The sequence below is a fragment of the Diorhabda sublineata genome, chromosome 7 (assembly GCF_026230105.1).
Source record: "Diorhabda sublineata isolate icDioSubl1.1 chromosome 7, icDioSubl1.1, whole genome shotgun sequence".
NCBI classification, from domain to species: domain Eukaryota; kingdom Metazoa; phylum Arthropoda; class Insecta; order Coleoptera; family Chrysomelidae; genus Diorhabda; species Diorhabda sublineata.
The window spans coordinates 19,259,219-19,331,307 of record NC_079480.1 but is presented as its reverse complement, the minus strand read 5'-3'; the positions used below and the strand labels follow the sequence as shown (position 1 = coordinate 19,331,307).

General features: G+C 32.5%; 6 protein-coding genes across 6 annotated transcripts; 3 read left to right on the top strand and 3 right to left on the bottom strand.

Annotated features, from left to right (window-relative positions):
- The first annotated feature begins 36,304 nt into the window (after nucleotides 1-36,304).
- LOC130447086 (malate dehydrogenase, mitochondrial-like) lies at nucleotides 36,305-44,173 on the top strand. The gene is made up of 5 exons (XM_056783743.1): nucleotides 36,305-36,601; nucleotides 38,383-38,568; nucleotides 39,475-39,672; nucleotides 41,541-41,773; nucleotides 43,951-44,173. The coding sequence occupies exons 1-5, from the start codon at nucleotides 36,305-36,307 to the stop codon at nucleotides 44,171-44,173; spliced, it is 1,137 nt and encodes a 378-aa protein (XP_056639721.1).
- Nucleotides 44,174-44,954: 781 nt separating this feature from the next.
- On the bottom strand, nucleotides 44,955-47,556 carry LOC130446349 (peroxiredoxin-5, mitochondrial). The gene is made up of 3 exons (XM_056782551.1): nucleotides 47,337-47,556; nucleotides 46,928-47,062; nucleotides 44,955-45,334 (listed from the first exon to the last, which is right to left on the bottom strand). The coding sequence occupies exons 1-3, from the start codon at nucleotides 47,442-47,444 to the stop codon at nucleotides 45,011-45,013; spliced, it is 567 nt and encodes a 188-aa protein (XP_056638529.1). The 5' UTR covers nucleotides 47,445-47,556; the 3' UTR covers nucleotides 44,955-45,010.
- Nucleotides 47,557-47,943: 387 nt separating this feature from the next.
- On the top strand, nucleotides 47,944-50,818 carry LOC130447013 (RNA-binding protein Rsf1). Its single transcript, XM_056783606.1, has 2 exons — nucleotides 47,944-48,077; nucleotides 48,411-50,818. The coding sequence occupies exon 2, from the start codon at nucleotides 48,415-48,417 to the stop codon at nucleotides 48,952-48,954; it is 540 nt and encodes a 179-aa protein (XP_056639584.1). The 5' UTR covers nucleotides 47,944-48,077; nucleotides 48,411-48,414; the 3' UTR covers nucleotides 48,955-50,818.
- LOC130447012 (bis(5'-nucleosyl)-tetraphosphatase [asymmetrical]) lies at nucleotides 50,484-51,351 on the bottom strand. Its single transcript, XM_056783605.1, has one exon. It carries the CDS (start codon nucleotides 51,296-51,298, stop codon nucleotides 50,759-50,761), a length of 540 nt encoding a protein of 179 aa, XP_056639583.1. The 5' UTR covers nucleotides 51,299-51,351; the 3' UTR covers nucleotides 50,484-50,758.
- Nucleotides 51,352-51,514: 163 nt separating this feature from the next.
- Nucleotides 51,515-53,581, top strand: LOC130446576 (THAP domain-containing protein 1-like). The gene is made up of 2 exons (XM_056782928.1): nucleotides 51,515-52,334; nucleotides 52,470-53,581. Exons 1-2 carry the CDS (start codon nucleotides 52,037-52,039, stop codon nucleotides 52,592-52,594), a joined length of 423 nt encoding a protein of 140 aa, XP_056638906.1. The 5' UTR covers nucleotides 51,515-52,036; the 3' UTR covers nucleotides 52,595-53,581.
- Nucleotides 53,582-54,617: 1,036 nt separating this feature from the next.
- On the bottom strand, nucleotides 54,618-63,551 carry LOC130446229 (mediator of RNA polymerase II transcription subunit 17). Its single transcript, XM_056782328.1, has 9 exons — nucleotides 63,368-63,551; nucleotides 62,993-63,315; nucleotides 62,739-62,944; nucleotides 62,507-62,660; nucleotides 61,153-61,368; nucleotides 60,892-61,098; nucleotides 58,671-58,934; nucleotides 56,848-57,021; nucleotides 54,618-54,951 (listed from the first exon to the last, which is right to left on the bottom strand). Exons 1-9 carry the CDS (start codon nucleotides 63,454-63,456, stop codon nucleotides 54,671-54,673), a joined length of 1,914 nt encoding a protein of 637 aa, XP_056638306.1. The 5' UTR covers nucleotides 63,457-63,551; the 3' UTR covers nucleotides 54,618-54,670.
- Between the last annotated feature and the right edge of the window lie 8,538 nt (nucleotides 63,552-72,089).

Sequence of the window (72,089 nt, the reverse complement as noted above, 5' to 3'; positions counted from 1 at the left end):
CCAACATTTCTCATATATTTGAGTGAGTTTGCATCTAACTTAGTCAGATATCGTCAATTACAACCATTGTTGCCAGTTTAGGTCGATTGTCACTTTGTGTTGATTGAAAATGTTCAAAGTCTATCTTCCTAATTTAAAGTTGAATCTCATCAATTCTCATATATTTGAGTGAGTTTGCATTCAACTTAGTCAGATATCGTCAATTACAACCATTGATGCCAGTTTAGGTCGATTGTCACTTTGTGTTGATTGAAAATTTTAAAGTCTATCTTCCTAATTTGAAGTCGAATCTCATCAATTCTCATATATTTGAGTGAGTTTGTATCTAACTTGGTCAGATATCGTTCATTTACAACCATTGATGACAGTTAGGTCGATTGTCACTTTGTGTTAATTGGAAATTTTCAAAGTCTATCTTCCTAATTTGAAGTCGAATTCCAACATTTCTCATATATTTGAGTGAGTTTGCATCTAACTTAGTCAGATATCGTCAATTACAACCATTGTTGCCAGTTTAGGTCGATTGTCACTTTGTGTTGATTGAAAATTTTCAAAATCCATCTTCCTAATTTGAAGTCGAATCTCATCAATTCTCATATATTTGAGTGAGTTTGCATCTAACTTGGTCAGATATCGTCGATTTACAACCATTGTTGCCAGTTTAGGTCGATTGTCATTTTGTGTTGATTGAAAATGTTCAAAGTCTATCTTCCTAATTTAAAGTCGAATCTCATCAATTCCCATATATTTGAGTGAGTTTGCATTTAACTTAGTCAGATATCGGCAATTACAACCATTGATGCCAGTTTAGGTCGATTGTCACTTTGTGTTGATTGAAAATTTTAAAGTCTATCTTCCTAATTTGAAGTCGAATCTCATCAATTCTCATATATTTGAGTGACTTTGTATCTAACTTGGTCAGATATCGTTCATTTACAACCATTGATGACAGTTAGGTCGATTGTCACTTTGTGTTGATTGAAAATGTTCAAAGTCTATCTTCCTAATTTAAAGTCGAATCTCATCAATTCTCATATATTTGAGTGAGTTTGCATTTAACTTAGTCAGATATCGGCAATTACAACCATTGATGCCAGTTTAGGTCGATTGTCACTTTGTGTTGATTGAAAATTTTAAAGTCTATCTTCCTAATTTGAAGTCGAATCTCATCAATTCTCATATATTTGAGTGAGTTTGCATCTAACTTGGTCAGATATCGTCGATTTACAACCATTGTTGCCAGTTTAGGTCGATTGTCATTTTGTGTTGATTGAAAATGTTCAAAGTCTATCTTCCTAATTTAAAGTCGAATCTCATCAATTCCCATATATTTGAGTGAGTTTGCATCTAACTTGGTCAGATATCGTCGATTTACAACCATTGTTGCCAGTTTAGGTCGATTGTCACTTTGTGTTGATTGAAAATGTTCAAAGTCTATCTTCCTAATTTAAAGTCGAATCTCATCAATTCTCATATATTTGAGTGAGTTTGCATTTAACTTAGTCAGATATCGTCAATTACAACCATTGATGCCAGTTTAGGTCGATTGTCACTTGGTGTTGATTGAAAATTTTAAAGTCTATCTTCCTAATTTGAAGTCGAATCTCATCAATTCTCATATATTTGAGTGAGTTTGTATCTAACTGGGTCAGATATCGTTCATTTACAACCATTGATGACAGTTAGGTCGATTGTCACTTTGTGTTAATTGAAAATTTTCAAAGTCTATCTTCCTGATTTGAAGTCGAATTTCAACATTTCTTATACATTTGCGTGAGTTTGCAACTAACTTTGTCAGATATCGTCGATTAACATCCTTTGAAGCCCATTGAGGTCAACTGTCACTTTTTGTTGATTGAAAATTTTCAAAGTCTATCTTCCTGATTTGAAGTCGAATTTTAACATTTCTTATATATTTGCGTGAGTTTGCAACTAACTTTATCAGATATCATCGAATAACATCCATTGAAGCCCATTGAGGTCAATTGTCACTTTGTGTTGATTGAAAATTTCCAAATTCTATCTTCCTGATTTGAAGTCGAATTTCAACATTTCTTATATATTTGAGTGAGTTCGCATCTAACTCTATCAGATATCATCGAATAACATCCATTGAAGCCCATTGAGGTCAACTGTCACTTTGTGATAATTGAAAATTTTCAAAGTCTATCTTCCTAATTTGAAGTCGAATTTCAACATTTCTCATATATTTGAGTGAGTTTGCATCTAACTTAGTCAGATATCGTCAATTACAACCATTGTTGCCAGTTTAGGTCGATTGCCACTTTGTGTTGATTGAAAATTTTCAAAGTCTATCTTCCTAATTTAAAATCGAATCTTATCAATTCCCATATATTTGAGTGAGTTTGCATTTAACTTAGTCAGATATCGTCAATTACAACCATTGATGCCAGTTTAGGTCGATTGTCACTTTGTGTTGATTGAAAATTTTCAAAGTCTATCTTCCTAATTTAAAGTTGAATCTCATCAATTCTCATATATTTGAGTGAGTTTGCATCTAACTTGGTCAGATATCGTCGATTTACAACCATTGATGCCAGTTTAGGTCGATTGAAAATTCTCAGAGTCTATCTTCCTAATATGAAGTCGAATCTCATCAATTCTCATATATTTGAGTGGGTTTGCATCTAACTTGGTCAGATATCGTCGATTTACAACCATTGTTGCCAGTTTAGGTCGATTGCCACTTTGTGATGATTGAAAATTTTCAAAGTCTATCTTCCTAATATGAAGTCGAATCTCATCAATTCCCATTTATTTGAGTGAGTTTGTATCTATCTTGGTCAGATATCGTCAATTACAACCATTGTTGCCAGTTTAGGTCGATTGCCACTTTGTGTTGATTGAAAATTTCCAAAGTCTATCTTCCTAATTTAAAGTCGAATCTCATCAATTCCCATATATTTGAGTGAGTTTACATCTATCTTGGTCAGATATCGTTCATTTACAACCATTGATGACAGTTAGGTCGATTGTCACTTTGTGTTGATTGAAAATTTTCAAAGTCTATCTTCCTAATTTAAAATCGAATCTTATCAATTCCCATATATTTGAGTGAGTTTGCATTTAACTTAGTCAGATATCGTCAATTACAACCATTGATGCCAGTTTAGGTCGATTGTCACTTTGTGTTGATTGAAAATTTTCAAAGTCTATCTTCCTAATTTAAAGTCGAATCTCATCAATTCTCATATATTTGAGTGAGTTTGCATTTAACTTAGTCAGATATCGTCAATTACAACCATTGATGCCAGTTTAGGTCGATTGTCACTTTGTGTTGATTGAAAATTTTAAAGTCTATCTTCCTAATTTGAAGTCGAATCTCATCAATTCTCATATATTTGAGTGAGTTTGTATCTAACTTGGTCAGATATCGTTCATTTACAACCATTGATGACAGTTAGGTCGATTGTCACTTTGTGTTAATTGAAAATTTTCAAAGTCTATCTTCCTAATTTGAAGTCGAATTCCAACATTTCTCATATATTTGAGTGAGTTTGCATCTAACTTAGTCAGATATCGTCAATTACAACCATTGTTGCCAGTTTAGGTCGATTGTCACTTTGTGTTGATTGAAAATTTTCAAAATCCATCTTCCTAATTTGAAGTCGAATCTCATCAATTCTCATATATTTGAGTGAGTTTGCATATAACTTGGTCAGATATCGTCGATTTACAACCATTGTTGCCAGTTTAGGTCGATTGTCACTTTGTGTTGATTGAAAATGTTCAAAGTCTATCTTCCTAATTTAAAGTCGAATCTCATCAATTCTCATATATTTGAGTGAGTTTGCATTTAACTTAGTCAGATATCGTCAATTACAACCATTGATGCCAGTTTAGGTCGATTGTCACTTTGTGTTGATTGAAAATTTTAAAGTCTATCTTCCTAATTTGAAGTCGAATCTCATCAATTCTCATATATTTGAGTGAGTTTGTATCTAACTGGGTCAGATATCGTTCATTTACAACCATTGATGACAGTTAGGTCGATTGTCACTTTGTGTTAATTGAAAATTTTCAAAGTCTATCTTCCCAATTTGAAGTCGAATTCCAACATTTCTCATATATTTGAGTGAGTTTGCATCTAACTTAGTCAGATATCGTCAATTACAACCATTGTTGCCAGTTTAGGTCGATTGTCACTTTGTGTTGATTGAAAATTTTCAAAATCCATCTTCCTGATTTGAAGTCGAATTTCAACATTTCTTATATATTTGAGTGAGTTCGCATCTAACTCTATCAGATATCATCGAATAACATCCATTGAAGCCCATTGAGGTCAACTGTCACTTTGTGATAATTGAAAATTTTCAAAGTCTATCTTCCTAATTTGAAGTCGAATTTCAACATTTCTCATATATTTGAGTGAGTTTGCATCTAACTTAGTCAGATATCGTCAATTACAACCATTGTTGCCAGTTTAGGTCGATTGCCACTTTGTGTTGATTGAAAATTTTCAAAGTCTATCTTCCTAATTTAAAATCGAATCTTATCAATTCCCATATATTTGAGTGAGTTTGCATTTAACTTAGTCAGATATCGTCAATTACAACCATTGATGCCAGTTTAGGTCGATTGTCACTTTGTGTTGATTGAAAATTTTCAAAGTCTATCTTCCTAATTTAAAGTTGAATCTCATCAATTCTCATATATTTGAGTGAGTTTGCATCTAACTTGGTCAGATATCGTCGATTTACAACCATTGATGCCAGTTTAGGTCGATTGAAAATTCTCAGAGTCTATCTTCCTAATATGAAGTCGAATCTCATCAATTCTCATATATTTGAGTGGGTTTGCATCTAACTTGGTCAGATATCGTCGATTTACAACCATTGTTGCCAGTTTAGGTCGATTGCCACTTTGTGATGATTGAAAATTTTCAAAGTCTATCTTCCTAATATGAAGTCGAATCTCATCAATTCCCATTTATTTGAGTGAGTTTGTATCTATCTTGGTCAGATATCGTCAATTACAACCATTGTTGCCAGTTTAGGTCGATTGCCACTTTGTGTTGATTGAAAATTTCCAAAGTCTATCTTCCTAATTTAAAGTCGAATCTCATCAATTCCCATATATTTGAGTGAGTTTACATCTATCTTGGTCAGATATCGTTCATTTACAACCATTGATGACAGTTAGGTCGATTGTCACTTTGAGTTAATTGGAAATTTTCAAAGTCTATCTTCCTAATTTGAAGTCGAATTCCAACATTTCCCATATATTTGAGTGAGTTTGCATCTAACTTAGTCAGATATCGTCAATTACAACCATTGTTGCCAGTTTAGGTCGATTGTCACTTTGTGTTGATTGAAAATGTTCAAAGTCTATCTTCCTAATTTAAAGTCGAATCTCATCAATTCTCTTATAGTTGAGTGAGTTTGCATTTAACTTAGTCAGATATCGTCAATTACAACCATTGATGCCAGTTTAGGTCGATTGTCACTTAGTGTTGATTGAAAATTTTAAAGTCTATCTTCCTAATTTGAAGTCGAATCTCATCAATTCTCATATATTTGAGTGAGTTTGTATCTAACTTGGTCAGATATCGTTCATTTACAACCATTGATGACAGTTAGGTCGATTGTCACTTTGTGTTAATTGAAAATTTTCAAAGTCTATCTTCCTAATTTGAAGTCGAATTCCAACATTTCTCATATATTTGAGTGAGTTTGCATCTAACTTAGTCAGATATCGTCAATTACAACCATTGTTGCCAGTTTAGGTCGATTGTCACTTTGTGTTGATTGAAAATTTTCAAAATCCATCTTCCTAATTTGAAGTCGAATCTCATCAATTCTCATATATTTGAGTGAGTTTGCATCTAACTTGGTCAGATATCGTCGATTTACAACCATTGTTGCCAGTTTAGGTCGATTGTCACTTTGTGTTGATTGAAAATGTTCAAAGTCTATCTTCCTAATTTAAAGTCGAATCTCATCAATTCTCATATATTTGAGTGAGTTTGCATTTAACTTAGTCAGATATCGTCAATTACAACCATTGATGCCAGTTTAGGTCGATTGTCACTTGGTGTTGATTGAAAATTTTAAAGTCTATCTTCCTAATTTGAAGTCGAATCTCATCAATTCTCATATATTTGAGTGAGTTTGTATCTAACTGGGTCAGATATCGTTCATTTACAACCATTGATGACAGTTAGGTCGATTGTCACTTTGTGTTAATTGAAAATTTTCAAAGTCTATCTTCCTGATTTGAAGTCGAATTTCAACATTTCTTATACATTTGCGTGAGTTTGCAACTAACTTTGTCAGATATCGTCGATTAACATCCTTTGAAGCCCATTGAGGTCAACTGTCACTTTTTGTTGATTGAAAATTTTCAAAGTCTATCTTCCTGATTTGAAGTCGAATTTTAACATTTCTTATAAATTTGCGTGAGTTTGCAACTAACTTTATCAGATATCATCGAATAACATCCATTGAAGCCCATTGAGGTCAATTGTCACTTTGTGTTGATTGAAAATTTCCAAATTCTATCTTCCTGATTTGAAGTCGAATTTCAACATTTCTTATATATTTGAGTGAGTTCGCATCTAACTCTATCAGATATCATCGAATAACATCCATTGAAGCCCATTGAGGTCAACTGTCACTTTGTGATAATTGAAAATTTTCAAAGTCTATCTTCCTAATTTGAAGTCGAATTTCAACATTTCTCATATATTTGAGTGAGTTTGCATCTAACTTAGTCAGATATCGTCAATTACAACCATTGTTGCCAGTTTAGGTCGATTGCCACTTTGTGTTGATTGAAAATTTTCAAAGTCTATCTTCCTAATTTAAAATCGAATCTTATCAATTCCCATATATTTGAGTGAGTTTGCATTTAACTTAGTCAGATATCGTCAATTACAACCATTGATGCCAGTTTAGGTCGATTGTCACTTTGTGTTGATTGAAAATTTTCAAAGTCTATCTTCCTAATTTAAAGTTGAATCTCATCAATTCTCATATATTTGAGTGAGTTTGCATCTAACTTGGTCAGATATCGTCGATTTACAACCATTGATGCCAGTTTAGGTCGATTGAAAATTCTCAGAGTCTATCTTCCTAATATGAAGTCGAATCTCATCAATTCTCATATATTTGAGTGGGTTTGCATCTAACTTGGTCAGATATCGTCGATTTACAACCATTGTTGCCAGTTTAGGTCGATTGCCACTTTGTGATGATTGAAAATTTTCAAAGTCTATCTTCCTAATATGAAGTCGAATCTCATCAATTCCCATTTATTTGAGTGAGTTTGTAACTATCTTGGTCAGATATCGTCAATTACAACCATTGTTGCCAGTTTAGGTCGATTGCCACTTTGTGTTGATTGAAAATTTCCAAAGTCTATCTTCCTAATTTAAAGTCGAATCTCATCAATTCCCATATATTTGAGTGAGTTTACATCTATCTTGGTCAGATATCGTTCATTTACAACCATTGATGACAGTTAGGTCGATTGTCACTTTGTGTTGATTGAAAATTTTCAAAGTCTATCTTCCTAATTTAAAATCGAATCTTATCAATTCCCATATATTTGAGTGAGTTTGCATTTAACTTAGTCAGATATCGTCAATTACAACCATTGATGCCAGTTTAGGTCGATTGTCACTTTGTGTTGATTGAAAATTTTCAAAGTCTATCTTCCTAATTTAAAGTCGAATCTCATCAATTCTCATATATTTGAGTGAGTTTGCATTTAACTTAGTCAGATATCGTCAATTACAACCATTGATGCCAGTTTAGGTCGATTGTCACTTTGTGTTGATTGAAAATTTTAAAGTCTATCTTCCTAATTTGAAGTCGAATCTCATCAATTCTCATATATTTGAGTGAGTTTGTATCTAACCTGGTCAGATATCGTTCATTTACAACCATTGATGACAGTTAGGTCGATTGTCACTTTGTGTTAATTGAAAATTTTCAAAGTCTATCTTCCTAATTTGAAGTCGAATTCCAACATTTCTCATATATTTGAGTGAGTTTGCATCTAACTTAGTCAGATATCGTCAATTACAACCATTGTTGCCAGTTTAGGTCGATTGTCACTTTGTGTTGATTGAAAATTTTCAAAATCCATCTTCCTAATTTGAAGTCGAATCTCATCAATTCTCATATATTTGAGTGAGTTTGCATCTAACTTGGTCAGATATCGTCGATTTACAACCATTGTTGCCAGTTTAGGTCGATTGTCACTTTGTGTTGATTGAAAATGTTCAAAGTCTATCTTCCTAATTTAAAGTCGAATCTCATCAATTCTCATATATTTGAGTGAGTTTGCATTTAACTTAGTCAGATATCGTCAATTACAACCATTGATGCCAGTTTAGGTCGATTGTCACTTTGTGTTGATTGAAAATTTTAAAGTCTATCTTCCTAATTTGAAGTCGAATCTCATCAATTCTCATATATTTGAGTGAGTTTGTATCTAACTGGGTCAGATATCGTTCATTTACAACCATTGATGACAGTTAGGTCGATTGTCACTTTGTGTTAATTGAAAATTTTCAAAGTCTATCTTCCTAATTTGAAGTCGAATTCCAACATTTCTCATATATTTGAGTGAGTTTGCATCTAACTTAGTCAGATATCGTCAATTACAACCATTGTTGCCAGTTTAGGTCGATTGTCACTTTGTGTTGATTGAAAATTTTCAAAATCCATCTTCCTAATTTGAAGTCGAATCTCATCAATTCTCATATATTTGAGTGAGTTTGCATCTAACTTGGTCAGATATCGTCGATTTACAACCATTGTTGCCAGTTTAGGTCGATTGTCACTTTGTGTTGATTGAAAATGTTCAAAGTCTATCTTCCTAATTTAAAGTCGAATCTCATCAATTCTCATATATTTGAGTGAGTTTGCATTTAACTTAGTCAGATATCGTCAATTACAACCATTGATGCCAGTTTAGGTCGATTGTCACTTTGTGTTGATTGAAAATTTTAAAGTCTATCTTCCTAATTTGAAGTCGAATCTCATCAATTCTCATATATTTGAGTGAGTTTGTATCTAACTGGGTCAGATATCGTTCATTTACAACCATTGATGACAGTTAGGTCGATTGTCACTTTGTGTTAATTGAAAATTTTCAAAGTCTATCTTCCTAATTTGAAGTCGAATTCCAACATTTCTCATATATTTGAGTGAGTTTGCATCTAACTTAGTCAGATATCGTCAATTACAACCATTGTTGCCAGTTTAGGTCGATTGTCACTTTGTGTTGATTGAAAATTTTCAAAATCCATCTTCCTAATTTGAAGTCGAATCTCATCAATTCTCATATATTTGAGTGAGTTTGCATCTAACTTGGTCAGATATCGTCGATTTACAACCATTGTTGCCAGTTTAGGTCGATTGTCACTTTGTGTTGATTGAAAATGTTCAAAGTCTATCTTCCTAATTTAAAGTTGAATCTCATCAATTCTCATATATTTGAGTGAGTTTGCATCTAACTTGGTCAGATATCGTCGATTTACAACCATTGATGCCAGTTTAGGTCGATTGAAAATTCTCAGAGTCTATCTTCCTAATTTGAAGTCGTATCTCATCAATTCTCATATATTTGAGTGAGTTTGCATTCAACTTAGTCAGATATCGTCAATTACAACCATTGATGCCAGTTTAGGTCGATTGTCACTTTGTGTTGATTGAAAATTTTCAAAGTCTATCTTCCTAATTTGAAGTCGAATTCCAACATTTCTCATATATTTGAGTGAGTTTGCATCTAACTTAGTCAGATATCGTCAATTACAACCATTGTTGCCAGTTTAGGTCGATTGACACTTTGTGTTGATTGAAAATTTTCAAAATCCATCTTCCTAATTTGACGTCGAATCTCATCAATTCTCATATATTTGAGTGAGTTTGCATCTAACTTGGTCAGATATCGTCGATTTACAACCATTGTTGCCAGTTTAGGTCGATTGTCACTTTGTGTTGATTGAAAATTTTAAAGTCTATCTTCCTAATTTGAAGTCGAATCTCATCAATTCTCATATATTTGAGTGAGTTTGTATCTAACTTGGTCAGATATCGTTCATTTAGAACCATTGATGACAGTTAGGTCGATTGTCACTTTGTGTTGATTGAAAATGTTCAAAGTCTATCTTCCTAATTTAAAGTCGAATCTCATCAATTCTCATATATTTGAGTGAGTTTGCATTTAACTTAGTCAGATATCGTCAATTACAACCATTGATGCCAGTTTAGGTCGATTGTCACTTTGTGTTGATTGAAAATTTTCAAAGTCTATCTTCCTAATTTGAAGTCGAATTCCAACATTTCTCATATATTTGAGTGAGTTTGCATCTAACTTAGTCAGATATCGTCAATTACAACCATTGTTGCCAGTTTAGGTCGATTGACACTTTGTGTTGATTGAAAATTTTCAAAATCCATCTTCCTAATTTGAAGTCGAATCTCATCAATTCTCATATATTTGAGTGAGTTTGCATCTAACTTGGTCAGATATCGTCGATTTACAACCATTGTTGCCAGTTTAGGTCGATTGTCACTTTGTGTTGATTGAAAATTTTAAAGTCTATCTTCCTAATTTGAAGTCGAATCTCATCAATTCTCATATATTTGAGTGAGTTTGTATCTAACTTGGTCAGATATCGTTCATTTAGAACCATTGATGACAGTTAGGTCGATTGTCACTTTGTGTTAATTGGAAATTTTCAAAGTCTATCTTCCTAATTTGAAGTCGAATTCCAACATTTCTCATATATTTGAGTGAGTTTGCATCTAACTTAGTCAGATATCGTCAATTACAACCATTGTTGCCAGTTTAGGTCGATTGTCACTTTGTGTTGATTGAAAATGTTCAAAGTCTATCTTCCTAATTTAAAGTTGAATCTCATCAATTCTCATATATTTGAGTGAGTTTGCATTCAACTTAGTCAGATATCGTCAATTACAACCATTGATGCCAGTTTAGGTCGATTGTCACTTTGTGTTGATTGAAAATTTTAAAGTCTATCTTCCTAATTTGAAGTCGAATCTCATCAATTCTCATATATTTGAGTGAGTTTGTATCTAACTTGGTCAGATATCGTTCATTTACAACCATTGATGACAGTTAGGTCGATTGTCACTTTGTGTTAATTGGAAATTTTCAAAGTCTATCTTCCTAATTTGAAGTCGAATTCCAACATTTCTCATATATTTGAGTGAGTTTGCATCTAACTTAGTCAGATATCGTCAATTACAACCATTGTTGCCAGTTTAGGTCGATTGTCACTTTGTGTTGATTGAAAATTTTCAAAATCCATCTTCCTAATTTGAAGTCGAATCTCATCAATTCTCATATATTTGAGTGAGTTTGCATCTAACTTGGTCAGATATCGTCGATTTACAACCATTGTTGCCAGTTTAGGTCGATTGTCATTTTGTGTTGATTGAAAATGTTCAAAGTCTATCTTCCTAATTTAAAGTCGAATCTCATCAATTCCCATATATTTGAGTGAGTTTGCATTTAACTTAGTCAGATATCGGCAATTACAACCATTGATGCCAGTTTAGGTCGATTGTCACTTTGTGTTGATTGAAAATTTTAAAGTCTATCTTCCTAATTTGAAGTCGAATCTCATCAATTCTCATATATTTGAGTGACTTTGTATCTAACTTGGTCAGATATCGTTCATTTACAACCATTGATGACAGTTAGGTCGATTGTCACTTTGTGTTGATTGAAAATGTTCAAAGTCTATCTTCCTAATTTAAAGTCGAATCTCATCAATTCTCATATATTTGAGTGAGTTTGCATTTAACTTAGTCAGATATCGGCAATTACAACCATTGATGCCAGTTTAGGTCGATTGTCACTTTGTGTTGATTGAAAATTTTAAAGTCTATCTTCCTAATTTGAAGTCGAATCTCATCAATTCTCATATATTTGAGTGAGTTTGTATCTAACTTGGTCAGATATCGTTCATTTACAACCATTGATGACAGTTAGGTCGATTGTCACTTTGTGTTAATTGAAAATTTTCAAAGTCTATCTTCCTAATTTAAAGTTGAATCTCATCAATTCTCATATATTTGAGTGAGTTTGCATCTAACTTGGTCAGATATCGTCGATTTACAACCATTGATGCCAGTTTAGGTCGATTGAAAATTCTCAGAGTCTATCTTCCTAATTTGAAGTCGTATCTCATCAATTCTCATATATTTGAGTGAGTTTGCATTCAACTTAGTCAGATATCGTCAATTACAACCATTGATGCCAGTTTAGGTCGATTGTCACTTTGTGTTGATTGAAAATTTTAAAGTCTATCTTCCTAATTTGAAGTCGAATCTCATCAATTCTCATATATTTGAGTGAGTTTGTATCTAACTTGGTCAGATATCGTTCATTTACAACCATTGATGACAGTTAGGTCGATTGTCACTTTGTGTTGATTGAAAATTTTCAAAGTCTATCTTCCTAATTTGAAGTCGAATCTCATCAATTCTCATATATTTGAGTGAGTTTGTATCTAACTTGGTCAGATATCGTTCATTCACAACCATTGATGACAGTTAGGTCGATTGTCACTTTGTGTTGATTGAAAATTTTCAAAGTCTATCTTCCTAATTTAAAGTTGAATCTCATCAATTCTCATATATTTGAGTGAGTTTGCATCTAACTTGGTCAGATATCGTCGATTTACAACCATTGATGCCAGTTTAGGTCGATTGAAAATTCTCAGAGTCTATCTTCCTAATATGAAGTCGAATCTCATCAATTCTCATATATTTGAGTGGGTTTGCATCTAACTTGGTCAGATATCGTCGATTTACAACCATTGTTGCCAGTTTAGGTCGATTGCCACTTTGTGATGATTGAAAATTTTCAAAGTCAATCTTCCTAATATGAAGTCGAATCTCATCAATTCCCATTTATTTGAGTGAGTTTGTATCTATCTTGGTCAGATATCGTCAATTACAACCATTGTTGCCAGTTTAGGTCGATTGCCACTTTGTGTTGATTGAAAATTTCCAAAGTCTATCTTCCTAATTTAAAGTCGAATCTCATCAATTCCCATATATTTGAGTGAGTTTACATCTATCTTGGTCAGATATCGTTCATTTACAACCATTGATGACAGTTAGGTCGATTGTCACTTTGTGTTAATTGGAAATTTTCAAAGTCTATCTTCCTAATTTGAAGTCGAATTCCAACATTTCTCATATATTTGAGTGAGTTTGCATCTAACTTAGTCAGATATCGTCAATTACAACCATTGTTGCCAGTTTAGGTCGATTGTCACTTTGTGTTGATTGAAAATTTTCAAAATCCATCTTCCTAATTTGAAGTCGAATCTCATCAATTCTCATATATTTGAGTGAGTTTGCATTTAACTTAGTCAGATATCGTCAATTACAACCATTGATGCCAGTTTAGGTCGATTGTCACTTTGTGTTGATTGAAAATTTTAAAGTCTATCTTCCTAATTTGAAGTCGAATCTCATCAATTCTCATATATTTGAGTGAGTTTGTATCTAACTTGGTCAGATATCGTTCATTTACAACCATTGATGACAGTTAGGTCGATTGTCACTTTGTGTTAATTGAAAATTTTTAAAGTCTATCTTCCTAATTTAAAGTTGAATCTCATCAATTCTCATATATTTGAGTGAGTTTGCATCTAACTTGGTCAGATATCGTCGATTTACAACCATTGATGCCAGTTTAGGTCGATTGAAAATTCTCAGAGTCTATCTTCCTAATTTGAAGTCGTATCTCATCAATTCTCATATATTTGAGTGAGTTTGCATTCAACTTAGTCAGATATCGTCAATTACAACCATTGATGCCAGTTTAGGTCGATTGTCACTTTGTGTTGATTGAAAATTTTCAAAGTCTATCTTCCTAATTTGAAGTCGAATTCCAACATTTCTCATATATTTGAGTGAGTTTGCATCTAACTTAGTCAGATATCGTCAATTACAACCATTGTTGCCAGTTTAGGTCGATTGTCACTTTGTGTTGATTGAAAATTTTCAAAATCCATCTTCCTAATTTGAAGTCGAATCTCATCAATTCTCATATATTTGAGTGAGTTTGCATCTAACTTGGTCAGATATCGTCGATTTACAACCATTGTTGCCAGTTTAGGTCGATTGTCACTTTGTGTTAATTGAAAATGTTCAAAGTCTCTCTTCCTAATTTAAAGTCGAATCTCATCAATTCTCATATATTTGAGTGAGTTTGCATTTAACTTAGTCAGATATCGTCAATTACAACCATTGATGCCAGTTTAGGTCGATTGTCACTTTGTGTTGATTGAAAATTTTAAAGTCTATCTTCCTAATTTGAAGTCGAATCTCATCAATTCTCATATATTTGAGTGAGTTTGTATCTAACTTGGTCAGATATCGTTCATTTACAACCATTGATGACAGTTAGGTCGATTGTCACTTAGTGTTAATTGGAAATTTTCAAAGTCTATCTTCCTAATTTGAAGTCGAATTCCAACATTTCTCATATATTTGAGTGAGTTTGCATCTAACTTAGTCAGATATCGTCAATTACAACCATTGTTGCCAGTTTAGGTCGATTGTCACTTTGTGTTGATTGAAAATTTTCAAAATCCATCTTCCTAATTTGAAGTCGAATCTCATCAATTCTCATATATTTGAGTGAGTTTGTATCTAACTTGGTCAGATATCGTTCATTTACAACCATTGATGACAGTTAGGTCGATTGTCACTTTGTGTTAATTGAAAATTTTCAAAGTCTATCTTCCTAATTTAAAGTTGAATCTCATCAATTCTCATATATTTGAGTGAGTTTGCATCTAACTTGGTCAGATATCGTCGATTTACAACCATTGATGCCAGTTTAGGTCGATTGAAAATTCTCAGAGTCTATCTTCCTAATTTGAAGTCGTATCTCATCAATTCTCATATATTTGAGTGAGTTTGCATTCAACTTAGTCAGATATCGTCAATTACAACCATTGATGCCAGTTTAGGTCGATTGTCACTTTGTGTTGATTGAAAATTTTCAAAGTCTATCTTCCTAATTTGAAGTCGAATTCCAACATTTCTCATATATTTGAGTGAGTTTGCATCTAACTTAGTCAGATATCGTCAATTACAACCATTGTTGCCAGTTTAGGTCGATTGTCACTTTGTGTTGATTGAAAATTTTCAAAATCCATCTTCCTAATTTGAAGTCGAATCTCATCAATTCTCATATATTTGAGTGAGTTTGCATCTAACTTGGTCAGATATCGTCGATTTACAACCATTGTTGCCAGTTTAGGTCGATTGTCACTTTGTGTTGATTGAAAATTTTCAAAGTCTATCTTCCTAATTTGAAGTCGAATTCCAACATTTCTCATATATTTGAGTGAGTTTGCATCTAACTTAGTCAGATATCGTCAATTACAACCATTGTTGCCAGTTTAGGTCGATTGTCACTTTGTGTTGATTGAAAATTTTCAAAATCCATCTTCCTAATTTGAAGTCGAATCTCATCAATTCTCATATATTTGAGTGAGTTTGTATCTAACTTGGTCAGATATCGTTCATTTACAACCATTGATGACAGTTAGGTCGATTGTCACTTTGTGTTAATTGAAAATTTTCAAAGTCTATCTTCCTAATTTAAAGTTGAATCTCATCAATTCTCATATATTTGAGTGAATTTGCATCTAACTTGGTCAGATATCGTCGATTTACAACCATTGATGCCGGTTTAGGTCGATTGAAAATTCTCAGAGTCTATCTTCCTAATTTGAAGTCGAATTCCAACATTTCTCATATATTTGAGTGAGTTTGCATCTAACTTAGTCAGATATCGTCAATTACAACCATTGTTGCCAGTTTAGGTCGATTGTCACTTTGTGTTGATTGAAAATTTTCAAAATCCATCTTCCTAATTTGAAGTCGAATCTCATCAATTCTCATATATTTGAGTGAGTTTGCATCTAACTTGGTCAGATATCGTCGATTTACAACCATTGTTGCCAGTTTAGGTCGATTGTCACTTTGTGTTGATTGAAAATGTTCAAAGTCTATCTTCCTAATTTAAAGTCGAATCTCATCAATTCTCATATATTTGAGTGAGTTTGCATTTAACTTAGTCAGATATCGTCAATTACAACCATTGATGCCAGTTTAGGTCGATTGTCACTTTGTGTTGATTGAAAATTTTAAAGTCTATCTTCCTAATTTGAAGTCGAATCTCATCAATTCTCATATATTTGAGTGAGTTTGTATCTAACTTGGTCAGATATCGTTCATTTACAACCATTGATGACAGTTAGGTCGATTGTCACTTTGTGTTAATTGGAAATTTTCAAAGTCTATCTTCCTAATTTGAAGTCGAATTCCAACATTTCTCATATATTTGAGTGAGTTTGCATCTAACTTAGTCAGATATCGTCAATTACAACCATTGTTGCCAGTTTAGGTCGATTGTCACTTTGTGTTGATTGAAAATTTTCAAAATCCATCTTCCTAATTTGAAGTCGAATCTCATCAATTCTCATATATTTGAGTGAGTTTGCATCTAACTTGGTCAGATATCGTCGATTTACAACCATTGTTGCCAGTTTAGGTCGATTGTCACTTTGTGTTGATTGAAAATGTTCAAAGTCTATCTTCCTAATTTAAAGTCGAATCTCATCAATTCTCATATATTTGAGTGAGTTTGCATTTAACTTAGTCAGATATCGTCAATTACAACCATTGATGCCAGTTTAGGTCGATTGTCACTTTGAATTGATTGAAAATTTTAAAGTCTATCTTCCTAATTTGAAGTCGAATTTCAACATTTCTCATATATTTGAGTGAGTTTGCATCTAACTTAGTCATATATCGTCAATTACAACCATTGTTGCCAGTTTAGGTCGATTGTCACTTTGTGTTGATTGAAAATTTTCAAAATCCATCTTCCTAATTTGAAGTCGAATCTCATCAATTCTCATATATTTGAGTGAGTTTGCATTTAACTTAGTCAGATATCGTCAATTACAACCATTGATGCCAGTTTAGGTCGATTGTCACTTTGTGTTGATTGAAAATTTTCAAAGTCTATGTTCCTAATTTGAAGTCGAATCTCATCATTTCTCATATATTTGAGTGAGTTTGTATCTAACTTGGTCAGATATCGTTCATTTACAACCATTGATGACAGTTAGGTCGATTGTCACTTTGTGTTGATTGAAAATTTTCAAAGTCTATCTTCCTAATTTAAAGTTGAATCTCATCAATTCTCATATATTTGAGTGAGTTTCCATCTAACTTAGTCAGATATCGTCAATTACAACCATTGTTGCCAGTTTAGGTCGATTGTCACTTTGTGTTGATTGAAAATTTTCAAAATCCATCTTCCTAATTTGAAGTCGAATCTCATCAATTCTCATATATTTGAGTGAGTTTGCATCTAACTTGGTCAGATATCGTCGATTTACAACCATTGATGCCAGTTTAGGTCGACTGAAAATTCTCAGTCTATCTCATCAATTCTCATATATTTGAGTGAGTTTGTATCTAACTTGGTCAGATATCGTTCATTTACAACCATTGATGACAGTTAGGTCGATTGTCACTTTGTGTTAATTGGAAATTTTCAAAGTCTATCTTCCTAATTTGAAGTCGAATTCCAACATTTCTCATATATTTGAGTGAGTTTGCATCTAACTTAGTCAGATATCGTCAATTACAACCATTGTTGCCAGTTTAGGTCGATTGTCACTTTGTGTTGATTGAAAATTTTCAAAATCCATCTTCCTAATTTGAAGTCGAATCTCATCAATTCTCATATATTTGAGTGAGTTTGCATCTAACTTGGTCAGATATCGTCGATTTACAACCATTGTTGTCAGTTTAGGTCGATTGTCACTTTGTGTTGATTGAAAATGTTCAAAGTCTATCTTCCTAATTTAAAGTTGAATCTCATCAATTCTCATATATTTGAGTGAGTTTGCATCTAACTTGGTCAGATATCGTCGATTTACAACCATTGATGCCAGTTTAGGTCGATTGAAAATTCTCAGAGTCTATCTTCCTAATATGAAGTCGAATCTCATCAATTCTCATATATTTGAGTGGGTTTGCATCTAACTTGGTCAGATATCGTCGATTTACAACCATTGTTGCCAGTTTAGGTCGATTGCCACTTTGTGATGATTGAAAATTTTCAAAGTCTATCTTCCTAATATGAAGTCGAATCTCATCAATTCCCATTTATTTGAGTGAGTTTGTATCTATCTTGGTCAGATATCGTCAATTACAACCATTGTTGCCAGTTTAGGTCCATTGCCACTTTGTGTTGATTGAAAATTTCCAAAGTCTATCTTCCTAATTTAAAGTCGAATCTCATCAATTCCCATATATTTGAGTGAGTTTACATCTAACTTGGTCAGATATCGTTCATTTACAACCATTGATGACAGTTAGGTCGATTGTCACTTTGTGTTAATTGGAAATTTTCAAAGTCTATCTTCCTAATTTGAAGTCGAATTCCAACATTTCTCATATATTTGAGTGAGTTTGCATCTAACTTAGTCAGATATCGTCAATTACAACCATTGTTGCCAGTTTAGGTCGATTGTCACTTTGTGTTGATTGAAAATTTTCAAAATCCATCTTCCTAATTTGAAGTCGAATCTCATCAATTCTCATATATTTGAGTGAGTTTGCATCTAACTTGGTCAGATATCGTCGATTTACAACCATTGTTGCCAGTTTAGGTCGATTGTCACTTTGTGTTGATTGAAAATGTTTAAAGTCTATCTTCCTAATTTGAAGTCGAATCTCATCAATTCTCATATATTTGAGTGAGTTTGTATCTAACTTGGTCAGATATCGTTCATTTACAACCATTGATGACAGTTAGGTCGATTGTCACTTTGTGTTAATTGAAAATTTTCAAAGTCTATCTTCCTAATTTAAAGTTGAATCTCATCAATTCTCATATATTTGAGTGAGTTTGCATCTAACTTGGTCAGATATCGTCGATTTACAACCATTGATGCCAGTTTAGGTCGATTGAAAATTCTCAGAGTCTATCTTCCTAATTTGAAGTCGTATCTCATCAATTCTCATATATTTGAGTGAGTTTGCATTCAACTTAGTCAGATATCGTCAATTACAACCATTGATGCCAGTTTAGGTCGATTGTCACTTTGTGTTGATTGAAAATTTTAAAGTCTATCTTCCTAATTTGAAGTCGAATCTCATCAATTCTCATATATTTGAGTGAGTTTGTATCTAACTTGGTCAGATATCGTTCATTTACAACCATTGATGACAGTTAGGTCGATTGTCACTTTGTGTTAATTGAAAATTTTCAAAGTCTATCTTCCTAATTTAAAGTTGAATCTCATCAATTCTCATATATTTGAGTGAGTTTGCACCTAACTTGGTCAGATATCGTCGATTTACAACCATTGTTGCCAGTTTAGGTCGATTGCCACTTTGTGTTGATTGAAAATTTTCAAAGTCTATCTTCCTAATATGAAGTCGAATCTCATCAATTCCCATATATTTGAGTGAGTTTGTATCTAACTTGCTCAGATATCGTCGATTTACAACCATTGATACCAGTTTAGGTCGATTGTCACTTTGTGTTGATTGAAAATTTTCAAAGTCTATCTTCCTAATTTGAAGTCAAATTCCAACATTTCTCATATATTTGAGTGAATTGCATCTAACTTAGTCACATATCGTCAATTACAACCATTGTTGCCAGTTTAGGTCGATTGTCACTTTGTGTTGATTGAAAATTTTCAAAGTCTATGTTCCTAATTTGAAGTCGAATCTCATCAATTCTCATATATTTGAGTGAGTTTGCATTTAACTTAGTCAGATATCGTCAATTACAACCATTGATGCCAGTTTAGGTCGATTGTCACTTTGTGTTGATTGAAAATTCTCAGAGTCTATCTTCCTAATATGAAGTCGAATCTCATCAATTCTCATATATTTGAGTGGGTTTGCATCTAACTTGGTCAGATATCGTCGATTTACAACCATTGTTGCCAGTTTAGGTCGATTGCCACTTTGTGATGATTGAAAATTTTCAAAGTCTATCTTCCTAATATGAAGTCGAATCTCATCAATTCCCATTTATTTGAGTGAGTTTGTATCTATCTTGGTCAGATATCGTCAATTACAACCATTGTTGCCAGTTTAGGTCGATTGCCACTTTGTGTTGATTGAAAATTTCCAAAGTCTATCTTCCTAATTTAAAGTCGAATCTCATCAATTCCCATATATTTGAGTGAGTTTACATCTAACTTGGTCAGATATCGTTCATTTACAACCATTGATGACAGTTAGGTCGATTGTCACTTTGTGTTAATTGGAAATTTTCAAAGTCTATCTTCCTAATTTAAAGTTGAATTCCAACATTTCTCATATATTTGAGTGAGTTTGCATCTAACTTAGTCAGATATCGTCAATTACAACCATTGTTGCCAGTTTAGGTCGATTGTCACTTTGTGTTGATTGAAAATTTTCAAAATCCATCTTCCTAATTTGAAGTCGAATCTCATCAATTCTCATATATTTGAGTGAGTTTGTATCTAACTTGGTCAGATATCGTTCATTTACAACCATTGATGACAGTTAGGTCGATTGTCACTTTGTGTTAATTGAAAATTTTCAAAGTCTATCTTCCTAATTTAAAGTTGAATCTCATCAATTCTCATATATTTGAGTGAGTTTGCATCTAACTTGGTCAGATATCGTCGATTTACAACCATTGATGCCAGTTTAGGTCGATTGAAAATTCTCAGAGTCTATCTTCCTAATTTGAAGTCGTATCTCATCAATTCTCATATATTTGAGTGAGTTTGCATTCAACTTAGTCAGATATCGTCAATTACAACCATTGATGCCAGTTTAGGTCGATTGTCACTTTGTGTTGATTGAAAATTTTAAAGTCTATCTTCCTAATTTGAAGTCGAATCTCATCAATTCTCATATATTTGAGTGAGTTTGTATCTAACTTGGTCAGATATCGTTCATTTACAACCATTGATGACAGTTAGGTCGATTGTCACTTTGTGTTAATTGAAAATTTTCAAAGTCTATCTTCCTAATTTAAAGTTGAATCTCATCAATTCTCATATATTTGAGTGAGTTTGCTCCTAACTTGGTCAGATATCGTCGATTTACAACCATTGTTGCCAGTTTAGGTCGATTGCCACTTTGTGTTGATTGAAAATTTTCAAAGTCTATCTTCCTAATATGAAGTCGAATCTCATCAATTCCCATATATTTGAGTGAGTTTGTATCTAACTTGCTCAGATATCGTCGATTTACAACCATTGATACCAGTTTAGGTCGATTGTCACTTTGTGTTGATTGAAAATTTTCAAAGTCTATCTTCCTAATTTGAAGTCGAATTCCAACATTTCTCATATATTTGAGTGAATTGCATCTAACTTAGTCACATATCGTCAATTACAACCATTGTTGCCAGTTTAGGTCGATTGTCACTTTGTGTTGATTGAAAATTTTCAAAGTCTATGTTCCTAATTTGAAGTCGAATCTCATCAATTCTCATATATTTGAGTGAGTTTGTATCTAACTTGGTCAGATATCGTTCATTTACAACCATTGATGACAGTTAGGTCTATTGTCACTTTGTGTTGATTGAAAATTTTCAAAGTCTATCTTCCTAATTTAAAGTTGAATCTCATCAATTCTCATATATTTGAGTGAGTTTCCATCTAACTTGGTCAGATATCGTCGATTTACAACCATTGATGCCAGTTTAGGTCGATTGAAAATTCTCAGTCTATCTTCCTAATATGAAGTCGAATCTCATCAATTCTCATATATTTGAGTGGGTTTGCATCTAACTTGGTCAGATATCGTCGATTTACAACCATTGTTGCCAGTTTAGGTCGATTGCCACTTTGTGTTGATTGAAAATTTTCAAAGTCTATCTTCCTAATTTGAAGTCGAATTTCAACATTTCTCATATATTTGAGTGAGTTTGCATCTAACTTGGTCAGATATCGTCAATTACAACCATTGTTGCCAGTTTAGGTCGATTGCCACTTTGTGTTGATTGAAAATTTTCAAAGTCTATCTTCCTAATTTAAAATCGAATCTTATCAATTCCCATATATTTGAGTGAGTTTGCATTTAACTTGGTCAGATATCGTCGATTTACAACCATTGTTGCCAGTTTAGGTCGATTGCCACTTTGTGTTGATTGAAAATTTTCAAAGTCTATCTTCCTAATTTGAAGTCGAATTTCAACATTTCTCATATATTTGAGTGAGTTTGCATCTAACTTGGTCAGATATCGTCAATTACAACCATTGTTGCCAGTTTAGGTCGATTGCCACTTTGTGTTGATTGAAAATTTTCAAAGTCTATCTTCCTAATTTAAAATCGAATCTTATCAATTCCCATATATTTGAGTGAGTTTGCATTTAACTTAGTCAGATATCGTCAATTACAACCATTGATACCAGTTTAGGTCGATTGTCACTTTGTGTTGATTGAAAATTTTCAAAGTCTATCTTCCTAATTTGAAGTCGAATCTCATCAATTCTCATATATTTGAGTAAGTTTGTATCTAACTTGGTCAGATATCGTCGATTTACAACCATTGATGCCAGTTTAGGTCGATTGAAAATTCTCAGAGTCTATCTTCCTAATATGAAGTCGAATCTCATCAATTCTCATATATTTGAGTGGGTTTGCATCTAACTTGGTCAGATATCGTCGATTTACAACCATTGTTGCCAGTTTAGGTCGATTGCCACTTTGTGATGATTGAAAATTTTTAAAGTCTATCTTCCTAATTTGAAGTCGAATCTCATCAATTCTCATATATTTGAGTAAGTTTGTATCTAACTTGGTCAGATATCGTTCATTTACAACCATTGATGACAGTTAGGTCGATTGTCACTTTGTGTTCATTGAAAATTTTCAAAGTCTATCTTCCTAATTTAAAGTTGAATCTCATCAATTCTCATATATTTGAGTGAGTTTGCATCTAACTTGGTCAGATATCGTCGATTTACAACCATTGATGCCAGTTTAGGTCGATTGAAAATTCTCAGAGTCTATCTTCCTAATTTGAAGTCGAATCTCAACATTTCTCATATATTCGAGTAAGTTTGCATCTAACTTAGTCAGATATCGTCAATTACAACCATTGTTGCCAGTTTAGGTCGATTGCCACTTTGTGTTGATTGAAAATTTCCAAAGTCTATCTTCCTAATTTAAAGTCGAATCTCATCAATTCCCATATATTTGAGTGAGTTTACATCTAACTTGGTCAGATATCGTTCATTTACAACCATTGATGACAGTTAGGTCGATTGTCACTTTGTGTTAATTGGAAATTTTCAAAGTCTATCTTCCTAATTTGAAGTCGAATTCCAACATTTCTCATATCTTTGAGTGAGTTTGCATCTAACTTAGTCAGATATCGTCAATTACAACCATTGTTGCCAGTTTAGGTCGATTGTCACTTTGTGTTGATTGAAAATTTTCAAAATCCATCTTCCTAATTTGAAGTCGAATCTCATCAATTCTCATATATTTGAGTGAGTTTGCATCTAACTTGGTCAGATATCGTTCATTTACAACCATTGATGACAGTTAGGTCGATTGTCACTTTGTGTTAATTGAAAATGTTCAAAGTCTATCTTCCTAATTTAAAGTCGAATCTCATCAATTCTCATATATTTGAGTGAGTTTGCATTTAACTTAGTTAGATATCGTCAATTACAACCATTGATGCCAGTTTAGGTCGATTGTCACTTTGTGTTGATTGAAAATTTTAAAGTCTATCTTCCTAATTTGAAGTCGAATCTCATCAATTCTCATATATTTGAGTGAGTTTGTATCTAACTTGGTCAGATATCGTTCATTTACAACCATTGATGACAGTTAGGTCGATTGTCACTTTGTGTTAATTGAAAATTTTCAAAGTCTATCTTCCTAATTTAAAGTTGAATCTCATCAATTCTCATATATTTGAGTGAGTTTGCATCTAACTTGGTCAGATATCGTCGATTTACAACCATTGATGCCAGTTTAGGTCGATTGAAAATTCTCAGAGTCTATCTTCCTAATTTGAAGTCGTATCTCATCAATTCTCATATATTTGAGTGAGTTTGCATTCAACTTAGTCAGATATCGTCAATTACAACCATTGATGCCAGTTTAGGTCGATTGTCACTTTGTGTTGATTGAAAATTTTCAAAGTCTATCTTCCTAATTTGAAGTCGAATTCCAACATTTCTCATATATTTGAGTGAGTTTGCATCTAACTTAGTCAGATATCGTCAATTACAACCATTGTTGCCAGTTTAGGTCGATTGTCACTTTGTGTTGATTGAAAATTTTCAAAATCCATCTTCCTAATTTGAAGTCGAATCTCATCAATTCTCATATATTTGAGTGAGTTTGCATCTAACTTGGTCAGATATCGTCGATTTACAACCATTGTTGCCAGTTTAGGTCGATTGTCACTTTGTGTTAATTGAAAATGTTCAAAGTCTATCTTCCTAATTTAAAGTCGAATCTCATCAATTCTCATATATTTGAGTGAGTTTGCATTTAACTTAGTCAGATATCGTCAATTACAACCATTGATGCCAGTTTAGGTCGATTGTCACTTTGTGTTGATTGAAAATTTTAAAGTCTATCTTCCTAATTTGAAGTCGAATCTCATCAATTCTCATATATTTGAGTGAGTTTGCATCTAACTTGGTCAGATATCGTCGATTTACAACCATTGTTGCCAGTTTAGGTCGATTGTCACTTTGTGTTGATTGAAAATGTTCAAAGTCTATCTTCCTAATTTAAAGTCGAATCTCATCAATTCTCATATATTTGAGTGAGTTTGCATTTAACTTAGTCAGATATCGGCAATTACAACCATTGTTGCCAGTTTAGGTCGATTGTCACTTTGTGTTGATTGAAAATGTTCAAAGTCTATCTTCCTAATTTAAAGTCGAATCTCATCAATTCTCATATATTTGAGTGAGTTTGCATTTAACTTAGTTAGATATCGTCAATTACAACCATTGATGCCAGTTTAGGTCGATTGTCACTTTGTGTTGATTGAAAATTTTAAAGTCTATCTTCCTAATTTGAAGTCGAATCTCATCAATTCTCATATATTTGAGTGAGTTTGTATCTAACTTGGTCAGATATCGTTCATTTACAACCATTGATGACAGTTAGGTCGATTGTCACTTTGTGTTAATTGAAAATTTTCAAAGTCTATCTTCCTAATTTAAAGTTGAATCTCATCAATTCTCATATATTTGAGTGAGTTTGCATCTAACTTGGTCAGATATCGTCGATTTACAACCATTGATGCCAGTTTAGGTCGATTGAAAATTCTCAGAGTCTATCTTCCTAATATGAAGTCGAATCTCATCAATTCTCATATATTTGAGTGGGTTTGCATCTAACTTGGTCAGATATCGTCGATTTACAACCATTGTTGCCAGTTTAGGTCGATTGCCACTTTGTGATGATTGAAAATTTTTAAAGTCTATCTTCCTAATTTGAAGTCGAATCTCATCAATTCTCATATATTTGAGTAAGTTTGTATCTAACTTGGTCAGATATCGTTCATTTACAACCATTGATGACAGTTAGGTCGATTGTCACTTTGTGTTCATTGAAAATTTTCAAAGTCTATCTTCCTAATTTAAAGTTGAATCTCATCAATTCTCATATATTTGAGTGAGTTTGCATCTAACTTGGTCAGATATCGTCGATTTACAACCATTGATGCCAGTTTAGGTCGATTGAAAATTCTCAGAGTCTATCTTCCTAATTTGAAGTCGAATCTCAACATTTCTCATATATTCGAGTAAGTTTGTATCTAACTTAGTCAGATATCGTCAATTACAACCATTGATGACAGTTAGGTCGATTGCCACTTTGTGTTGATTGAAAATTTTCAAAATCCATCTTCCTAATTTAAAGTCGAATCTCATCAATTCCCATATATTTGAGTGAGTTTGCATCTAACTTGGTCAGATATCGTCGATTTACAACCATTGTTGCCAGTTTAGGTCGATTGTCACTTTGTGTTGATTGAAAATGTTCAAAGTCTATCTTCCTAATTTAAAGTCGAATCTCATCAATTCTCATATATTTGAGTGAGTTTGCATTTAACTTAGTTAGATATCGTCAATTACAACCATTGATGCCAGTTTAGGTCGATTGTCACTTTGTGTTGATTGAAAATTTTAAAGTCTATCTTCCTAATTTGAAGTCGAATCTCATCAATTCTCATATATTTGAGTGAGTTTGTATCTAACTTGGTCAGATATCGTTCATTTACAACCATTGATGACAGTTAGGTCGATTGTCACTTTGTGTTAATTGAAAATTTTCAAAGTCTATCTTCCTAATTTAAAGTTGAATCTCATCAATTCTCATATATTTGAGTGAGTTTGCATCTAACTTGGTCAGATATCGTCGATTTACAACCATTGATGCCAGTTTAGGTCGATTGAAAATTCTCAGAGTCTATCTTCCTAATTTGAAGTCGTATCTCATCAATTCTCATATATTTGAGTGAGTTTGCATTCAACTTAGTCAGATATCGTCAATTACAACCATTGATGCCAGTTTAGGTCGATTGTCACTTTGTGTTGATTGAAAATTTTCAAAGTCTATCTTCCTAATTTGAAGTCGAATTCCAGCATTTCTCATATATTTGAGTGAGTTTGCATCTAACTTAGTCAGATATCGTCAATTACAACCATTGTTGCCAGTTTAGGTCGATTGTCACTTTGTGTTGATTGAAAATTTTCAAAATCCATCTTCCTAATTTGAAGTCGAATCTCATCAATTCTCATATATTTGAGTGAGTTTGCATCTAACTTGGTCAGATATCGTCGATTTACAACCATTGTTGCCAGTTTAGGTCGATTGTCACTTTGTGTTAATTGAAAATGTTCAAAGTCTATCTTCCTAATTTAAAGTCGAATCTCATCAATTCTCATATATTTGAGTGAGTTTGCATTTAACTTAGTCAGATATCGTCAATTACAACCATTGATGCCAGTTTAGGTCGATTGTCACTTTGTGTTGATTGAAAATTTTAAAGTCTATCTTCCTAATTTGAAGTCGAATCTCATCAATTCTCATATATTTGAGTGAGTTTGCATCTAACTTGGTCAGATATCGTCGATTTACAACCATTGTTGCCAGTTTAGGTTGATTGTCACTTTGTGTTGATTGAAAATGTTCAAAGTCTATCTTCCTAATTTAAAGTCGAATCTCATCAATTCTCATATATTTGAGTGAGTTTGCATTTAACTTAGTCAGATATCGGCAATTACAACCATTGTTGCCAGTTTAGGTCGATTGTCACTTTGTGTTGATTGAAAATTTTCAAAATCCATCTTCCTAATTTGAAGTCGAATCTCATCAATTCTCATATATTTGAGTGAGTTTGCATCTAACTTGGTCAGATATCGTCGATTTACAACCATTGATGCCAGTTTAGGTCGATTGTCACTTTGTGTTGATTGAAAATTTTAAAGTCTATCTTCCTAATTTGAAGTCGAATCTCATCAATTCTCATATATTTGAGTGAGTTTGTATCTAACTTGGTCAGATATCGTTCATTTACAACCATTGATGACAGTTAGGTCGATTGTCACTTTGTGTTAATTGAAAATTTTCAAAGTCTATCTTCCTAATTTAAAGTTGAATCTCATCAATTCTCATATATTTGAGTGAGTTTGCATCTAACTTGGTCAGATATCGTCGATTTACAACCATTGATGCCAGTTTAGGTCGATTGAAAATTCTCAGAGTCTATCTTCCTAATTTGAAGTCGTATCTCATCAATTCTCATATATTTGAGTGAGTTTGCATTCGACTTAGTCAGATATCGTCAATTACAACCATTGATGCCAGTTTAGGTCGATTGCCACTTTGTGTTGATTGAAAATTTCCAAAGTCTATCTTCCTAATTTGAAGTCGAATCTCATCAATTCTCATATATTTGAGTGAGTTTGTATCTAACTTGGTCAGATATCGTTCATTTACAACCATTGATGACAGTTAGGTCGATTGTCACTTTGTGTTAATTGGAAATTTTCAAAGTCTATCTTCCTAATTTGAAGTCGAATTCCAACATTTCTCATATATTTGAGTGAGTTTGCATCTAACTTAGTCAGATATCGTCAATTACAACCATTGTTGCCAGTTTAGGTCGATTGTCACTTTGTGTTGATTGAAAATTTTCAAAATCCATCTTCCTAATTTGAAGTCGAATCTCATCAATTCTCATATATTTGAGTAAGTTTGTATCTAACTTGGTCAGATATCGTCGATTTACAACCATTGATGCCAGTTTAGGTCGATTGAAAATTCTCAGAGTCTATCTTCCTAATATGAAGTCGAATCTCATCAATTCTCATATATTTGAGTGGGTTTGCATCTAACTTGGTCAGATATCGTCGATTTACAACCATTGTTGCCAGTTTAGGTCGATTGCCACTTTGTGATGATTGAAAATTTTTAAAGTCTATCTTCCTAATTTGAAGTCGAATCTCATCAATTCTCATATATTTGAGTAAGTTTGTATCTAACTTGGTCAGATATCGTTCATTTACAACCATTGATGACAGTTAGGTCGATTGTCACTTTGTGTTCATTGAAAATTTTCAAAGTCTATCTTCCTAATTTAAAGTTGAATCTCATCAATTCTCATATATTTGAGTGAGTTTGCATCTAACTTGGTCAGATATCGTCGATTTACAACCATTGATGCCAGTTTAGGTCGATTGAAAATTCTCAGAGTCTATCTTCCTAATTTGAAGTCGAATCTCATCAATTCTCATATATTTGAGTGAGTTTGCATCTAACTTGGTCAGATATCGTCAATTACAACCATTGTTGCCAGTTTAGGTCGATTGCCACTTTGTGTTGATTGAAAATTTCCAAAGTCTATCTTCCTAATTTAAAGTCGAATCTCATCAATTCCCATATATTTGAGTGAGTTTACATCTAACTTGGTCAGATATCGTTCATTTACAACCATTGATGACAGTTAGGTCGATTGTCACTTTGTGTTAATTGGAAATTTTCAAAGTCTATCTTCCTAATTTGAAGTCGAATTCCAACATTTCTCATATCTTTGAGTGAGTTTGCATCTAACTTAGTCAGATATCGTCAATTACAACCATTGTTGCCAGTTTAGGTCGATTGTCACTTTGTGTTGATTGAAAATTTTCAAAATCCATCTTCCTAATTTGAAGTCGAATCTCATCAATTCTCATATATTTGAGTGAGTTTGCATCTAACTTGGTCAGATATCGTCGATTTACAACCATTGTTGCCAGTTTAGGTCGATTGTCACTTTGTGTTGATTGAAAATGTTCAAAGTCTATCTTCCTAATTTAAAGTCGAATCTCATCAATTCTCATATATTTGAGTGAGTTTGCATTTAACTTAGTTAGATATCGTCAATTACAACCATTGATGCCAGTTTAGGTCGATTGTCACTTTGTGTTGATTGAAAATTTTAAAGTCTATCTTCCTAATTTGAAGTCGAATCTCATCAATTCTCATATATTTGAGTGAGTTTGTATCTAACTTGGTCAGATATCGTTCATTTACAACCATTGATGACAGTTAGGTCGATTGTCACTTTGTGTTAATTGAAAATTTTCAAAGTCTATCTTCCTAATTTAAAGTTGAATCTCATCAATTCTCATATATTTGAGTGAGTTTGCATCTAACTTGGTCAGATATCGTCGATTTACAACCATTGATGCCAGTTTAGGTCGATTGAAAATTCTCAGAGTCTATCTTCCTAATTTGAAGTCGTATCTCATCAATTCTCATATATTTGAGTGAGTTTGCATTCAACTTAGTCAGATATCGTCAATTACAACCATTGATGCCAGTTTAGGTCGATTGTCACTTTGTGTTGATTGAAAATTTTCAAAGTCTATCTTCCTAATTTGAAGTCGAATTCCAACATTTCTCATATATTTGAGTGAGTTTGCATCTAACTTAGTCAGATATCGTCAATTACAACCATTGTTGCCAGTTTAGGTCGATTGTCACTTTGTGTTGATTGAAAATTTTCAAAATCCATCTTCCTAATTTGAAGTCGAATCTCATCAATTCTCATATATTTGAGTGAGTTTGCATCTAACTTGGTCAGATATCGTCGATTTACAACCATTGTTGCCAGTTTAGGTCGATTGTCACTTTGTGTTGATTGAAAATGTTCAAAGTCTATCTTCCTAATTTAAAGTCGAATCTCATCAATTCTCATATATTTGAGTGAGTTTGCATTTAACTTAGTCAGATATCGTCAATTACAACCATTGATGCCAGTTTAGGTCGATTGTCACTTTGTGTTGATTGAAAATTTTAAAGTCTATCTTCCTAATTTGAAGTCGAATCTCATCAATTCTCATATATTTGAGTGAGTTTGTATCTAACTTGGTCAGATATCGTTCATTTACAACCATTGATGACAGTTAGGTCGATTGTCACTTTGTGTTAATTGGAAATTTTCAAAGTCTATCTTCCTAATTTGAAGTCGAATTCCAACATTTCTCATATATTTGAGTGAGTTTGCATCTAACATAGTCAGATATCGTCAATTACAACCATTGTTGCCAGTTTAGGTCGATTGTCACTTTGTGTTGATTGAAAATTTTCAAAATCCATCTTCCTAATTTGAAGTCGAATCTCATCAATTCTCATATATTTGAGTGAGTTTGCATCTAACTTGGTCAGATATCGTCGATTTACAACCATTGTTGCCAGTTTAGGTCGATTGTCACTTTGTGTTGATTGAAAATGTTCAAAGTCTATCTTCCTAATTTAAAGTCGAATCTCATCAATTCTCATATATTTGAGTGAGTTTGCATTTAACTTAGTCAGATATCGGCAATTACAACCATTGATGCCAGTTTAGGTCGATTGTCACTTTGTGTTGATTGAAAATTTTAAAGTCTATCTTCCTAATTTGAAGTCGAATCTCATCAATTCTCATATATTTGAGTGAGTTTGTATCTAACTTGGTCAGATATCGTTCATTTACAACCATTGATGACAGTTAGGTCGATTGTCACTTTGTGTTAATTGAAAATTTTCAAAGTCTATCTTCCTAATTTAAAGTTGAATCTCATCAATTCTCATATATTTGAGTGAGTTTGCATCTAACTTGGTCAGATATCGTCGATTTACAACCATTGATGCCAGTTTAGGTCGATTGAAAATTCTCAGAGTCTATCTTCCTAATTTGAAGTCGTATCTCATCAATTCTCATATATTTGAGTGAGTTTGCATTCAACTTAGTCAGATATCGTCAATTACAACCATTGATGCCAGTTTAGGTCGATTGTCACTTTGTGTTGATTGAAAATTTTCAAAGTCTATCTTCCTAATTTGAAGTCGAATTCCAACATTTCTCATATATTTGAGTGAGTTTGCATCTAACTTAGTCAGATATCGTCAATTACAACCATTGTTGCCAGTTTAGGTCGATTGTCACTTTGTGTTGATTGAAAATTTTCAAAATCCATCTTCCTAATTTGAAGTCGAATCTCATCAATTCTCATATATTTGAGTGAGTTTGCATCTAACTTGGTCAGATATCGTCGATTTACAACCATTGTTGCCAGTTTAGGTCGATTGTCACTTTGTGTTGATTGAAAATGTTCAAAGTCTATCTTCCTAATTTAAAGTCGAATCTCATCAATTCTCATATATTTGAGTGAGTTTGCATTTAACTTAGTCAGATATCGTCAATTACAACCATTGATGCCAGTTTAGGTCGATTGTCACTTTGTGTTGATTGAAAATTTTAAAGTCTATCTTCCTAATTTGAAGTCGAATCTCATCAATTCTCATATATTTGAGTGAGTTTGTATCTAACTTGGTCAGATATCGTTCATTTACAACCATTGATGACAGTTAGGTCGATTGTCACTTTGTGTTAATTGGAAATTTTCAAAGTCTATCTTCCTAATTTGAAGTCGAATTCCAACATTTCTCATATATTTGAGTGAGTTTGCATCTAACTTAGTCAGATATCGTCAATTACAACCATTGTTGCCAGTTTAGGTCGATTGTCACTTTGTGTTGATTGAAAATTTTCAAAATCCATCTTCCTAATTTGAAGTCGAATCTCATCAATTCTCATATATTTGAGTGAGTTTGCATCTAACTTGGTCAGATATCGTCGATTTACAACCATTGTTGTCAGTTTAGGTCGATTGTCACTTTGTGTTGATTGAAAATGTTCAAAGTCTATCTTCCTAATTTAAAGTTGAATCTCATCAATTCTCATATATTTGAGTGAGTTTGCATCTAACTTGGTCAGATATCGTCGATTTACAACCATTGATGCCAGTTTAGGTCGATTGAAAATTCTCAGAGTCTATCTTCCTAATTTAAAGTTGAATCTCATCAATTCTCATATATTTGAGTGAGTTTGCACCTAACTTGGTCAGATATCGTCGATTTACAACCATTGTTGCCAGTTTAGGTCGATTGCCACTTTGTGTTGATTGAAAATTTTCAAAGTCTATCTTCCTAATATGAAGTCGAATCTCATCAATTCCCATATATTTGAGTGAGTTTGTATCTAACTTGCTCAGATATCGTCGATTTACAACCATTGATACCAGTTTAGGTCGATTGTCACTTTGTGTTGATTGAAAATTTTCAAAGTCTATCTTCCTAATTTGAAGTCAAATTCCAACATTTCTCATATATTTGAGTGAATTGCATCTAACTTAGTCACATATCGTCAATTACAACCATTGTTGCCAGTTTATGTCGATTGTCACTTTGTGTTGATTGAAAATTTTCGAAGTCTATGTTCCTAATTTGAAGTCGAATCTCATCAATTCTCATATATTTGAGTGAGTTTGCATTTAACTTAGTCAGATATCGTCAATTACAACCATTGATGCCAGTTTAGGTCGATTGTCACTTTGTGTTGATTGAAAATTTTCAAAGTCTATGTTCCTAATTTGAAGTCGAATCTCATCAATTCTCATATATTTGAGTGAGTTTGTATCTAACTTGGTCAGATATCGTTCATTTACAACCATTGATGACAGTTAGGTCGATTGTCACTTTGTGTTGATTGAAAATTTTCAAAGTCTATGTTCCTAATTTGAAGTCGAATTTCATCAATTCTCATATATTTGAGTGAGTTTGTATCTAACTTGGTCAGATATCGTTCAGTTACAACCATTGATGACAGTTAGGTCGATTGTCACTTTGTGTTGATTGAAAATTTTCAAAGTCTATCTTCCTAATTTAAAGTTGAATCTCATCAATTCTCATATATTTGAGTGAGGTTGCATCTAACTTGGTCAGATATCGTCGATTTACAACCATTGATGCCAGTTTAGGTCGATTGAAAATTCTCAGAGTCTATCTTCCTAATATGAAGTCGAATCTCATCAATTCTCATATATTTGAGTGGGTTTGCATCTAACTTGGTCAGATATCGTCGATTTACAACCATTGTTGCCAGTTTAGGTCGATTGCCACTTTGTGATGATTGAAAATTTTCAAAGTCTATCTTCCTAATATGAAGTCGAATCTCATCAATTCCCATTTATTTGAGTGAGTTTGTATCTATCTTGGTCAGATATCGTCAATTACAACCATTGTTGCCAGTTTAGGTCGATTGCCACTTTGTGTTGATTGAAAATTTCCAAAGTCTATCTTCCTAATTTAAAGTCGAATCTCATCAATTCCCATATATTTGAGTGAGTTTACATCTAACTTGGTCAGATATCGTTCATTTACAACCATTGATGACAGTTAGGTCGATTGTCACTTTGTGTTAATTGGAAATTTTCAAAGTCTATCTTCCTAATTTGAAGTCGAATTCCAACATTTCTCATATATTTGAGTGAGTTTGCATCTAACTTAGTCAGATATCGTCAATTACAACCATTGTTGCCAGTTTAGGTCGATTGTCACTTTGTGTTGATTGAAAATTTTCAAAATCCATCTTCCTAATTTGAAGTCGAATCTCATCAATTCTCATATATTTGAGTGAGTTTGCATCTAACTTGGTCAGATATCGTCGATTTACAACCATTGTTGCCAGTTTAGGTCGATTGTCACTTTGTGTTGATTGAAAATGTTCAAAGTCTATCTTCCTAATTTAAAGTCGAATCTCATCAATTCTCATATATTTGAGTGAGTTTGCATTTAACTTAGTCAGATATCGTCAATTACAACCATTGATGCCAGTTTAGGTCGATTGTCACTTTGAATTGATTGAAAATTTTAAAGTCTATCTTCCTAATTTGAAGTCGAATCTCATCAATTCTCATATATTTGAGTGAGTTTGTATCTAACTTGGTCAGATATCGTTCATTTACAACCATTGATGACAGTTAGGTCGATTGTCACTTTGTGTTAATTGAAAATTTTCAAAGTCTATCTTCCTAATTTAAAGTTGAATCTCATCAATTCTCATATATTTGAGTGAGTTTGCATCTAACTTGGTCAGATATCGTCGATTTACAACCATTGATGCCAGTTTAGGTCGATTGAAAATTCTCAGAGTCTATCTTCCTAATTTGAAGTCGTATCTCATCAATTCTCATATATTTGAGTGAGTTTGCATTCAACTTAGTCAGATATCGTCAATTACAACCATTGATGCCAGTTTAGGTCGATTGTCACTTTGTGTTGATTGAAAATTTTAAAGTCTATCTTCCTAATTTGAAGTCGAATCTCATCAATTCTCATATATTTGAGTGAGTTTGTATCTAACTTGGTCAGATATCGTTCATTTACAACCATTGATGACAGTTAGGTCGATTGTCACTTTGTGTTAATTGAAAATTTTCAAAGTCTATCTTCCTAATTTAAAGTTGAATCTCATCAATTCTCATATATTTGAGTGAGTTTCCATCTAACTTGGTCAGATATCGTCGATTTACAACCATTGATGCCAGTTTAGGTCGACTGAAAATTCTCAGTCTATCTTCCTAATATGAAGTCGAATCTCATCAATTCTCATATATTTGAGTGGGTTTGCATCTAACTTGGTCAGATATCGTCGATTTACAACCATTGTTGCCAGTTTAGGTCGATTGCCACTTTGTGTTGATTGAAAATTTTCAAAGTCTATCTTCCTAATATGAAGTCGAATCTCATCAATTCCCATTTATTTGAGTGAGTTTACATCTAACTTGGTCAGATATCGTCGATTTACAACCATTGATGCCAGTTTAGGTCGATTGTCACTTTGTGTTGGTTGAAAATTTTCAAAGTCTATCTTCCTAATTTGAAGTCGAATCTCATCAATTCTCATATATTTGAGTGAGTTTGCATCTAACTTGGTCAGATATCGTCAATTACAACCATTGTTGCCAGTTTAGGTCGATTGCCACTTTGTGTTGATTGAAAATTTTCAAAGTCTATCTTACTAATTTAAAGTCGAATTTCATCAATTCTCATATATTTGAGTTTGCATCTAACTTGGTCAGATATCGTCATTTTGTTGTTTGCAATAAACGATTCTTGCTTACCTTTTATTCGATTGTAAAAAATTAATTCAAAATTTACGAGTACACCAACCACCTTCTGTACTTTTTAACATTCTATGTTCAAGCACAAACCTATTGTTGATATAAAAAAAGAAGAATGTTGGTCTTAAACTCTGATTGAAATATGAATAGAATGCCCACTCTCTTGAATAATTAATCATGTGTATCATTCTAGTATAATATCAAAATGATTGTTTTTACTATTTTTTTCAATTTTGAACTGATTGAAATAGTGAATTCGACTAGCCCCTTTCTTTTTCGTCAAAAAACTTCAAAAAAAAACACGATAATTTAAAATAACTCCAACATTCTAAAACTCTAGCTCTAAAAAAAGAAATTATAATAACGTTTTATGAAAAAATAAATCATTTACTGACTAAAAATAGTAGAAAATGGTTGACTGCGAACGTATTAAAGGTGAGAAGTTAACTGAATTAACTTCTATACTTTCTAACAAAAGATTTAAAAAAAGAAGAATGTCAAATACAACCACAGATAAAAAAATAAATAGAGGACTCAGTCCGCTGAAGAATGGACACGATCATTTCAGTTATTCAGCCTGTCACGTAAAATATCAAAAATTATATGATAATGAAAAAAAAAACAAATTAGAATGTTTCACAATGAAGATGAAATGAAGCTTAGGAGCTTACGTATTTAAATAAAATTAAATTTTCTACCTCTCTAGTCAAAGTTACGATACTTGTCGTATTGACAAAACTGTCATTTCGACAAATCAACAAATTAAATTCCAGTATCATGATATTCTCAGTAATAACAAATTTAAACAGAAATCTGAGTTCGAAAATAATCCACTTAAGAGAAAATTCAACCGTACCACCGCCGAAAGAACCTATAGTTACTCTACTGAACGCTGCTACCGGGGTTGGTAAAAATGTTGCATTATTATTAAAGCAGAGTCCGTATATAGGAGAGTTAAGACTATATGATGCGAATAAAACGATACGTGGTATTGCCGAGGATTTGAGTCACATTGATACGAAAGCACAAATAAAATCGTTTTCTGGGCAAATGGTCTTAAAAGATGCAATTACCGTAAGTTTTTTTATAAATAATTTTGGGTTACGAGGATTTTTGGAAACGAAACACCAAATTTATAAATTCCCTCCTTTAAAGCTGATCAACGATTACGAATTGAGGGTTTAAAATTTTAACATAAACTGCTTTTACTTGAAAATTCTTACCTTGATTTTTATCCTTTATTTCTTTTGACTGTTTTCATTTATGAATACTGAAAAACAGAGAACTCAGGGACCGGTACAGACGACCACATATTGTGGCTGTGATAAGAGATAGAAGATTTAGGTGGCTGGGCCATTTAAGAAGAAGAGACAACAATAAGAAGAGTTGGAAAGGTCTACCAGAAGGTAGAAGAAGCCGCCCATTAAGAAGACCAAGAACAATATGGAATGACCAAGTGGGTGAAGACTTGGTGGAGGAGTAGAGGATAGGAAATTATGGAGGCAACTTGTTGACGAGTGGCCACATTAGTAGTAGTTACAATTTATGTTTAAGAGTTTTCACCTTAAGTACAATTTTGACATTTCTAATGATAATACTGAACGAAATATCCGAAATGTGAGTGAAATCATCATTCGCGTGTTAAGGAAACTTACATTCTAAACGTATCAGCATTGTGGTATCGGTCTTCAATGTTGTAAAATTTATTTTTTTCAAAATTAGGCAATTATATATCAAACACTACGTCAAAAATTGAAACTAGTGCTTGGATAAACGAGTATTCAAATATATATTTCTCAAAATTTTCTGGTCATTTATTGTATTAGGCAAATTTTTAGTATTAACGTTGATTCTGATCCTATTTATCTTGTTGTCTGTTTAATTTTAAATGTCGTCTTAATGAAATTCACAGCCAGGATCACACATGGATCTAACATCCGTTCTTTCTTTGACCTGCGCACAAACACTTTTCGCTTAGACTCAAAAACCGCAAACTTCAACTTATTGCTCCATAAATCTCTCTCCCACTTTTCATGCGTCCAACTTTTATGTTCTTTAGCGCACTGCCACCTCTTAATTTTATTTCGACATCTTTAAAGGGTTCTCTTCACTAACACTCTTTCAAAAAGGCAGCTTCTCTAGATCTCCTTTCCACTGTACAAGTACTCAAAGACAGATCTCTAGATTCATTACTCTGAGCTTCTATTTCTGGGCCTATGAGTCATTGATCAAGTATACTGATCAATACTATACGTTTATCTTCAGCGGTTGTGTTTTTTCGAGACCGCTCCGAAAGTTTTCTATTACCAACGCTCCTGATGGATGCCATATTTTGTCACGTGTAGTCCACGATACGTAAAGGTATTTTTAATTCGGCGGCAACGGCAAATAAAAATATTTCTTGGTCCATAAAGTGAAAATCATAATTGGGACTAAACTACAATCATAAACACCGAAGAAATAATTCACAGTTAAAGAATAATAAACAAATCAGCTAGTATTTGCTTGTTTTATGTGATTTTTCCAATAGAAAAATGTGATGATGTAGGACATCACTCAAACTCCTTTTTATTTTGAAATTTTAGGGGTTGTAGGACGATCTTTAGAAACTTGACGTAATTAATTGATCATCAGTGTAAAAAAACGTCGTGTAACATGACTTTGCATATTACTGACTTTGAATTTCTATATAATGACAGATGGTTACGTTCTTCTTCTTTCCACTCGTCACTTGTCTTTTGCCCAAGGTAGGTATAAAGATAAATCGGTTTTCCTTGCGAGTTTACATTTATGTGAAAACAGCTTCTCTTGAACTTTGCGTTGAATATCAAAAAATTAAATCGTCTTTTTGATAGGATGCGAACATTGTGGTGATAGTTGGTGGTGATAGGGAATCATCCAAAGAAACTTTAAATGATACATTTGATAAAAACGTTGACGATGTCAGAATATCAGCTCTCAATATGACTGAATTCAATCCCAACGCCATATTTTGCATAGCAAAACCTCCAGTAGAAGCATTAGTTCCACTAGTCTCTGAGGTAAGTTACTTCATCATCAAGGTATATCATATTCATTATTAAATATCATATAAATATTATCAACTTATTGCATTGCCAAGTTTAATAGTTTTCAATTGTTAGATGGCAAAAAGTGGAAAGTAGAGCAGATAAATTGCTTCAGAAATTTCAGTTTTGGTACTATAAGTTTCTTATTCCAAGGGAATTGGATTGGACATAATATCAGTGACATTATAAAATTTAATGTAATTTAGTGTTTTCTAATGGTCAATGACCAAATGGTGCCTACAACTGTTAATAAAAGGATCTTGGAGGCACAAATATCTGTCAGAAAGGTGAATTGAAGTCCACTATACCAAATAATGGAGCTACTTGACACGCATATGTCTTGGCCGAATCAGGCTTTTACGGAAGACACACCAAGTGTACGCGCTGTAATAGAATGTGCGTGATACTTAATCAAAACCATAATCTGCCATACAAGCCATAACGGTCGAATCTAGTCTAGTAGTGGAGTGCAAGAAAATCCTACAAGAATTGGTGAGTGATAGTTTGGGAGCCCGATCTCTCCAGTAACGACGAAACAAACCAGCAAATCTACCAATGGACCCAAAATCCATTCTCGTTGTAGCCAAAAGTGTTGCTATTATGTCTCTCGACAATCTGAAATCAGCAAATCTATCTCACAAGAGCACGATTCAAGCACGCTTCACATCTTACTTCATAATATCAAAAGTTTTGAGCCAAAGTGCCTGATCAGCTTTCCAAAGGACATCGGCCTTGTAAATTTTCCAAAAACAGAAGACCAAATCACATGATCCCATCGTGGTGGCCCATTAACAACACCAGGACGTGAGATTACGTACCAATCCATTATCGTGTTTTTTTTAAATGTCTACTTTCGAAAATATTATAATTATTTGATAGGAATACAAGAAAGCCGGAGTTTACGATTGGACAAAAATCTTTGGAATAAAAAATTCTGTATCTATGATAGCGAACAGTATAATTGCTGCCAAAGACAAGCAGAAACCAATAGATGTAATATGTCCCATAGTAGGGGGTTTGAGTAATGAGTGTCTCGTTGCTATCTTATCCCAAGTAAGACCGAAAACTAAAACTACGGTATGTATTCAACTTATTTTTCGATCTACACTACTTTAGTTTCAACCTTGATATTTACGCTCGAAGTGTTGAAAGTTTGAAACTTCCCCCCATCAACTGAAACCTTCGCATCTTCTTCTAAACACCAAACTGGAACACATCTCAAATCGCGATCTATATCAGCCTTTTTGGTACGTAGAATTCCTTGAATGTAAACCACATTCCAGTGGTTCTTTTCTCTCGATATCTTCACCATGATAGTATCAACTGACAGTTCGCCGATGTGCGATTAGAAAGGGTGTGAGGTGATATCCAACTCTACCATGGTGTGTCTCTATCCGAGGTTTCAAGCTTGGTACTGATCGCTGCGTCCAGCTTTCTCTTTGATCTTGTTCTCAACAAAACTTTTCTTTTTCAAAAGCAAGAAGTTTTCGAGGAATACTACCCGCAATCACCATTATGACCGGCTTTGAGACCTTGCGATAAGTTGCACCTTTGCACCCGTGCTAGTCTATTTTGAGACTTTTCTATTCTCAGGGCTTCGCCTTTACATTTCCGCCCCATACAAAGGTATTGACTAGACTGGGCTCATCAGCAACCGCCTCTTACTCGCTACCGATCCATCAACTCGTTGCGGTTTTGTCAGCTAAGATCTTAGCTGTGCCGTTTGTATAATCTTCCACTTGAATAGGAACAATGTAAACGATCCTCTTTTTGTACGACTGACTACTTTGGTCTTGTTCAATGCCAACGACAGTTTAATATCCTCCACCCAGATGTTGTCCACCCGCATCACCTGATTCAGTTTTAACCTCAGCAATGAGTGCCGCTAAATCGTCAGTATATTTCAATGACAATGAATCGTCGTATTGAGTATTGAATCCTGAGCTGTTACTTCCATTCTGTGAGGTCCCTCTTTTTAATATTGATGTACAATCGGATTACCAGACCGTTTATTCTTTTTTTATCAATATTATTATTTATTTATTCCTCTGGTTTCGAAGAAACTTCGTTATTGAGGTGTGTTAGAAGTGGAATGCCACGACTCTGGACTGGTATTTAATCTGGGCTCCGAGCTCGAGGATATTTTAAGAAAAAAGAGGTTTTAAGACTAAGATTGTAAATATACGAGATCAATACTCAAAAAGAGAATCCAACGAATTTTGTCTCAAGTTCATGGAAATCGTATTTACCTAACCTCACCTTATTTGTGTTGATACCTTTTTAGAGAGAACAGTTGGCAACACGAGAAGGTGAGGAATCTCTTCTCTCGATGGTCACGGTACTGAAATAACTGTTTCTCATTGGCTCATAAGATGAATCTGATACTTTTACGGTTTCTAATTGACTCTAACCAAGGAGCTATGACCTATTCGTTTTTTTTTTGGAATGTACTCGCTCTTTTGAATCCTCACATGGACGAGGGATATATATGCATATTTATATTTGGAGTCTCGTATACCCTACGACCTAAAGGATCTATTGACTCCCCCTTTCTTGTTGTAACTTTGAAGAACCCAATGTTTACAGCTGATCCCTCAATCCCACTTCTTTTAATTACCAGAGATCTTCATCTTCTATTTCAAGCGCTCCCAGATGTAGTGCTCTGGAGTTACTTAGCGTTTCACTTTGAGAAAATGTGAATAGAGGTTTATGGATGAGGGAGCTCAGCTTCGATTCTAACGCATCTCTCAGCATTATTAAGGGGTCCCAGGATAAACACATAAACTGATTGATATAGAAAACCTCCAACGTTTTCACTGCGTTGATTCTCGACGTGCTTTACCCCGTTTTGGTAGGCCTAGACGAATGTTCCATGCTTGCGAACCACCTCTAAAATTTTGGTGTTTTGAAATTTTTTTTTCAATCGTCGTTCTTGCTCATTTCAGCTTTCATCGGATGTACAAAAACAAATAGTCGGTACAGAAAACGAAATACTAAAACTTCACGAAAATTGCAAAGGAATGTACTTGATACCAGCTTTGGGTATATACCGTTTTATAAATTCGTTAATAAAAGCTTATAATGGTGATACAAACTGTGTAGAATGCGCTTTCGTTCGTCAAACTGGTCACATCGGGAATTTCTTACCGTATATGACGTCAATAATAAAATTTGGTAAGTTTTTTATCACGAATCCAATGGAACTGATTATAGAAACATTATATCGTTGTTCGGGCTTATAAGGATCAATTTCCACTTTGCATATATTTGAATCAATCAAGTTGTTATTGAAAAACTAAATTTTTGGTGTTAACTTGTTTTGAACTACTTTCCTAACGTTTTACATTCGTTCTTTACTATTTGAATAACCCTCGTAGTTGTTAAATGGAACACTAGAAGCAGCAACAATTCTTAGATAAGTGATGCATCAATAGATATTTCAATTAATGAATTTACCATTAATAAGAGAGGAGTCTGTTCTAACTGCCTGGTACTTCATTTGCAGTCCCTTTGATCGACTTCGTTCATGGATAATTTCCGGAATTGGACTTTGGATTACCTCTCCCACTAAGACACAATTTATAGTAGAATACTGGGCGGCTAACGCCTTAATCACATAGATCTTTTGATTACCAAAGACCGATATCATTGAAAAGTCAATCAAGCGCTTTGACTTCAACCTTTTGACGAATTGGGATGTGATTCCTAATCAGTAGAAGAGTGTTTGGTATCACGGCGGCAAGAAGACCCAGTTGACGCGTCAATGAAGTCCGGCAGTTATTATTCCTTGAAGGCGGTATAGGGTTGTTCTGCTAGACTCAGCGCATCTAGCACCGGGACTCACTGCGGACGCAGTTTGAAGTCGTTTGCAGTTAATTCGTTGTTCGATGGGAGTAGAACTAGGGAATTCTGGGCCTCTTAACAGGCTTCACCTGGACCTTCGGGTTGGAATCCATGAGCGGAGGTCGAAGAAACCTTAGAATTCCGCACCACTGTTGCATCGCTTGAGCAAATCGGTGCAAACCGATGTTTTGGGAGGTTTCGTGGTCCCTCGAGGATTTGCCATGTTCACTGATCTTTCAAGATCTTTATAATATTTTGGAATTCAACACTGCTTTTATGGCTTGTTATCTTAGTGCTCTTTCCAATTCTTGTTTCCACCAACTGAATTTCTTCATGTATGTCAGATATTCAAAAAGAGTAACTTCTTGAAAACAGTATTTTCCATTGTCCACTTATATTGATATATGGCTGGTTGGTCTTTGAAAAATCCTTTTCATTACCATTTCGTTTTCTACTCATTTATATGTAATCAACGTTCTCTTGCCTAGTATGGTCTGAGCTTCGATATCGATTGTAATCGCAGAGCCTTTGGTATTTCTTCGAGACATTTACTTAGCTACCATTTATCCCTCAGCACGATTAATTCCTCTTTGGATTAAGCTCTTAAAAAAGAGCTTTTCTTTGACATTGACCATCTCCCCATGCCGTACGTAGACGCGCACAAGAATGGCGGCCACTGGGTTCCATCACCAACGTTAATATTCAACGGCTCCTTGAGAGGTTTACACTAGGTCACATTCTAGGATTTTTTATGTGTTAATAAATCAGTTGCAGACGACATAAAGGTATCGCTGAAGTCATTTGCGTTTCTTTAATTTACTATTCTCAAGGTGTTTCTAATCCGCGAGTAAGATGCTACAGATGCTCCTAGATTGGCCAGATCGTCACCTTTATATCGAAAGATCAATAGCATCAGTCATTTCATCATCCATCAATGATTTCACCACTACCAAGATTTGCACAATTGCCTGGGTACTTCTTTCACAGTGCCTTTGTTCGTCCTAGCACAAGTAGGATTTCCAGACTTGGAGTAGCTCTTCTACTAGGTCAAATTCTAGGATTTATGTATTGATAAATCAGTTGTAGAGGATCTGAAGATATGACTGAAACCATTCGCTTTTCTTCCCATTCCACAGCTTAAGGTGTTCTTGATCCGCAAATAAGGTATTTTGATTGCGTTATTAGTGACCAAATAAGTCATCCTGTATGTCGAGAGATCTATACCAGCTTCATCATTCTTTTTAGTCGAGTACATTATTCTCGAAACACTGTTTACACCACCACTCAAAATCACAGTGCCTGGCGCGCGTTTTGATAACAGTCTTCAGAGACTGAGTTTACCTTCAGCTAGCGGAGCGCACGTCAGACAGTGTAATTGTGAGTGTCGGTGTATTCAACACGAAACACCTTGTATAATGAAAAATGGGTGAAATAGTTCCATTTTTGAGGTTTAATTTTTTGGTAGAGAGTTAGAGTCGTGATAATTTTATTGAATCGATTGTTTTTAGGCAGACACGGTATATCGTCGACCCATATGCCGAAAATGAACGGGGAAGAAGGACACGCGCTACAAAAAGCTGCCGTTAGTATAAAAAAATGTATTCGATTAGGAGAAAGTTTCGTTACCGGTGAACCCCAAACAATTTACGGAACAACCGTGGATCGTAAAAAAGAAATATCCGCACAAAAATATATCGATAAACAAACCGAACTGAATTTGATAAAAACCACGTAGTTTCGAAAATTATTCAAATATAATAAGAAAAAAAAATGTTTCATTTTTTTTAAAATCTAGTTTGAGAAAGCGAGTAAAAAGTTTTTAGTTCCGGCTTCTTACCCAGAAAGGCAATAATTCATATCATACCACCTCGACACCTCGTATAAAAGTCGAAAAATTTCAATGAATTTTTTATTAAATGTAAATTTTTACGCCTAATTTTTTTAAAAAATATATTATCCCAAGATTTCGTAAAGGTTTTATGACTTTAAATGTCATAATAAACGTATTTCTTCGAATATAATCGCCCAACAAATATGATTTTGAACATAACCTAACGTTCGATTACTCGAAGAAACTGGAATAAGCACATTAATACGCAAGCGCCCAATGTCAATACACCGAAAACAACAGAATCGCACACGATTGTGTTTTAAATTGATTTAATTAAATAGTTGCAACACACAAATATTTATTTTTTTTAAATGACTAAATTATAACAAAAACACATTTCAAATTAATCTCACTCATATTACATACATATTACATCATCCTATTTGAATGAAAAACTTTTACAAAGAAAAAGTACGAGGACAGTTTACTAAACAAAATCCTTAAATTCTAATACAAATCGCTACAATAACCACCATATTCACCTGATTTAGCACTATTTCTGCAAAGAGCTTCAACTACATCTCACAAACAAAGTTTATAGTTTTCAAGAGACTACTTACCAGTTCAGTTGTAAAAGTTGCGAATCCACTGACCCCCCTCGTATATAAAAATAACAAAAACTAAATTTCGTTTCAACTTAATATATTATTAAAGATGCAATATCGTGATGAACATGAAATTTTACAATTTAATGGCTTCTACTAGAGAACAAGATAATCCGGTACCATCGGGTTCAACTTGCAATGATGTAATTTTACCATCTTCGATAACCATGGAATATCTTTTGCTTCTGATACCACCGAGTGGAGCGATATCGACGGAAAGATCTAGTGCTTTAGCCAAAGCCGCCGATGGATCGGCGAGCATTCTAATTTTGCCTGAAGTTTTATGTTCTTTTCCCCAAGCGGACATCACGAAAGGATCATTTACTGACACGCAAATTATTTCATCGACTCCTTGACTTTTCAATTCTTCAGATTTATTGATGTAACCAGGCAAATGGGTCTGAAAATAATGTACTTTTCAACCTACCTACAAGTTTTATAATCGAAATTAATTTTATTAATTTTTAAACTATTTATTATTTGAAGTAAGACACATTTAAATGCATTTTTGAAACAGTTCTTTCACTATGATTCCAGTTATTCCAACAGACGTGTTGTAAAAGTCAAAAACGACGAAAATAAGGTTTGGAATCTTCCATAATGATCTGGAATCTTCCACAATGATCTGGAATTTTCCACAATGATCTAGTATCTTCCACAATGATCTGGTATCTTCCACAATGATCTCGAATCTTCCACCATTATTTGTAGTGTTCCATAATGATCTGGCATCTTCCATAATTATCTGTAATCTTGCACAATGATCTGGAATCTTCCACAATAAACTGTAACATTCCACAATGATTTGGAATCTTCCACAATAATCTGTAAAGTTCTAAGATGATTTTGAATGTTCAAAAATGAACTATACTGTTATACAATGATCTGGAATCTTCCACAATGTTCTGGAAAGTTTCAAAAACTTCTGGAATCCTTCAAATTGAATTGTAATGTTCCAAAATGATTTTTGATTTTACACAATGATCTATAAAGTTCTACAACGATCTGAATGATCTCACAATGCTCTGGAATATTCCATATTAAAAAAATATGTTTTCAAGTATAAATCAGTATACCAAAAAGTCTTTACATCCATTATATAAAGTGGTATTCGTTAATTACGAGGTTCACGCGAGTAAAAATGGACAGAAAAGGACATTTGTTCATAATACAGGATTGTCTTCATTAAATTTATGGAGTTAAGATTTTAATTTGATTAAAGAAAATTGGCGCATTTGGAAAAAATTCAAAATTTGAAATGTTTGATATAGTATTACATAAAATAAATCACGGGAATAAAAAAAAACGAAAATATTTATTTACATTTGTATGTTTTTATATATTTTTTGTAATCTATACAGAAAAATAAACAAATGACAAAAATTGTACAAAAATGTTGATTTTTCATATTTTTACAGTTTGAAATAATAAGTCTAACTCTCAAAATTGACTTTTTTTTATAAAATAATCATCAAAATAATAAAAACGAAAACATTTGTAACATAGTTTTTCAACAGTTCCCAAGCATGCTCAATAAGATTGAAGTTTGATAATAGACTGGGCAGTACCATGACAGTCTGAAGCATCTCTTATCATATAAAAAGGGAAAATATGGTCTAATAGTAGCCCGAAACAAAGAAACATCACCCATTGATACAAATGCCTTTCTAAACCACCTTTGATTGGATGAACTCCTGTATTGTTTTAATATTTCTAATCAAAAACACATCAACTGTTTATTAGACTATGTACATCACACATATCTATGAATTTGCATTAATGGAAGTCACACAATAGATAAAACCCTGTACATATATGAAAAATTTCAAAATATGACGCTTTACATTGGTACAAAAGTTGATTACCCTGTAGAAATTATGTAAGTGGAGTTTTTTTTTCGAATGAATGAGTTACAATATTTCATTTAGTGTTCGAAACAATTCCATTATTAATAAAACATTGACATTTATTTAAAACACAATAGATTACTAACCTTCGAACATCCGGGAGTAAATGCACCAGGTACTGCGAAAATAATAACCTTTTTACCAGATGATAATTGAGCTATATTCACTTTATTGGTTGGAGAATCTTCAAACAGATCTATATTAGGAATTGAATCACCTATCTAAAAAAATTGATAATTTTTATTCAACAATACAATAAATTAATAAGAAATAAATATTTTTCTTGTAGGTTATTGCTAAGTCTTAAAATCTTAAAAACGAATAAATATTGATCTAGGAATTTTGCAATTACGAAGTATTTTTCTAGACTAGCGAATATTACGATTATCATTTACAATTTTTATTCAATCAACAAAATTTTCTTTAAGCCTTTTTGTTATTAAAAATTTTTATACCCGTACGATATGCATTATTATGTAACATCAATTCACTTACCTTAACCATTTTTACAGAGGAAAACTGTAAATATCTTTTGATGTTCAAATTTAACTGTTGTCTAATTATTCCAGTTGCAACTCTTCCGGCGTTTATGGTGACATTCATTTTTTTGTATTTATTTAGGAAGTTTTCTTTCTTTCTCTTATAGATTTTGATATGCCATTGAATGTTGTGAATAAGACAAAGATAGGCGAGATCAAGGTTAAATTCTACTATTGGATTGACAATGGCTAAATATGTCAACAAATACGCATTATTTCTATGGTTCAGTATGTAAAAATTTCAATCACGCCTATTGATTTATCGTTCATTAGATTGCTGCTCTAACCAAATTTGTAATGCCGTAACTCATACAACTTGCTTCTTAATAGATCAATAAAAAACTTTATCTTATTATTACCATATACTTTATTTATATATTTTTCTATTAGTTGAAACACAGTAAATTGAGATTAGTTTAAGAAATTAATTAATATAAAATTTAGTATTAACTATTACATAATTAGATTTTATAATCATGACACGCTCATTTTGAGAGTACTTATGTTCCGAAAGTTGCTATTAGCAACGAACAGAGCTGTCGAGTTTCCGTTTCCTGTCCGTACCGAAATCGATTTGTATTGTGCTTCAATCAACTCTTGTTTACCGCTTACCTTCAGCTTCATAGCAAGAGTGTTTCTACGTTGTGTCAATTTCTACGAAAGCAGGGTACCTCGCATCGCATCGCTTCGAATTTGGGTAACTACTGTAAAACTAGTCCTTGGATCTACGCATCCTTCGTTTAATATTAACATACAATTTACGTTTTGGCGGCGAATATTGTATAAATCTATTTGCATTTGACGCCCTGCAGCTCCGACATTTTGTTTTAAAATTTTACACAATAAGATAATTAACGACGACTTACTGCGTTTTAGTTAAGTATTGTTTTTCAAATCGTCATGCTTTCAAAGACAAACAATAACTACACGTTTTATCTTATATTCTTTTTAATTTTTCCAATATTACAAATACGTATTCGCCGAGCTACAGATAATTTCATTATTACCTACGAAATTCTACGTTCCACAGAATTATGGGCGACAGATCGAGAGATAGAACGGCTAGAGTGTACGTCGGAGGACTTACTGAATCCATTAAAAAGGAGGATCTGGAAGGTGAATTTGAAAAATATGGGAAACTTAATTCTGTTTGGGTAGCTTTTAACCCACCGGGTTTTGCTTTCATCGAATTTAACAGTCTCACTGATGCAGAAACTGCTTGTGACAATTTGAATGGCACTGAATTTTTGGGTGCTAAATTGAGAGTGGAAATAGCTAGAGGACGACCACGTCGTGGAGGTCCCAGAGGCGGTGGTGGAGGTTTCAGAGGAAGCCGAGGCGGTAGGAGAGGTTTCGATAGTTATGGAGGAGGTAGAAGAGACGGAGGTAGTCGAGGCGATAGATTTGGAGGAAGGAGTTATGATAGACGAAGAGATTCATTTTCGAGGAATGGATATGGTAGCAGCGGCGGTGGAGGAGGCGGTTCCAGAGGAGGTAGAGGAGGCGGGAGATTTAATAGCGATAGATTCAGATCCAGGTCACCCAATTCTGGACCTCCAAGGCGTAGGGATTAGGATTTTAGTTTGTAATATGTAGGTATTGTAGAAATGTAAGTTCATTAGTAATCTCTTCTTTTTATCATGAAATTTTCACAGTTTCTTTATCGTAAAGTTTTTCTTGAGTTACTTAAATCTCGAAATTAACAGGGAATCCAACTGATAATAAAATACTTTTAAATTTAGAACTCAATAAACAAAATTATGATTTGTGATGTTTTTATTAGACTAACATGAATTTTTAAAATCATCATGGGGGGATTTAAGATTTCAATAGGAAAATAATCAATTTTTTAGTATGGTTATGGTTCCTAAACAGTTTTTTTTAAAAGAAATTCTTATTAAAGAGCAAAATATTTATTTTTCTGTTGAGATCATAATTTTGATAATTATTAGGTCATAAAAAATCGAAAAATTTATACTCAATCATTTTACGTTAATTTCATTTATTTTTTGTTGTCGCCTTTAAATTAAAAATGAGTTTGAAAACCAAATTAAAACTTGAGATTGTGGACTGACGATTTATAGTGAATTGCTAGTGGATGGGGGCGTCCCTCTTAGGTTGAGGAACTTCCTTTATTTTTTTAATTAGAAGATAAAGTTTCAGGTTATGTAGACTGAAAATAATAAATTATATAACCCAACATTGAGTAGCATTGGATCTTATTGGTCAAAAAAGTTTATTTTCCAATTTTTTCATTTTTATTCATTTCAAAATGAAAAAAAAAATACCAATTTTTCGATTTTTTATGACTCAGTTTCTAAATAATACCCTAAATTCACAAACTTCTAATGAAAATAAATATTTTGCAACCTGATTTCTAAAAATACTGAAAATTTAAAAATAAATTTCACGTTTTTCATATTTGACTTTTTATCTGTTGATCTGTCACTAATGGACTGCATTAGTTTTAAGTTTATTATAAGTTCATTGAAATTCATCAAAAAAAAATTATTTTTGAGTTGTAAAATACATAAATCATAGACTTTTTTGTTTTTAAGTTTTTACGATGTATGCCACAATTAACTTAATATTTAAGACATTTCTTTGCATTGTGGTATAAACATTTGAATATTGATTTGTATATTTTATATGTATCATCTTGTTGTTTCTGACAAGTGGAATAATACTTAATGTACCTACAATAAAATTGTAAAAAGCCTTTTAGAGTTTCGATTATCCACATTTCACATCTTGTCCTTCATTTCCAACCACCAATAAGCTTTAAAGAGTGAATATACAAATAAGATTTTGTTACCAAAAGAAAAGTACAATTTCTTTTCTCCATTCAGTTTCCACCTGACTTCACCATGTGTGACTAACTACACCAGTTATTTTGGTTTTAGGTCTTTATTCATTATTACTAAGTTATAATAAAAAAATCTTTTCAATTATAAATAAAACCAAAACTAACTGGAGAAACACTCTACCTTCTTCCTTTTGTTTACATAGTTTCTACATAAAATAACCAAAGAATTAAATCCCATATCATGACAGACATTGTGGCCATGAGAGTGGACGCCATGTTAAATCCAAACTCTGCTGATTCATTATTTGGTTTATTCATAATAACGCTTATAAAATCATAATTATTTTCGAAAAGTTTTCAAGGGCTCAATAGTATTTTTAACTATAAAAAATATATTTTTACACATTTCATTGTTGAATAATATTTGGAATTCAGTGTGTTTTAATGCCTTACCTTACTCAAAATAATAAATTTTTCACTTCACTGTTGTACCAAAATATTGGAATTTTTCAAATTAATTCTCTTAAAAACAGTAGTAATCATATATGTTGTAACATATAGATAAATTTTATTTATTTACTTAAATTATTGTTTGTTTTGATAATATACTCATTAAATTCTTTAAGAGTCAATTGCATATCTTCGTATCCCACAATGCGACAAGCCTCACCAATTTCTAGCCATTTAAAATCTTGATGTTCATTAGACAACTTTATTTCCGCTTTAGGATTCACAAGTTTTGCTAAAAAGTAATGAACTTCTTTGGGTTTTCCATTAACTTGGTAATTCAATATTTTTTTGCAATCCTTATATATCTCCAGATCTTCCTCATGTAATCCGGATTCTTCGAGAGTTTCTCTAAATGCTGTTACCATTACATCCGTTTCACCTGGATCGACATGACCTTTTGGAGGTGTCCAGTGATTTATTCCATACGACGTTTGGAGAAGTAGATATTCTATTGTTTTAGATAATCTGAATATCACAAATCCTGCCGCAACTTTTTTCCCCATACTGTAAACACTCGTTAACTGGGATAAGTGGTTTTTATCTAACTGAATTATTTTCAAAACATATTCTCGTAACGGGTCGTCAGTAATTTCATTATACATTAAATTAATGTTATGAACCTTTGTCTTGTCAATGTCAAATTGTTTACATTCCATAGATAAAACTTATGTACAAAACCACAAAGGAAAAGGAAACCATGTTGAAGATTAGAAAGTAATCTATGGTTCAACGAATCACAGAGCTAGAACATTGGGAATGTAAAATTAGACCAATGACCAAGAATAGTTGACCAATAGGATTGATCAATCCCATAAGACGTACATACGCCAATTCTTGAGCCAAGGTCAAGTGATGCTTACGTCACCTGCAGACCTCGACGGCTTGTTTACCATTTACGCTGTGCGGTATTGCTTGTGTTTTTGTTAATTCGAAAAGGTCGTACAAGTGATTGAAGAGTTGGAAATTCGTTTTTTACTTAGTTCTACGTTTTAAAAACTATTATTTGTGTGTATTGTATATGTGGAGAATAGTGAACAAAGACAATATTATTGTTTAAGGCAAAATAATCTTGTGAGACTTTCAAGGGTAGGTAAAAATGTTTTGTTATATTAAAGCTGGATTTAAATAGCAAAATAAAAATTAAAATCCAAGTCAGTTACTGGCTGAAAGAAAACCAGCTGAGCAGAAATGACAATTTAATTGGCTTATTTAAATTTCTATTCTTTATACACCACAATAAAAAATTAAAAAAATGGGCGAATCATAACAGCGTTTTTGGTCGGTTGGTTTGCATTTGTCCAGCAACTAATCTAGATTTTTATTTTACTTTTTTTTGCTAAATGAAACTTTGTTTGTTTGATTTTAGTGCATGTAGTATATGTCCAAAAATCAAAATGCCTGGTACACGTTGTGCTGTGTATGGTTGTGGTAATACCTATAAAACAAGGCAGCAAGAACATGAATATTTTATATTTCATCGGTTTCCCAAAGCTAAAGATCTTGTTTCCCAAACTATGAGAAAAGAATGGATATTACGATGCAAACGGGAAGATAAATTTAACCCTGATACTAGCTACATCTGCTCAGTTCATTTCACAGAAAAGGATTATGAAAGAGACTTACAGAATGAATTATTAGGTTGGTGAATTATTTAATTGTTTAGTGTAATAGTTTATAGCTTTCAAAGTCTATACTGTCCCAAAATGATTTTGGTAATGAAATTTAGTAACTCAATTTGTTCATAAATATATATAATATGTATATGTATTTTAGGTTTACCACTACGAAAAATATTGAAAAAAACCGCAGTTCCTACTTTGGGATTGTATTCAAAAAAATCAACAAGTGAAGCTAGTAGTTCAAGCATCAGTTCCAGAGAAGAAAGACTGGTATCTTAGGGTCAGGTGTCAACACTGATGAAAAAGTACTGGAAGAGTACATCGCCCCAAATGTTTTGAAAACTGCGAATGTTGCCAGTGAAGCTGAGCAGTCCTTTGATATTAACGAAACGCAAGGCAGTTCTTCTTTTTCATCAGTTTCATCTGATTTATCCTCATGCTCAGATTATCATCAAAATTCACAGGAAACGACTAATGATGCTCTAGACTATATTGCTGGTTATCTTGCTAAAAAATACAAAAATATTTTTCCAAGTCTGGGTGATTTTACATACGAAATGACACAAGAACACTCGTATGTACTTAGTATTCCTTCTTGGATTCAACAACTGTCGTACGGTGGTCTCACTAAGCCATCAGAAGAATTTTTAAAAAAAGTTAAAACTTGGAACACTTATTTTGAAAGCCATCATGGAGAATCGTTCAGAAAAGGGCCAGGTGTTGTTTTTAATTTAGCAAAGAAAATCTTTAAAAAAGATTCGAACTATCCATTTAAAATAATTAAGGCTTTTTGTAAATTAAGGACTATAATCAGAATAAATTTTAGAAATCTAAAAGCTAAATTTGAAAGCACGAATTTGAAGAGAAAGTCTGTAAAAGGGGATGAAGATGACGGCAGAAAAACTGGAAAAAAATGTTCAAAATTACTCATTGACAGATTTCTACCTATCTCTTTATTTTATATATATCTGATATTTTATTATTTTTCTTAAATTTAATAATTTAGATTATTATTAGAAATATTTTTCATAAATCAGTTTAAATCATTTCATTTGTTTTTACTTTTTAATTTTTAGTTTAAAGTTTGTTAATGGCTTCTGTTTTACTAATTATAAAATACAGATCATTTTAAAAAATAATTCATTTTCCTTAATTTCTTTTCTTCATTGTATACCTATTATAAATGGAATTTAAAATTAACTGAATAATTGGAAATTGGATTTTAAATTAATATTAATTCATAATAATGAATAAAACTTAAAAAAATAACTGTATTTTTGTTAAAATTGACCTTTAAACTCATCAAATAGTCTAGCTCAACAAAGAGTTAAGACCGGTCGAGGTCTGCAGGTGACGTCACGTATGGCGATTTTTCGCACGCACATGGCAGACACATTCAGTTTATTGAGCAATCCTATTGGTGAACTATTCTTGACCAATGACCATTCAGTTTACATTAAATTTGACACTTCATCCGATTATTTAATCGAACCATGTCAAAATATTAACTGCACCAATCACAGACGGAGAAAATGTGGAATTAGTAAAAGTGAGTTAATGTTACTTTTGCCTTTAATTTAGATAATTGAAGAAATTTTTTTGATGAGAGTTGTTTTATTGTAAATTGGGAATACCAATATTTCCAGATATTAAAAATCTAGACATCAATCCACGATAAATGAATTACAGAACTAGAAATTTGAGAATGTCAAATCTGACCAATGACCAACTAGTTTACAATTAAATTTGACACTTCATCCGTTTATTAAATCGATCTGGGATATTAACATTTGGGAGATATTAAAAATATTCACAAGAGTTTTAGTCAAATTCACTTTGTCCATGGTAAAGTCAAATAAATCCATGATAAACTAATCACAGAACTAGACAATTGACAATGTCATATCTGACCAATAACATACAATTTACAATTAAATTTGACATTTCATTTGATTATTAAATGGATTTATGTCAAAATATCAATTACATTTCATAGATAAAATGAAACGGATATTTTGACGAGGTTTGTGTTAATTTTGAACAATGATACCAGTGAGAATACTGAGAATATTATTAAAATTATTCGTCCACTTCATCTCTTACTAGGTATATTCAAGAAAGGATAATATCAATAAACAAGGAATAAAATATTTCGAATTTCCTAGAAATTCATCGAAAATATATGAAAGTATCTATACATGGATAAAAAAAACTTTTTTAGCAAGTTAGTTCCCTTCCTTTTGAGTTAAGATACCAAAATACTATTTTTTTTGTCAACAAGGAATAAAATGATAGATTTGAATCGATTTTACGAATTATCTATAATATCGATACTTTAGTAAAAACAAAACTATTTTAAGAACTACTAGTCAAACTAGCCATGAGTAGTTCCATTTTATGTAAAAAGTTCCTTCCCTCCATCTTATCTAATCTTACGTCTCTGAATTGTCCTCCTAAATGTTCCCATTTTCTTTCGGTTACTAGTCTACTAGGAAAAAAGTCGGTTCGTGGTGAATGGGCTACTGATACTTGGGTACCGGTGGATGGTTCGCAACGTACCGCTATTATTCTATCTCCTGTAGGCGATGATAGAAGACAAGAGCTAGCGTTACCTAGTGGTTCGACTGTTCCGGTACCTGGAATTCATTGATAATTTAGAAAAAATACATTGAGTAAGTACTGGTTTTTAGACGATAGTGTTATACAACTGTAAAAATTTTAGAAGAAGATTGGGGTGAGAAACGGTTTATTTGGATTTAGTGTGAAAGCAGTGAACTTTTTTTATGAGGTTTAAATTGGAAAGATTGGAATCGAGTAAAAATGTTGTTTAAGACCTTGTATAATATTCCAAGTACTGCAGATTTTGAGTTAAAACAAAAAAAAATGAATTTTATGCTAAAGGGGGAATAAAAACGAAACAAAAATGAAGATTTTCATTTAAACTGAAAAGATTTTTCAATATAATCCTTAAAGCTGTTAATACATTTTGGTATTTGTTGATTTTTCGAAATGTAATTTCAAACACGGCAACTTTTTGAATTATTTTTTAGTATTTTTCCCCAAACAAAATAGAACCACTCAAAATTTCTGTATTTTTTGGAATTTTTTAAAATTCGAAAATATTTTTCCCAATTACTTCAAAATAGAGGGCAAAAATAAATGAAATGGAAGAAATTTTTTCGAAAAATTGTAAGATGAGTTTTCAGATCTTTTTATAACACATTTTTCTATTTTTTTTTCTACTTTTTATTGTACTTTTCTCAATAGAGAATAAAACGAAACCAAAGCTATTTTTTAAAATTTTTTTACTATTTGAGAAAGGCTACCAAAACAAAATTCAGTAGTTTTCCCTATTATTTCAAAACAGAGAAAAAATATATCTCTTTAAAGCATTTGAAAGACGAAATGTCTTTTTTTAAAATTTTTTTAGTATAAAAAAATAAACAATGAGCTTTTATTTTTATTTTTTGGAAATATGAAGTAGAAGATTTATTCAGGACAAAAAGTAACTTCTTTGAAAAAAAAATCAACCAATACAATTTTCTGCCCAAAATGTTATTTTTCAAATGTTCGCATAAATTTAGATGTTAGATAGAAGAAAAAAACAATTCGACATAATTATCAGTATTACGAAGATTAATTTTGGAAAAATTTTTGGGATTTTTCCTTAAACTGAGACAAAAATGATAATTTTTTTTCTGAAATTTGGAAAAGAACCATAAACTGTTTATTTTTTTGATACTTTTTATTGTACTTTTCTTAATAGAAAATAAATCCATAGAAAATTTCTGTTATTTTGAAATTTTTCACCATCCGGGAACAGCTACCAAAACAAAATTCAGTAGTTTTTCCAATTATTTCAAAATAAACAAAATATATGATATTTTTTCGAAAAATCGACAAATATGATATTAGATCTCTTTAACATTTTTAAAAGTCAATTTTTTTAGTATAAAAAACTAAAAAATGAGTATATTAATGGAATTTCGTTTGATTTTCTTGAAAATTATTAAAAACAATTTATATATATGAAAATATAAAATAAGATTTTATTCAGGGCAAAAAGTAGCTTTTTCGAAAATAAGTAACATACAATTTAGTGCCCAATACATTTTTTTAAAATTATTTCAAAAATTTTGAGGTTAGATGACATCATTTGATAGTTTCCTTTATAAAAATTTGTTCAATTATTTGGAAATGAAGACCACAAGAAAATGAATATTTTTTTGGAAAAATCAAAAGATTTGATACGAGATCTGTTTTGCTAAAGATTGAAAAAACTAAAAAATCAATCATAGCACCGTTTTTTGTTTTTTTTTGGAAAATCGTAATACAAAAAAAATTTTTATTTTTTCAAATATGGTCAAAAATACCTTTTGAAAATAACAATTTATGCCAAAATTTTGTATTTTCCTCCATATATTTTGAGGTTATATGAAAAAGCAGCTAAACATAAATTTTTCAATTACGCTTTTTTACTGAACATTTATTTATACTTCAAAATTTGAAAAATTATTGTTTTTAACACATACCTAAATGATTGGAATTTCCTAATGCCTGCCAACCCATCGTCTTCGCCAATGCCTGTACTGCTAAAATCTGATGCTGATTAATGTGACAAAAAATCAAATCTCGCAATTCTTGAGGTTCGTAACTCATGTTCATCACTTTCCCATCTCTACAAATGCATTTCAGATTTTTTTGCCCTAAAAGAATTTTCCAATTTTGAAATACTACTTTTACATTTTTTTTAATACTATAGAACTGTTTATTTTTCTAATTACAAAATAAGCAATTTTTAGAGTACAGTAAACAGATCAATTAGAAATTTACTTACAGTTAATTCAATTAGAACTGCACCGTTAATTAAATAAAAAGATTTATGATGTACATAATATTATCAAAAAAAGACTTAATGATTCTATACACAGCTAACAATTTTCCGTTTGATTAAAAATTTGAATAAAAATGATTATCACAAAACCAACATTGTTGATATAGGACTTATAAAAGATATTGGTCAAGAAATTAGAAAATCTGCACATATACCAGCTAACAATTCTCGTTTTTATTAATATTTATTCATGGTACAATCAATTTTGTTTTGTTAATTGAAAATAGAAGCACAATATTCATATAGGACTTGGAGAAATAATTGGGGCAGAAAGTGGCTATAAAATTCGAAAAAACATGACTTAGACTTGTTTCTTAATTGAAAATTGAATTGTAATTTGATTAATAAGGACTTTTTTGTTAATATAGCAATAATTAGAAGCTGGATAAAAATTAAATACTTATATAGGAATTATAACAAGACTTGGCCCAGAGATTAGGTGCGAAATTCCATTAAATATAACCAAGAATTGTTTCTTAATTATAAATTTATTTGTTTTTCGATTAATTGGGACTGTTTTGCTGATTTAAAAAACTTTGCACTTCGAAAATAATGAAAGATTAATAGACATAAATGTGAATAAATAAAACCAAAAATTGTTTCATTACAAAATCAATTGTGGTTTGATTGATTGAAACTGTTTTGTTAATTCAAAATAACTTTAAGGTGGAAAAAAATAAAATATTGATATAGAACTTATAGAACTGGCCAGAGAGCCTCGAAATTTGGAAACCAACATTTGTTTATTCATCATAAATTGAATTATAGTTCGGCTATTTGATAGGTTTGACGGTTTTGATAATTATAAAGCAATTTAGAAGCTCATAAAAATTGAATCTTGATACAAGACTTATAAAAGATAATTGAGCCGAAGATTAGTTTCAAAGCTCGATAACCTACAACCAAAACTTGTTTCTTAATTAAAAATTCAATTATAATTCAGTTAATTGGGACTGCTTTATAAAATTTGAAAAAATAAAAAGCTCGGAAAAGCATAAAATATTGATATAGGATTTAAAAATATGATTAGGTCAGGTATTACCTCAAAATTCGAAAAAAAAAACTAAGAATTGTTTCTTAATTCCAAATTCAATAGATCTTCAATTAAGACTTTCTCGTTAATGTATAGATATTGGAAGATAATATTGATATAGGACTTATAAATAAGATTGGGTCAGAAATTACATGCAAAATTAAAAAAATTGAGAATTGTTTTTAATCCCCATATAAATTGATTTTTGATTAAGACTTCTTCGTTAGTATGTAGATATTGGAAGATAATATTGATATAGGATTTATAATAAAAAGAATTTGGGAAGAGGTTAGAAGTAAAATCGAAAAAATATTACCAATAATTGTTTCTTAATAAAAATTGAGAAGTTCTAAAAATATAGATTATTAATACAAGACTTAGAAAAAGAAAACTTTTCATTCCGCTAATTCAATCTTCAAAAGACATACCAACGTGTATAATCAGCGGAGTCCTACAAACAGCATCATACCCATGAGTCGATATGTGAATTTTCACACAAGATTGAGTCGGACTGTTCAATGTATTCCAATGTGAGGTAATTAAAGGATCTTTTACTTCTTTTGCGATTGTATCTAAGACGTATTCCGTTCGCATTCTCATTATAAAATGCTGTGCTTGTTGAACTATCTGCTCTAAAAGCGTTTGAGTTTTTGTCATTTCAAGTAGTTCGTAACGATCGGCTGCCATTGGACCTACAAGATCGCCAAAATAATAATACAACTACGACAATAACATAAAAAAATAATTAAAAACATTATGAGATCAGTATTAATGAAAAAAAGGGAAATCTAGCAAAAAATATAACAAAAAATAGTTCAGGAGCTGGGAAAATTAGAAACCTTGTTTTTCTGAGATGGGATCCAAAAAAATGAAGATTAAAGGCAATAGAAATTGATTAGGAAGCAGTACAAGAAAATTTAAATAAGAAATAAGAGCGCAAAATTAGTATTGAGCCTCTTAATTACTAGATACAAGGCACATAACATAAAAAAAAGATGTAGACACCATCTAATAGCAAGGATAGTGTAGATGGTGGAATGGGACAGTAATAGATAGTAGCACATAAAGCTGACAAAGAAGACGTATTGGAAGGAAGTTTGGAGGAAAAGATGACAGGAGACAACAATAAACTGTATTCTATTAATTAACTATATGTAACTAACAACGATATTTTTTCGCTCTGAAATCCTCAGGACTAAATAGTTTGGTGTAAAAATTTGTCAATACGTAATGAACGAATGCGTAAGAAACAAAAGTTATATAACGAAATTATACGTTATAATCTTAAAAGGAGTGAAAATTATAAAAATAGAAAATTAATTTTTATTAAAAAATATTCTACGAGTTCTTTCGATTAGTAAGGAATGAAAACGGTTGTTTTTTTCATAGAAAATATGGTTGATTTTGAATTATTCTCGGTTAATAACTCGAACGATTTATCGGGAAAAATATTATTTTGAATTATGACACATAATTTCATATCATCACTTTTAATCAATTACAGGAAAATATTCCAAATGGAAACAATTTCAACTGCTATAAAATCCAATTGTAAAATAAGTTTCATCATATTGATTATAATTGATTGAGGTGGTGTGGAATATAGGGTGAACTATCAAAAAATATTAAGGAAATATTGTTGTTCTATATTGAAAAAAATAATTACTTTTATGATTTTTGACAATCATTACAACATTATGGCTGGAAGAAATTGATGCTTTTGTATTCTTTTTTATTATACAGGGCATCAAACTTGTTAAGATTTTAGTAGACACTTTTAGTTATTATTTTTTGAATATCCTGTATAACATATTACATAAACCTTTACACTGTTGCAGCGAAGAAATGAAGACGATTCTGGACGTGAAATGAAATACATGGTGATCTATTTGAGGTATACAGAGATAAAATTGTATTTGCATTATGACTCACCCTACATTAAATTCAATAATAATTAGTAATACTGGTCAATTTTCATGAATTATGACAATCATTGAAACCAATGATTACGATGGACAATTACTATTTCATACTTTTTCAATTATACAGGGCGTTGAGTTTGTTATGATGTTATTTGAATATTTTGATTATAACTTTTTAAACACACCCTGTATTACATATCAAATACACCTTCACACTATTATAGCAGTGAAATAGAATAGATTTTACTTTTGAAATAAAATATAAGATGAAAGAAACAATTTTAATGTGATGCACTGTTATAAAAGACCCTGTATATTTATGAATAACTTAAAAAAATAATCAATACATCTGTAAAAAAAATTCTTCATCTGATTTTGTTGATAAAGTTGATAAACTTGTATATACCTCAGAAGTTCATTTGAACTACTGAGGTGTGATGTGTTGCATTGTTATTTATAAAGGACCCTGTATATTTATAAATAACGTTAAAAACAGGGCAATGCATGTGTAAAAACTTTTCTTCATATTTTCTTCGCCTGATTTTGTTTATAAAGTTGATAAACTTGTATTTACCTCAGAAGTTCATTTGAACTACTGGGGAAGAAATGAAATGAAAACAACAAACCAAATAACAGAGAAGTTTGATAAGTTATATCAATTAAAATAATAAAAATAAAAACAGGAATACCAATAAATTTTAAAAAAGGAAAAATTAATAACTGTCACCTGCCAACATCCTTTTTTTTGACGGTCCTAACGGTCCTGTAGCTGGATGCGGAAACGGATGATGTGTATTTTTATGATGTACTTCTCTAAGAAGTTGATGCAACGAATGTTCTAAAACGTGATCGTGATCGCTTTTAGAAGGTGGCGGATTCGGTTGCTTTTTATCACCAGAAGTAGAATGTCTCAATCCGATGATCAACTGAATTCCTAAAAAAATCAAAATATTCCGACAACTTTCATACAGACATAAATGTTTTTTACCTGGAAGAACTGTTGCCATAATTTGGTTACCGACAACCATATGTGGAATAGGAGCTTGTAATTGAACTGCCTCTTTGGCTAACTGGTTGAACAATTCCTTACAAAACAGGACATTTTGGGCAGCTTCAAGTTTTTGTTGCCAATGCATATCTGGGTTCGAAGGTGGTGGACCTGAACCTAGCATGCATAGATTAGCGCTACAAAGGTCTTCTTGATCTAAAAAATAATTATATAAATCACTTAAAAAACGAAATGAATATTTATTTTGACCCTAAAGACACCTGGATCTCTCAGAACGGCCAAACAGAAAACCAAACCATGAAATAGTGGAAAATAAGTATTCAAAATTGATAACAGTGTTAGAAGCAACTAAAAAGAGGACGCGGACTATATATTACCAGTAATAAGAGTAAAAGAAGAAATACCAAAGAACAAAGCCTCAGAATCTAGTAAAATTTTATGTAAAAGCATTAAAGTATAAAGGTGTGGCAAAAAAAATTGAAAGTGCAATGATCACAAATCTAATAAAACAAAAAAGCGTGGAAGGATATAGAAATGGAGTAGAGATTGTGAAAACAATGAAGAATGTGACACAGCAAGAACTAGGAAGATTAGAGAATACAAAAAAATAATAGTTTGATGAAGACTGCAAATGGGCATTAGAAAGAAGAAACCAAGCAAGATGGAAAACATTGAAAGACCCAAAGGACGAATTAAAACAGGAGGTAAGCACAGGAAGAAAAGAAAGCAAAGAAAATGTACAGAGAGAGGAAACGAAAGCATCTGGAGGGCAAATTGAAAAAATTTTTATTAATTATATAAACAAAGACATCATAAATTTTTATCAGGGGCAAAAAGATGTAAGATACTAAGACGATTCACTCATAGGGAAAAGAAGAAAAACTGGACATGTGGAAGGAAAAAGGTACTAAGTAGGATTTTTGGGGAAATGCAGAGATGAAAGCACAGAATGGTCAAGCTCAAATGGGATATGTGATTAGAGCAAAAAGACTCCATTGGATGAGGCATATAGTCAGAATGGACATAGATAGTTGGATGAAGAGATGGAAAAAAGAGCGAGAAGAAAAAAATGGATAGAAGCATGTAGAAAAGATCTGAGAAGAAAACTGACGTGGAGTAGCCATGAACAAAAATGAATAGAGGAAAGCAGTAGAGTGACTCCAAGCCTTGCTCCAATAATTCCTGTTGAAGTATTTTATATTTTATATATATATATATATATATATATATATATATATATATATATATATATATATATATATATATATATATATATTGCAAAAAATTGGCCCAATATATATTGATTTGTTTTAATTTTGATATTTAAACATACCTTTCTGACATAGAACTTCGATATAAGCAACACCCTGTAGTTCAGTAGGTATGGATACTCTTAAAGCACTAGTAGGTTTTAAAGGAGCAGATCCTCCTGGTAATGGGCTGCTTGGAGGACTAATTCCTTTTTCGTCCTCTTCAGCTTTGGTTACCTTAATAAGTGGTACACATATATAAATATTTTATAGTACAATAAAATAATAACAAATAGTTGAAATATTTGTATTCACCTCAAATGTTCCAGTTTGTAAATATTTGGAGCCAGTGGTTCGATAACTTAAATCACCTATAATTGTGTTTGATACTTTTTTTAATCGCCAGTTTTGCCTTAACCTTAAAAGTTCTATATGAAAATCCAAAGTTGTGCGACTCCTTGCTGTTTCGTTTTGTGAATTTTTCATTTTTTCAGCTCCAGCTAGAAGTACGCTAGCTGCGCCTATGAAGTATTTAATAAAAAATTGTAAAATCAAATTTCTAGACTTACCTGCTAATGCTTTTTTTCTTGCATAAATTTGTACCATCGGTTTAGTTTCCAATGGTTCCTGTTGGACAGGATCAAGCACTAAATATCTCTTGTCTTTAGATATTACTAGGACATCAGCTAAAACGCCTATTTCCTGTAAAGCACTTCTTAGTTTATTTCTTACAGAATCCCATGGCCATAATGAAGACTGAAAAGCGTCTTTGCTATCAGTATCTGATTTATCGTCTTCGTTGGATTCCTCTTTTTTCACATCTAATTCTGAAGTTTTACTAAAATCTATTTTTTGGGCATACTTCGCAAGACTTTCGGATAAAGTTAAAGGACTAAAATATAAAAGTCAATAAGCTGGAGGTAAGTTAAATTGTATTTACTTACGGTTGATATATTTCTGTCCCGTCATATGTTATTTCTTGTATTTGATTTTCAATAGGTGCTTCAACTGATATATTAACGCTATAAGACATTTTTCTTTTTTAAACACTAATGTTTCTATTTTTTGTTTGGGGGTTAATCTTAAACGTCAAATAAGACAACTGACACGTTTAAACTGAAAGATTTCGTCTTCTTTTTCCTTTAGCCTCTTTTAAAATTTAAACAATCATTTTGTAAAATTAACAAAACAAGGATTTACAATTACGTTGTAATATGTACCCAGTGTCCCATTTTTTTCTTATAATCGAGCTGTTTCTTTTGATTTATACAAATTTAATATGTGTTTACTGTGTACATAATATTTTTAACTAATAAATTAATATTTTTTTTGAATAGAGACTATATATATATTATTTCTTTAAATTAGAGTTATTAAATGTAATTTTGATATATTTTAAGGCGTTATAAGTTGCTATTCATGGCGAAACAAGTAACGCGCTTTTCATAATCGATTTAGGTGGTTCTCTTATCTTTGGTGTATATGTTTTAGTATTTGTAAGCTCTAATTCTTAGATACCTTCCATTGGGATTATAGTTCTGTGTTTTAAAGCCAAATATTAACCACTACTTCTAAATTTCGACATCATTCTTTTTCCAAGTTTGGTTCTAGGGAGGATTTTAACCACAATAATCTCTATGCAACCCTTCTCACTGCTAAATTTTTTCCACGAAAATAAACGTTCTACCCAATTATGATAAAAGTTTCGTCTCTCAGTATATGACTGTTTGCATGTCTTCATACAGTGTGTTTATAAAATAACAAACTGCCAATATTCTTGATATAAAAGAAACAGGCAAATGCTGATTGTATGTTTTTTATTATCTATATTATCTAACTGCAATTTTATCTATCTGTTTTACAACCTACGGCTTTTATGTTTTTCTTTTTGTCTTTCGGTAGGTAATGTCTGCCTATATGCCCATCTAGAGCCTATTATGACAAACTGTCAGTTTTTTCTTTGTTTTAGATATTTCTAGTCGTTTATTAAAAAGTACAACGTTATTTTTCAAACTGTCCCAGTATTCAAACATAAACAAGCGTGTGGAATCAATTTAAATTTTTTAATACGAAACTCTTCGAGTAGATACAACACGGTAGAATCGTTTATTCCTTATTTTACAACGTGGAATAGAAAATGGAAGGTCGGTCGGTGAGATTGCGAATGGAAAGCATCAATCTTATTCGTTGGCTTCGAGCTTTTTTTTCTGGGAACAACACAAATACGAAACGATAAATCAATGTAGAAGAGCTGTCACTGGTTAGGAAGCCACAAAGTTGGTTGTGTTGTTATAAAGAGAGATTTCCTCGATACATTTTCTAACGTTTTCCGTTCTGATCGGGTCCAAGAAAATGATCGTGCAAACCCGCCTTACTATTTTACGGAAAGTTCGAGAGGGAAATGGATTGCATGTCAAAGAAAAAACGATCCGAAACCAATTTTTAAAATTTAACAAAAGTTGTTTTTCTGTGTAAAACATATAAACACGGTAATTACTGTTATTTCGTGGTACTTCTAAACCAAAACTTCTCTTCAATCAGTTAATTGTACGAAGTATATCCACAAAGTAAGTTCCATTTTGTTGTATAAAAAAAACTGTACAGATACAAAAAAAATTTATTGTACAAAAATCTACAGCTTCCAACTATATTTCGAAATTCCACAAGTTTTTGTATGTCTTCTTCGTAAAGGTTGTCCTCTGTGATTTCAAACAAGTGCTAACATGTTCTATCAACGTTGTTGATGACCACCAAAGACCAAGGAGAATGATTAAACACGTCCCAGTCAAATTCCTATAGAAGTTTTTTGTCATGTTCTCGGTGTAATGTCGGGAATTATCAAGGAAAGAATACAACACCTCTTGACAGTAATTCTCGGCGCTTATTCTGTAATTCGCAGCGCAATTCATTAGATATGGTTAACATTTTTATTTTTATATAAAAAAGCATGCAAAAGAAAGTAAATCCTTTACACTCGAGTAGTACCTTCCGTCTAGAGATGTCTGTGGATATTTATCTTGAATTTCTGTAGGTTGTAATCCCGATAAATTGATTTTCCGTGAGTCTGCAGGTGAACTCGTTATCTATGAGACACGTCTGCTTGTCGAATAGTTCTCGAAAATACTGTTCTAGGTGGGATCAGTCAGATAAGCGACCTTTCTTCTATGCTGTAAGCTATCAAAGCTCTGGATCGCCTATAAATCGAAATGCTCTCATCTGAATTGAGTCGAGCATCCTCAGGGTATTCCTGGGAGCTGAGCTCCAAAAATACAAATGGGGGAGCAAGACTCTAAAGATGAGCGAATCTAGACCTAGTAGAGAATTAGTATATAGCTTTTTGGTCTTAAAATGAACTCCAATTTTGTGGAGTTGTCTTAGCTAATTCGGCCACGTGCTCTATCTTTGTAAAAAAATAGCTAGAGCCTTTACTACATTAAACTCAATTAGATCGCTTCTATCCCATTCCAAAATCAGTGTGGTTACTTTTTTGGAAGTTTACACTGCTTTGGATGTTAGCAAATGCTGAAAACAAATCAATAGTTCGTACTTTTAAATATTTAGTGAAATAATTTTCTTAATATTTTTGATTCTTAATTGTCATCATCAAGGACGATCACGTCAAAGTTTTCTTCATTCCCGTATACATTTTTGTTATATGTGAAAAATCACGATTGAAAGTATAAATCGGGCTTAAAATTTTTCATTTTTCTGTATGAGTATTATAGATTTTTATTTGGAAAGTAACTATAACTGAAACTAACAATACTTTAAGTAGAAACGACTTTTAACTCTTTTACAAAATTCATCGTCTCGTATTTAAAAGGAAAATCGTAAAAAAGGAGTCGACTGCTGCATTGAGTTTTAGTTGCTTTCGTTAAGTTTAACGTTGCCAAGAAGTATCTTATTTCTTGTCTTAAACGGGTTCTTGCATACTTCTGTAATACGAATTACGATGACACTTGAGAAATTTCGCATGAATTCATTAATTTATTTTCGAAATTCGACAAAGAAGAAAGACGGAAAAATACTCAAAAAGATAAAATATGAAGATTTTCTCGAAAGTGTAGACTGCGAGGTTTAAATTCCAAAGCTGAAGTAATTTTATACGAAACGTATATACGAGATTTTAAAGTCAAGACTCTGTAAGATATGTACTTGAAGTAGAAATAGTTATTGGAAAATTTTAACACAATACCGGACTCAGCTAGACGAAACTTTTACAATGTATTCATAAATGACGTGATTTGCTAATATTTCAAATCTTTTTTGGTTGAATTTTTGAAGCTAACGATTAATTGATTAACACCAAGCAATAACGACAATTTACAAACTAGTTTTTTCATTTACGGATTTAAATATTAGAGAAGGAATACTTTTAATAAAGGAAATAGTAAAGGGTGGACATCTAAGGCCATATCTTAGGAAAGGATTATATAACAGCTTCAGGGAAAAACATTGTTTCAAAAATAACCCCGAGAGACATGTAGAAATTATTTTCAGAACGGTTTTTGAAAAATTTACCCAATTAAGTAGCCCTTTATAAACAATAATCGAATTTTTCAACGATTTATGCGCTTTTTCATTCAAAATAAGAGGTGGGGGCGAGTGGGAACTTTCTTATAAAAAAATGCTTTCAAGTCTGGTTCTGGTTAGGTTATTTTCATGTTGCTAGAAAGAGATTTTGTCCAGTACAAGATATACGAATTCTAAGCGATTCAATTACAAAAACTCTCGATCAACCCCAGTAAAACATCATTAGTCCCATTTACAAAGAGAAGCACCTATCCTTAATAGAACTGAATTAACAATTTCCAATAAAGAAAAATATCTTGGAGTCATCCTTGCTGAAACACTTACTTGAAACAATCATTTTAACAAGGTATTTGCAAAAGCTACTGAGATATATTGAGCTTGTTGACAAAACAATTAGTCTACAGTCTAAAATGGTATTCTGGATATACCAAACAGTCATTAAATCCGTGCAGCGTTTGTTTGGTGGTCGAAAACTGAACAAACAACAGCTCAAAAAAAATTAACAAGATTCAAAGACTAATTCGTCTAGATATTACAGGGGCAATGTTAACCTGCTCTACTACAGCCTTCGATGTCACCTCTTCACTTCAAAGTGAAGAAAGGGCTATTTAGCGACGCCCACAGGCTAATCCAGACAGTAAAACAAAAGCCAGAAAATCAATGTGGTGTAAACAAACTTTATAAGAGCTAGCTAACATAAACCAAGTGACTCCAATGAGGTATACAGGCCACCAGGGTGTACCAGGAAATAAAGAAGCAGACTGCCTTATCAAAAAAGGGACAACGACTCCATACATTGAACCAGAGCAGTACTGTAGCCTCACGTGATAGCACATCAATAAAGAACTGAACGAATGGCTACAGAATCAGATGGAGTCTCATTGAAGAGACTCCAGGCCTAAGATTCATAACCGTATCAACTAAGACGTATGAATTGGTAAGAGTTGGATTTTTTTAACTGGTCATCTCAAACGATTGGCAATATATATCACCCTGAATTACCCAATCTTTATCTGTTCACTGGATTTTTGTATTTGAGGGCCCCCAAGATCCCGGAACTCTCCGGAAACTGTGAAATGTGCCAATAGGTCAATCCGGCCCTGAAGAAACAATCTGTATGTACACAGTAGATTTCGTATCTAATTTATTATATTTAAATATTTTGAAACTTATTTTCATCAAAATTTTACTTATTAATGTCTCGATCCCAAAATTTGACAATATATGAATATAATGAAATGTAATATACACTATGAATTTGTGTGAACGACGGAGGACGCTGGTCGAGGAGTTTTCCTCAACTAAGTATTGAGAGAGCTCCGGGTAATGTCCTCATCCGGGAACGGCAACAACAGCAGCTGAAGGTGGCGCGAGGGATGGTAAGAAAATCGATATGGCTGCCGCGATACCGAGGCCAAGGCAAAGAATGTTGATACGGGGATGATTTACATAAGATACATAATATAAAATATGAATTCGAAATACGTCGATTCTTTTCAGGAATATTGAAGATATCTTGAGTAAGGAAACACTATTTTTCCGCTACCACCCCTATTTTTCATCATTATTAGCGTTAAAAATTGTTTCATGTTGTTCCGAAGTAGTTTCTATATCTAACAAATAATTAAATTAATTTTTGTTAAATAATGGAACTAAAAAAATTCTGGTGATGATTTGTTTCTTAAGTATTGTTTTGAAATACTTGAAAAATCAATTTTTATTGAATGAAGCACAAAATTCAAACGTGCAGCACGGGGTAATATCAGAAAACATGAAAAAAAAAATAAGAGGAAATCGAAAAATTATTTTCAGAACGTTATTTGACGTGTTAAGGTCAAATAATAAATTACACTTTCCAAAAATCACGTTTCTATGGCATCTAAGAAGAAGAACATCTTTTTATTTGGAATTTACATGAAGTTTCAACACTTGAATTGCCAGAATCCTAAAGCAACGACATCAAAAAGTGGTTCGGTCACTTGCAATGTCATATGAATTAATTGTATCTATTTAATATTTTTTTTTTCAATGAAAAACATAATTTAAATAAGTGGATAGATTCTAAAAACTAAAACATAACATCGCTCAATAAGTATTGTGACTAACTGGTTGTAGAAGGATTTGTCTTTTGTCTGAAAATAGGCTTCAGTTTCAGTAATTTTCTCTTCATTTGAGTTGAATTCCTTTTTGGCAAGCATTTTTTTGAGATCAGAGAATAGCCAGTATTCACTGAGGGCCAGATCTGGAATATATGGTGGATGAGAAAGCAATTCGTTCAATTAAACCATCGTTTTTAAAATACTGAGGTAATAACCTTCCAAGTTGATCGTTGTGCTTTGGAAGCTTGGGAAGATGATGATCGTTTTTATCCCAAAATGAAATGATGGATTCATGTTTCATCGATTGTCACATATCAATGCAAAAATCCGATTTATTACATTTAAACATGGCCAAACACTGCTCTGAATCATCAACACGTTGTTGTTTTTGATCGACTGTAAGTAAACGCGGTACCCACTTTCTCATGGTCAAATGTTTATGCATAATTGTAAACACATGGTCTTCAGATTTTTTAAGGAACTCAGCTAAATCACGCAATTTCAATTTACGATTAGATTTTATCTATTTGTGGACGTTTCTGATGTTTTCTGGAATAACCACTTCGATTGGATGACCAGGACGTTCACCATCATCGGTGTCTGTACGACCACTTTTAAATGTTTCTTTTCGATGGATCAGAGTCCACATACAACTTTCGAAGCCATTGCTGAGCTTGTACAGTATTTTTTTAACAACAATAAATTAACAAAGAAAATTGTTTTGAATCAGTGTTTGACGGTGTTTAAGCGAATTTTCTGAATTACTACGTGCCACTTGACGAGATATAGATCCACTGATACGAAGCTGTACTATATTTCGCTGATTCTACGCTGAAGTTGATGAAGTGATGAAGAAAAACGTGCTATTCCACTATAAAAACTTATCAGTTAACACCTCAGACTTCACCATTCGACCACTAACTGCTGATTTATCTACCGTATATTTTAGATTTGATTCACTTCAAATTATGTCGAAATAGGAGGTAATTGTCACCACAGAGGCCTAGTTTGTAATCCTCAAGAAAACTGGTCAGAGAAATTTAAGTATTGGTAAATAAAATTTAAATTTAACTGCTTATTTTCGTTTTTCTTTGATGTCTTCAATTATCGGATTACACTCGTAATTATAACGTTTACTCAGAGTAACGTTGCTCTAATTTGTACTGCAGCAGTTATAATCGATTGCTCTATGTTGTATCATGATATAAATCGATTCCGAATTAGCATATACAAAATTTGAAAAAAATGGTGAATGCGTAAGAGAGAATTCACCAAAATTTTAAAATAACGACTTCGCAAGAATGTGCGTAGGTTAATAAATAATAAAAATAATTAACCCTTGTTCCGATAGTGAATGAAAACTAGTAATTTCGAAAGATACAGAATCGAGCAAATAAGAAACGGGCCAACACCCGAAATATCTTCATCCTGCGCAGAAATATCAATTGTAAGGACGTACAATGTTGAATTTCGTGTAGAATCGTATAATTGTAGAAAAAAAAACTAAAATCCTCCAATGGAGAAATTTCACACAGGCGTATTTGATGCTGACGGCGTCCAATCCCACCCCAGCCAGTGGCATTGGCAATAAGATCCACATTCCGAGAAACTCGAGCCTTCGTCGGTGTATGCCGACTGTTGCCATTGGCCGGGCTATTCCGCGAATCGCACCAATTTCTCCAATTCAATTGTCATTGCTCGTCGTGTTGGACTGTTTAGTGGGTGGGCGATGGGCGGCTGAAAAACACCCGCTGAATACTACTCCAATCCTAAAATTACACAATTTTGTTAATAGAATTTCAAACAATTTCTGGTGACGTTCCACAACCGACTGAGAGGAAATACGACTTAAAAAAACAGGACCGGACTCGTTAGTGTAAAAGATGGGAACATTTGAACAAATATAAATATACGAGTGTGGTCTGATAAGTATAAAAGAATAACGAAAACTATAAAATGTAGAATATTTTTAATTCGATACTCTTGACATAGGGATGCTCCAATTAATTCAACCCCTTCAAAATAGATCGCGGTTTCCCCGAAATTTTTTACCTAGCGAGTAGCTTCTCGAAGTTTGGAAACACAATAGATAAATCGTACATGTCCCAACCTGCCAATTAGGTAGATGTAGTAGCAATTTGTATTCCAAATATACGAAAAATACGTTTTTGCGAAGTTTTCTAAATAGGTCGTAATTTCCTCGCAAATTTGTACCTAGCGAGTAGCTTCTTCAAGTTTGGAAACAAAATAAATAAATCACACTCGGCCAAATGTGCTAATTGGGTGAACGTGGTAGCAATTTATAGTCCAAATATACGAAAAATACGTTTTCTCGAAGTTTTCTGAATAGGTCGTAATTTCGTCGCAAATTTGTACTTAGCGAGTAGCTTCTTCAAGTTTGGAAACAAAATAAATGAATCGCACACGTCCAAATCTGATAATTGGGGGGATGTGGCAGCAATTTGTAGTCCAATTCGAGTCCAAAGTGTGCTGGTGGAGATTCACTATTGTATTCGTTAAAAGAAACTTCTTATCTTCAGTTTGCTATCGAATCGGCTCAATAATTCGGTATAGTACATTCCTTCTCCAGGTAACTTATGTATACCACACCTTATAAATCCTCAAAAACGTTACTATAAGTATTCCATTCAATAGGACAGTCTTCACCTTCTTTGGAGCAAGTTAATAGGGTGCAATTGAAAGCTTAGACTATTCCTTGGTCTGTGGCGTGTACCAGTGAATCCATGTTTTGTTGACTTCACTTCGTCTTTAGCTGGAATAAAATTAAATACTCTGAAATGGTTCCACGTTTGTGCTTGTTGCTTGTAGTGAGCAAATTTATTACTTCTACCTCTACTTTATTACATTTTTTATAAGTTTTTATTGATACATCGTCTCGATCTTTTGTCTCATTAACTTGAAATTGTTTTTATTAAGCAGATAAAAGTTTTATGTAAATCGAGATGTTGAAAAACTGAATCAAGGGCAAACTATTTTTCTTTAAATGTTCATGTCGTGATTGAAGATTATCATC

Coding starts and splice junctions, on each gene's coding strand:
- LOC130447013 (XM_056783606.1), top strand. CDS start 48,415: ATGGGCGACAGATCGAGAGATAGAACGGCTAGAGTGTACGTCGGAGGA.
- LOC130446349 (XM_056782551.1), bottom strand. CDS start 47,444: ATGAATGTCACCATAAACGCCGGAAGAGTTGCAACTGGAATAATTAGA. Junction 47,063..47,336: donor CCTCTGTAAAAATGGTTAAG/GTAAGTGAATTG, acceptor CAATTTTTTTAG/ATAGGTGATTCAATTCCTAA. Junction 45,335..46,927: donor TTACTCCCGGATGTTCGAAG/GTTAGTAATCTA, acceptor CATTATTTTCAG/ACCCATTTGCCTGGTTACAT.
- LOC130447086 (XM_056783743.1), top strand. CDS start 36,305: ATGATATTCTCAGTAATAACAAATTTAAACAGAAATCTGAGTTCGAAA. Junction 36,602..38,382: donor TCTTAAAAGATGCAATTACC/GTAAGTTTTTTT, acceptor TCTTTTTGATAG/GATGCGAACATTGTGGTGAT. Junction 41,774..43,950: donor TCAATAATAAAATTTGGTAA/GTTTTTTATCAC, acceptor GTTTTTAGGCAG/ACACGGTATATCGTCGACCC.
- LOC130446229 (XM_056782328.1), bottom strand. CDS start 63,456: ATGTCTTATAGCGTTAATATATCAGTTGAAGCACCTATTGAAAATCAA. Junction 58,935..60,891: donor AAAAAAAAGGATGTTGGCAG/GTGACAGTTATT, acceptor GCGATCTTGTAG/GTCCAATGGCAGCCGATCGT. Junction 54,952..56,847: donor AGGAAATTCCAATCATTTAG/GTATGTGTTAAA, acceptor AATGAATTCCAG/GTACCGGAACAGTCGAACCA.
- LOC130447012 (XM_056783605.1), bottom strand. CDS start 51,298: ATGTATAATGAAATTACTGACGACCCGTTACGAGAATATGTTTTGAAA.
- LOC130446576 (XM_056782928.1), top strand. CDS start 52,037: ATGAAACTTTGTTTGTTTGATTTTAGTGCATGTAGTATATGTCCAAAA. Junction 52,335..52,469: donor CTTACAGAATGAATTATTAG/GTTGGTGAATTA, acceptor TATGTATTTTAG/GTTTACCACTACGAAAAATA.